The sequence below is a fragment of the Lissotriton helveticus genome, chromosome 6 (assembly GCF_964261635.1).
Source record: "Lissotriton helveticus chromosome 6, aLisHel1.1, whole genome shotgun sequence".
Lineage (NCBI taxonomy): Eukaryota > Metazoa > Chordata > Amphibia > Caudata > Salamandridae > Lissotriton > Lissotriton helveticus.
The window spans coordinates 1,736,197,055-1,736,269,143 of record NC_136067.1 but is presented as its reverse complement, the minus strand read 5'-3'; the positions used below and the strand labels follow the sequence as shown (position 1 = coordinate 1,736,269,143).

The following is a 72,089-nucleotide window of genomic DNA, read 5'->3' as shown; positions in this document are numbered from 1 at the left end:
TTAACAACATGAAAAACAGATTTTTGAACAGAGGCTATCCCCTCCGGACTCTGGACTCTGCGGAGACAAGGGTTCGCCGTGCCTCGAGACCAGATTGTTTAAAGAAACGTACCGATAAAGATTCCTCTCCCCAGAAAATTAGACTCATTACTGAGTTTAATGCCTTACATCCAACAATCTCTAGGAGTTTCAATAGACATTGGAAAATGTTATTGGAGGACACGACATTAAAAGAATGGCTACCTGACAGACCAGCCATTACGTATAAGAAAGGATGTACACTGAAGAACAAACTTAGCGCTACTGTTCCACACAATACCGTGGCCACAAACTGGCTTACCACACGTAGTCTGGGTTTTTACAAATGTGGTTTTTGCTCGTTATGTGTGTGGTGTAAACATGGCACCAAGACATTCAGAGGCCATGATGGTTGTACATATTCAATCAAACACAACATCACATGCATAACCAGGTACGTGGTATATATTATTGAGTGCCAGTGTGGCTTGATATACGTAGGCAGTACTATCAGACCCCTTAAGGAGAGGTTAGCGGAACACATACGGGCTATCCAAAAAAGGGATCCCAAATATCCGGTTGCGCTGCATGTGGCAGCTTGTCAACCTTTGGAGGATGAAATAAAGGTGCGTTTCTTTGGGATTGACGTCATCCCCCCAAATATTAGGGGAGGTAACAGAGAACTGACTCTGAGGCGTAGGGAGGCCACGTGGATCATGCGTTTGCAATTCGTGGAACACGGGCTCAACTATGACCCGGAGCTTCAATTCTTCCTAGGGAACTAACCGTCCCTCTGATTGTACAGAATGTTGCTGCTGATCATTAACCTTTGCTATATGAAAACTTTACAATAGTCAGTAAGATGTGATGTGTCTGACTCAATGGGTACTGCATGAACGTTCTCGTTGTTATTATGTCTACACGAACTCATTTTGGCTTCAACTGCTGTTTTTTTTTTTTTTTTCTTTTGATTGTGTTTCATAATTATGTTTTAGAAATATGTAAAAAAAAAATTGACATCTATGAAGGAATACCTAACTGAGGCCTCATCAAACTCTTATAATTACACGTAACTTGTTTGAGAGACACAATGACGTGTTTGTTTAGCAATGAATTTGAATGTCACGAGTCACAGCATGATTTATGTGTCTGTCATTTAAGGGTGCTCAAAACATAGGTCACCAATTTTTCACGACCACCTTTTGGGTTATAATGGTGGTTTCTCCCTTTTCTCGTATCGCATTACAGTTGTTTTATTACTCCCCATAAGGACTCATTTTCGTCATGTACTTATGGAATACAAAGGGCCAGCTCTCGTGTTTGAGATCCTTGAACGGACCGAAATACTTAGTTCGTTTTCTTTTCTGAAATGGACCGCTGACATACGGGATCACTGTCAGGATCTTCACGTTAGCTTTGTTGCGTAATTTAAGGTGAACCACTATTACTTTCTTGGTTCACGCTTCTCCACACTTTTATCCGAATATATATAAAATATTTTTTTATATACTTTTTATTAAATTTTGACCCTTTTGCTTGCCTGGAAACATAAACCCAGCATGCCCTTACGTCTACAAACCCTTCTTTATGAACCCTATATCAATCTGAGCGCCCTTTTGTACTGGTTTTGAGGCTTCAAACTACCGCCTTTTACACACCTAAGATGGCGGTCTCAGTAGGACATGTGATATGATCATTGCATACCAGGCAATGATTGACGAAGACTATTTAAAGCCCTCCGACTTCCGGTCACGTGTCCGTTCTTGGAACACGGCGACCGGGAATCAACGGAGGAGGGACTTCGACTAACAGGTAAGAGGCAACACTCTGGATATCTCCGTTTCTGTGGTTGATCTTCATGATCTTTGCACATGTAAACGACCCTAAATTAAAGTCCTCTTATGTGATTCTCTTAAAGATTGAACCTAACGCTACCCGTGAAGAGTTCTATACCTACACACAGAACGCGCTACTCCTGCAGTCGGGTCCCCTCCCGGTACAGCTATTCACGCACTCGTGTATAGGTATGCACCGTGCGTTCCGTTTTCTTCTTTTTACTTAAATGATGTATACGTTGTTCACTCTCCCTGGATTTGGCGAGAGAGTTGTGTCCTTTTGTAAAACAGCCTGTTGGTGTTTTCCTTCTTCTTTTCTCATGCAGTCATCGTCGAATACAGACGTGCAACATTTTGTGTGCTCAAATATAAATTAGTGGTGTTAGAGACACTCCTGAACCCGGAACCAGGGTTGATCGAATAAATATATTGGCAGACTCGCCAATATCTTACCAGGGTGAGCCTTTACAATCTTCACAGTGTGCACCCTGCTAGAAGCACGCATTTGCCCTCGCTCATCATTCTCCCGTATATTATGTATACATATTCATGTGTACATTTTTTTTTTTTTTATTCTTAACATAGACAAGCCATTTCTTCGCGCAGAGTATTCACGCATCTAACCGTGGATGCCCGAATGCTATCCACTAGGTATGCATTATCTGCCACTTTCCTTGGATACACATCACCTTTTCACAGCATGAGACTCCACTGGCATGCCTATTGCTTAGTTCGTTGATACACTCATACACCCTGACACCCCACAAACGCGGATTTCTAGTGAGCATGAGTTAACTATTCAATGCAACCTTATAGGAATTTTTGTACGATATTCACTAGCATATAGAAACGCCACCTTTGAAGTACAACTTTGACACTATTCACAATTCGCCACCGTTACCAGGAGGAGCTTGTGGTTGTGCATGGTTTAACTATCACGAAAACGACCACGAAGGCACTTAATATTCCGTCACTATCACCTCCATGCACATACATGTTATAAATCCATGTAACAATTGTAACCTACTGAAAGTTACTATACATTTGTTTTATTTACTTTCATCAGCCCTGAAGAGTCGTGTTGACTCCACTTTAACACGATGAAACACGTGTCGGCTGAGCTTGGATCCAATTAAAACATCATTGAAAAGGAACTTGAACTAACAGATCTGCTGCTTTCTTTCAATTGTATCAATACCAAGTGTTGTTTTGTCTAAACTGTACACTGTTTTTTGTGGCTGCGAGAGCGTTGCTGTGTTACAGTTTGGGTAATCTCTGATTGTCTTAGAACGGTTTTGGGTTAATCCGTTCGCTCTTCACGCGCCACACTCAAAAACTCATTTCCACACACTGTCCAGCGTACACTTCAGGTAGAGCGCCTTTTTCTGAAATTTCTAAAGAAACCCTTCTAGCTGTGGCTGGGTGTTGTCACCACGTGAGCACCACTGGAAAGGACTTTTTGTTTCTCGTTCATGAGATTGGACATTGGTACTATTGCCCAGCGCAATTGATGAATGTGCAAATAGTTTGTATTCTAAAATGAGCGTCCTCTGGGAATTCTAAAAAATCATACCACAGTATTCTATCACAGACACAACTACCATTCAACCAAATAATTTGTTCTTCCACATTCAATCAAAAGGAACCTATCGAATACCTTTGGTCTGAGTGTTGACACAGAAACTTACAATCGATGTACAGATATGTTGATTTTAATAAAACAGTGCTTCAAGGTTAAAAACATTTCATTCAAGCAAAGGGAATGTCTAACACTCTGGTGTAGGAAGGAGATCGAATCAAGCAATTTAAAATGGGCCAAGGAGATAAGAAAGAAAATGATTAAGGTTGCAGAGAACGTAAAGGTGAGATTTTCCCAACAGTCACTCCAGGCTGAATTCACCAAGAATCATCTCAGGACACAAGGCCTTGAGCTGTCTAGAACAATTGATCAAGGTTATTTGAGCTTGAAACCATCAGTTCAATACACCTACATGGACACCCTTCCGAATAAGTGGCTCAGATGTGAAATTTTAAGACTTAGGATAGGCATTAACCCCTGGCTGACAAATCAGAGGGAGAAGGTCAAAAAGCTCCAGCCGGATGGGAATTGTAAATGCCTGCTGGGCAATAAGGGTGATATGCTGCACATACTGTTAGACTGTATTGCGCTTATACCTCAGCGTAAATTGCATCTGAGACCTGTTTTTGTAAAATATGAATAAGGTCTCGTGCTCAGGCGGTTGACTTACTCACAGAAATGCCTAACCTCGAGACTGCCATTGCAATCGGAAAGTATATGAAGTCTGTAAAAAGCTCCTTGCGTAATATTGAATAATATTTTCAGAATTATACTGGGTTTTAGTGATTTTATGATGTTTATTTATTACATAAATGTTAACCTAATATGAACTAAAAAAAAATTCCGGTGCCATACGGGTAGAATTTTAATGAGTAATCACGTTTTTGCATTTAGTATTGTGGCCCCTAGACTGAATACGGCCATCAAAAAGCACATCTAGGAATATGAATTTATTGACGAATATGTTTTTATTGTTTGTTATTGAATATGTATTTATCCCTGTTTTAATGTTTTATATTGTTGGGTATTGCAGTTTAAAGACTAAGGTCTAAATAAACATGGTTTTTGACTGACTGACTGAATGTCTAACACAACAATTGCACAAAATATACTTTAAAGACAGTCCGAGAGATAAAAAGACATTAGATGTTTGTCATTGAATTCCACAACACTTACCAGAGACTGTACACAAGCACCCCAATCTGTCAAAATTCGTTATTATTTGGGGTGGATTGAGAGCGTTGAGTTTGTGGTAGACAGGCGTCGATGCAGGCGTCATCGCGTTTTGAAGGTACAGTATTATTTGGACCTTCTTTGTCAAGACTACACATGATTATGCTCTCGGTAATAAAACATCTAAAAAATAAATATATAAGAAAAAAAATAAATCAATGAAAACTACAAACACATTACTACAATAATAACTCTTCATTAGATAGAACAACAATCTCATTAATAAAAACATCACAATATATCTTGCACATTAATGCAAATAATACTATGAACACTTCATTACAAAGGACAGCATTGTTATTGATAAAAACATCATGATACATCTTGCTTATGCTTTTTAAAGGAAAAAACTCCTAGACAGCCGTTTCATTTTATGGTACCAACACATCAATCCATTAGATGACCCAGCAAAAACATTCTCACATCCACTCCTATATAAGCATACTTCTACTGTCAATCAGAACATTCAGCACTTACCTATCGATCTCAGTTCTTTATAATTTAGGCGCAGGATGACCACTATCAAGTTGGTTCAACTGTTTCTTAGGCACACTGGAAATTGTATCACCTATCATAAAGCACAAAAAGACCAACAACAATATCTATTTTTGAAAATGTGAGTCAGTGGCGCCGCTTCATTGACAACATAGTTTTTATTTGGGAAGGCAATGAGGAGGAACGAATGGACTTCATTATGTGACTCAATTTGGGAGATCCAAATTTGAGATTCACTGTAAAGAGAGAAGTTATTTTGTGGATATCTGCATCAAAGACAATAATGGAACTTTATTGGTGGAGCTTTATACCAAGCCAAACAATAAAAATACCCTCTTGCGTTACAAGAGTTTTCATCCGAAAGCCTAAAGGGATAATATTTCCTTTGGGCAATTTCTACGTCTACGTAGAAATAGTTCTTCGATGTCAGGTTTTAACAGACATTCAGATATGCTTAAACAAAATCTAAAAGACCGTGGCTACCACAGGAAACTTATTGACCAATCGTATTAGCGTGCCAAATTATTACGATCGTGACTACGGCCCAGATGTAGGTAATAGCAATTTGCCGAATGGTAAATACCGAATTTTACCGATTCGGTATTTACAATTCGGTAATTGCTATGTAGGTAAATAATTCGGTAAAAATACCGAATCTGTAAGATTCGGTAATTACTGATTCGGTAATTACCGAATCGGTACCTGCCATTGATTCCTATGGGCCTTGAAGCCCATAGGATTCAATAGCAAATACCGATTCGGTAATTACCGAATCGGTAAAATTACCGATTTTACAAGGGGGACAGGGTGTCACTTTGACACCCTGTTGCACCCCTGTTACGGGCTTGCATGCCATGTGACACACAGACATGCCCTTAGGGCATGTCTGTGTGCCACATGGCACAGGTGTACATGTACATGTACACTGAAATTCGTTATTTACCATGGAATAGTATTCCATGGTAAATAACAATTCGGTAAGGGCCTGTGGCACTGATTACAGTGCCACCTACATATTGATTTACAGAATTGGTATATTTACCGATTCGGTATTTTACCGAATCTGTAAATTTACCGATTCGGTAAATATACAGATTCTGTAAATAATATGCCCCCTACATGTCAATTCTCAAACACCGGTCGGTAACGGCCGAAATCGGCCGTTACCAACAGGTAATTGGCGAGCTACATCTGGCCCTACATGTTGGATCAAAGTAAAACAAATAACCTGGAAGCAAGAAATGAAAAAATAGTGTTTGTCAGTCAGTTCTCAGAGTGCAGTAATAAAACCAAGAACATTGTGAATAAAAACTGGAAGATCCTTAATGATGGTCAGGAAGTGGAATTAGAAAAATCCCTTTTTGCTTTTAGAAAGAATAAGAATGTTAGGAATGCCCTGGTAAACATGTACAGGGATTGCAAAAGGATTTTCAAACAACATTGTATTGCACGAAAGCTGTGGGGAACTACCAATGTGGAATATGTTCCATTTGTGAGCAATGCATGGTGGTCAAGAAGCTTAATTTTAACGGTTGGAAAATCATCTGTAGTAGTTTAAATAATTGTCGCAGCAAAAATCTGATCTATCTCTTGATATGGCCGTGCGGGCTAGGGTATGTCGGAGGAACAAGTCGTGAGCTTCGCATAAGAATATTAGAGCATAATCCTTCACTGAGAATGAATAAGCAGAATGCACCTTTGACCGAACATTTCACCAGGTTTAACCACAGTTGTGAGGTGTTGCGGTGGTTCATCTTGGAAAAAATCTCAGGTAATATGAGAGGAGGTGATATGGACAGAAAAAAGAAGTTGAGGGAGCAATGTTACATTTGCAAACTCAACATGGTGCAGAAGGGACTTAATTCCAGAGAGGACTGGATGTCCACTATTTCCCAATATTGGTCCCGCATGACATGGGGTAGGGAGCACCTCTTGGAGAAACGTGAATCCCTCTGGTTTCTAGTAATGAGGAAACTCAATATTATCTCCTGGGTTACTTATAATCAGAAATTGGAGGGGAGAGATATGATTGAGTTTTTCAATTTTTTCCTTGGAAGAACTGTTTGAGTCGCTGCCGGAAACTGTCGGTATTCAATCAAAGGTACTTTATTCGGTTAATAAGTATAACCATAAAAGCATATGACATACAATTTCATTTACATTTAAAATTTAGACGAAGTTTTGTATATAGAGCATATTTTCCTTGTGATCAGATAATTACAAATCATCCAAACTGATCAAATTTCGCAATATAAAAACATATTTTAAAAATAATGGAGCTATTACAACAGATGAAATTGTATCCAATCTCTATAGTTCTAGGAAACACTGGATTACATCGGTTATAACTCATTACCTGTTAGGGACGGAATAAAAGAATAAAAATAAAAATTTCCTACGGGGTAGTGTCCGCATCCAATCAATCTACCAGATGTAACCCAGAAAATAAGTCAAATCGATTGTAAGTGGGTATGTTATAGCTGCTCGATACGAGGGCTCTACTACCCACCGAGTAGTTATTTTCTGCATTCGTTCTTGCAGGTGGGAGATATGATGTTCTGGGGTAGAAGTCACCTAGTTCCCAAGTTACTATAGGGCCGTCTCCTATTTGTGGCTGCCAACTTTGAAGATAAGGGGCGACATGGTTATCCCTGAAGTTTATTATTACCAGGTCTCCAGCTATATCCTTTGGAAGGGATCCTAACCAGCCCACCCTTCTGACATTTAATATTCTTTCCATCGATGTTAGGTGGAAGGGGTCTATTTTTAGTTAACCAAAATTATACCTTGTTTTTTTAGTTCCTGTTGTTCTTCAGTTTTTCCCTTTGTAAGCACAGGCACTCCCGAGAGGACGCATACAAATGGTGCGGCCTCCGGTGGTAGGTGAATGTTGTTAATTTTTCTTGGAACCATACATTGGTTAACGACTATCTCATCGGGGCTTGTGGCTTCTTTATTCGGCCTTACTCTAGGAGCAGGACTCTGTACTATTGCAGGTTTTAGGGTTGCTTTCTGAATATTAGAGGCTGGCATTTTTGGGACTACTGGTTGATTTTGGGCAGTAATATTTTGAGCAGTTGTTTTGTGTGCATCGGTAGCAGCTAAAGTCTGTGAGTGCTTATATCCTGCCATTGTTTTTATAAGTAGTGCATTTGCCTTCGTGGATTCCTCAATACCCGTGACCGTTTCCCCGATACTCTTCATTCTTTCTATCAGCGGGGATATTAACAAATTAACCAAGTGTTCGATCTGCGCCAATAGGGTAGCCTGTGATGAAGATACTGGAATTTCCAGTATTGGACATACTTTAGATGCTTTAGGGGTGGTGGTATTATCCAGTGGGGAGCTTGAATGCAGTTTTTGTTGTTTCGCTAGTCTCCCCAACTGTTTAGCACCCTTTCGCTTTCTTTTAACAGAAGGGACCTGAGGGTGCACTATCGATTGCGTATTATCTTTAACTGGTGATGAAAGGGGAATAGCCAGGAGACTTTCGTTTAATTGAGATGGTATGCAAGGCTGGGGACTTATATTTCCCGTAGAGCAGGTAGGAACACCAGTTTGCACGTTTCCCAGTTCCACAGGAGCGTACCTGGTGTTACATATCTCATTTAATTCCCGCAATAAAGAAAAAATTTGTAGTACGTCAGCTGGCACCAAGGGAGATCGTTTGCTAGATGTAATTTCTATAGAGACGTCGTTCTGCTCTCTCTATTTCTTGATCAATTACCGCTGTTGCCCTGGTTAGGTAGTGGTCCAATGTTCCCTTAAGCGAAGTCCCCTGAGAGATAGTGTTTTTAGGAATCCCTTTACAAGACATAATGTGGCTAGCTTTTATATATTTAGCACAGCACATATAACCACAACAAACACCTGGAGCGTGTAGCTTAAGAACCACTGTAAAGTCCCTTAGGGAGAGCCAAAGTGTACATGTAGGTAGTCTCTAGGTGTACGTTAGTTCTCTTTACCTCCTTTTTACCGGAAGACCAAGGGGGGTGGCCCAGCCCGACCTCCACTGGCCCCCGGACGGCCGGAGAAGGCCCGCCCTTTGCCCGGGCTTCGCCCGGCTTGCCCCGTGTGCGTCCTGCGACGCGGGAGGTGTTGCCGTGATTTATGCGCCGCTTGGCGCTCTGATCCCAGATGCGGCGCTAGGGATGATGGGATTTGTAGTTTCGTCCGCTGGGCCCCCCCTCCACTCGGCGGCCACACGGAAAGCTGTCGATGTGCGGCGGCGGGAGGCGGAAGGCAGGCTGTCAGGCAGCGCAGGAGACCATCAGGTAAGGGCCAGAACGTTTTCACAAGTGTCCCAGCTGCAGGAGAGTTCCCCGCTGCCCCGGAGGTGTTGCCGTGATTTATGCGCCGCTTGGCGCGCTGATCCCAGATGCGGCACTAGGGATGATGGGATTTGTAGTTTCGTCCGCTGGGCCCCCCCTCTACTCGGCGGCCCCACGGAAAGCTGTTGATGTGCGGCAGTGGGAGGTGGAAGGCAGGCTGTCAGGCAGCGCAGGAGACCATCAGGTAAGGGCCAGAACGTTTTCACAAGTGTCCCAGCTGCAGGAGAGTTCCCCGCTCCCCCGGAGGTGTTGCAGTGATTTATGCGCCGCTTGGCGTGCTGATCTCAGGTGCAGCACTAGGGATGATGGGATTTGTAGTTTCGTCCGCTGGGCCCCCCCCCTCCACTCGGCGGCCACATGGAAAGCTGTTGATGTGCGGTGGCGGGAGGCGGAAGGCAGGCTGTCAGGCAGCGCAGGAGACCATCAGGTAAGGGCCAGAAAGTTTTCACAAGTGTCCCAGCTGCAGGAGAGTTCCCCGTGGGTATTGTTAATGACATTAATTTGTGGTGAGGTCATACAATTAAAAGTAAGTGTCTTTTTTATAGCTTTTAGGAACATTCACGAAAGAGAAAACTGCTGCATTATATATTAGCTCTGGCGGTTAGTATCAGAGAAGTAATAGCGCAACGAATAGGAGTAAGACAATTTGGCATTTAATAAAGTTTTCAGGATTGGGGAGAAGGAAAAAAGCAATGGAATGGACACTATTGCAAGATAACATGAATACGTGGGTCACGTGTTAGTTCACGCTCCACGCTCTTGTAGGGGGTAGTGTGGTCGAGCAGCCCCAGGCATATCAGAGAGGCGTGTTAGACATCTGCAGTACAGTCACAGTCAGTAAATGATGCACACGACTCAAGGAGGAGATCCACACCAATTTGTAAAAATAGCACGTATCTTCATATATATATTTAGGCATCTGGATCAATATGATCAGGTGAGTACATTTTGAGATAGAAATACTTTGTTTTCAAAAGTCGACAGTGAAATTTTCAGAGGCTGTAATGATATCCTGTGGGAAGAAAAACAAATATGGCAGACAGGTAGAGTACAGAAACTTACAAGACCAATCTCGTGGACTTATGGTGAGTATGGGGCAGGGTCCAAGGCAGCACAGAGAGGTCACACCAGGGGGCACTGGGGCAGCCAGGTGTAGCGGTGCAATACACCGTTGGGCACCAAGTGTTAGTCTATGAGGGGGTCAGTCTTCAAGAAAAGAGGCTGCAGGCTTGGACAGGGAGGCCAGTTCGGCTGAACCAACAGTGGGGACTCAGGCCTCACACTGCTCGGGCCTGGGAGACACCCTTGGTCCTCTTCTCCCCTGACCAGCGGTGACGTGTGCAGAGATGTCCTTAGGCGTCGGGTTTTCGTCACCGGAGTCAGTTGCGGTAGAGGGTGCCTGCACACAGAGACTGTGACGGCGTTAGGAAGTCAACAGCGGGGAAACCCAAGGTGGGCTTCTTCAGTTCTTGCTTTTTGCAACTATTCAGTCCTTCTTTTAGTCAGCAAGATCTGATTTCCTGGTTCCAGGGGCTCCCCTAAATACTGGATGTAGGGGCTTTAGGGGAGTGTTGGGTAGTAGCCAATGGGCTACTTACCCCAGGAGTCACTCTGCCCCCTATATGACCTCTTCCTATGGGAAGTGGGCATAACCTTGTCCCAGAGATGGCAGACTCTGAAGTTACATATTCACTTCAGGTAGCCCACCATAGGGGTGGAACTAGCGTGAAGATGATCATGCCTCTCTGACTATTAATTTTTCAGCCTTGCCCATGCCTCAAATGAGCCCTGGTCAATGGTGGTCTACATCCTTTCTTGTGAAGGAAGCCAGATTTGCATACCAAAGGCGGTGGGGATCTTTTATAGGTCACTGCCTTGGAATCCTAATTTGCCGGTCCCCTTGTGGGAGGGGGTATAAACACGCTCTGCCAGAACAGGCTATATCCCTGCCCTGAGGGCAAAGGTCCTCACTCCTGAGGGTTAGAAACCAGTCTGTGATGGCAGGCTGGCGTAGGCCTGTCTGCCAACACACTAGTAGTTGGTAGGTCTCAAGGGGGCATCCATGAGGTGTTATATGAAGAGGTTAGGAAGAGGTGTGGCGCCGCGGCTAGGGCGACTGCCTCCGGAATCTGGGGATCACGGTACGATCCCCGGCGCCGGCGGCAGATTAGCCCAGCACCATGTGACTCTGGGCAATAGCTTGCTTAATCTTCCCGACGGCCCTCAGCGCCTAGAGACCCTTACGGGTGATTGTGCGCTTTACAAATGTGGATTATTATTATTACAAAATGTGGATTATTCTTCTTCTTCTTCTTCTTATTATTATTATTATTATTATTATTATATTATTATTATTATTATTATTATTATTATTATTATATGAATGCAAACCTTTTTTACCCCTTTTATCCCTCCGCTATCCTTCTCACTCTAAATAACTGACTAATATCCACCACTGAAATTACTTTCATATTTCACCATATTAATTCACCACTAATTCTTTATGGGCTTCCTGAATAGCATGTTTCAACACCCCATCAGGGGTAACAAGCGCTATATAAATACAAACCTTTTTTCCTCCTCTATCCTTCTGCTATCATTCCAAATCCAACTAACTTACTAACCTATACACCACTTAAAATGTACTTGCATGTTTCACTATACTAATTCAACACTTATCCTCTATGGGTCCCAGAGTAGCGTGCTACCCGCCGAAAAAGCTCTCTGACGTCTCGTCAGGGGTAGTAAGCGCTATATAAATGCAATTACAATAATATACAATAAAGAAATTCAGAAGCGAGCAGCTTTTTAAACACCTGACTCGGGCAGAGCGGTGTTTTTTATCAATACGTATATAAACTGAAGAACTGAAGGCATGCCGACTCTCTGCACGCAATGAGTGCATTTAGGAACGGGGCTATGAGCAATGTAAGGACTGTTAGAATTTTAGCGACAGTCGTGGGATGTAGAATAGCAGGGTATTCGTGCGTAAAAACTAATGTCGAATCTAATGACCCGTACAAACAGGATGGGAGAGGTTATAAATATCGTAAAGGGGCAAGGTTGTAACCGCTTCATTCTCGAGGGGCTTAGGCAAATGTGTAGCTTTGTAAACGCCCGATGTGGCGTATGGTATAAAATAGTGACGGGGTGTTCATTACAGGGGCCCATAGGACTCAGCTGAGGACTGTGACTGGGCATGGTGGAAGGTGTATAAACACCGTACAGATGATTTTATTCATCTTTTTTCAGCTTCTGAAGGGGGCGGAGCAAATTTAGGACCCCAAGACAAAACAAATAAATATAAAAGTAAGTAAATACCAAGGTGTTACAATGATGGCATTGTGTATAAGTCAAGTCTATTATAAGGAGTGGCTATTTGTCTCTTTCCAAACTATGTAGATTTGATTTTATGACTTTGAAAAGGAGAACATTGTGCAAGAAGGGAGCTCGGAATAGGGGTCAGACTTAGCCAGCAAACCTTGGGTTAGTAAAACATGGTTTTTATTTCAAACTAGAGTAATAAGCTTGAAATAAATAGCGAAATCCTTAGATAGACAATAATAAACGTTTTATGTTGTAGACAACAAAAGATGGGTCTAGTAGAATTCAGAATAGGCAGGAAGAAATACCGCCAAAAGTTACAACTGAGCTTCCATTTATTGAAGCATTCTCTAGTAAGATGGGAATTGTATTCACATAACCACGCTTGATTAAATATAAGGTTATTGCCAAACTAAAATAGATATTGTTGTTGGACTTTTTGTGGTTTATGAGTGGTGATTCAATCTCTAGTCTGTCTAAGAAACAGTTAAACCAACTTGATAGTGGTCAACCTGCGCCTAAATTATAAAGAACTGAGATCAATAGGTAAGCGCTGAATGTTCTGATTGACAGTAGAAGTATGCTTATATAGGAGTGGATGTGAGAATGTTTTTGTTGGGTCATCTAATGATTGATGTGTTGGTATCATAAACTGAAAAGGCTGTCTAGGAGTTTTTTCCTTTAAAGAGCATAAGTAAGATGTATCATGATGTTTTTATCAAAAACAATGCTGTCCTTTGTAATGAAGTGTTCATAGTATTATTTGCATTAATATGCAAGAAATATTGTGAGGTTTTTATAATGAGATTGTTTTCCTATATATTTATTTTTTAGAAGTTTTATTACCGAGAGAGCAATGGTATTCGATAGTGATCCTTTTGATTGAATGTGGAAGAAAAAAATATTTGGGTGAATGGTAGTTGTGTCTGTGATAGAATACTGTGGTATGATTTTTTAGAATTCCCAGAGGACGCTCATTTTAGAATTCTTGTTTGAACTCTAGTCCTTTGGGTGTTAAAGGGTCCCTCTCTCTTTTTAAGATGTGCAAATATTTGAGCATAGCTACCTCGCCTTTGTTCTAAACCTGCAGTAGTACCCAGTGAGACCTAAGAAGGCTCTCACCTCTGCCTGAGTCTTGGGGGATGCCCAAGCCAGAGTACTGTCAATCTTTGGTTATAGGGTCATCACCTGGCTCTTCCTACCTTCCTGCCCCGTGTACACAATAGACTCCTACACTATTTGCCACTACTTGGCATTGATATTAAGACCTGCCTTCTATTGGGCTTTCAACACTTTCTGGAGGTGTTGCATGTGATCTTCCCAAATAGAACTGCACAGTGCATTGTCATCCAGGTAGGTGGCAGTGAAATCCTCCAGCCCAGCCAAGACCTGGTTGACCAACCTCTGGAAGGTGACAGGGTATTTCTTCAACCCAAAGGGCATCACCAGGAACCGTTAGTGCCCCTAGGAGGTTGAGAACGTTGACCTCTCCTTTACCCCCTCAGTCAAGGCAACCTGCCAATACCCAGATGTTAAATCAAATGTACTGAAGAACTTGGCTGCTCCCAGCCAATCAATGAGTATATATTCGCGGGGTGCTAGGTGTGTTAGTCTTAGTAACAGCATTAGGCCCACAGTAGTACATAAAGAACTGAAGTCCTGGAGTGGCACCGGGTGCAGCCGCTTTGGGAACCAAGACCACTGGGTTGGACCAGGGAGTGCAAGAGTGTTCAATCTCTCCTAGAGCTAACATCTTGGAAACCTCCTCCTTGATGCTAGCCGTCACTCTGTCAGTCAACATATGGATCTTGTACTTCATAGGTGAACTGTCTCCAATGTCAATGGGTGGCACCTGGGGTGAGTGAGAAAAAGGTAGAAAACTGTCCCAGCAACTGGTGACAGTCACCCAGCTGCTCCAGCTTCTGTGTAGAGGAGAGAACCACACCTTTCATTTACCCCCCATCTGCAGACAAGAGGTTGGGAGAGGTTCACTCTCCTCTTCCACCCCATCATCCATAGCCAAAAGCATGGTTAACTCAGACCTCTCAAAGTGGGGTTTGAGGAGGTTAACTTGCAGGAGAGTTTCTAGGGGGTTGCAAGTCCACCAGTTAGGTGATATCACTCTTGCGCTCATTCACTTCAAAGGGTCCAGACCACTTGTCTTGCAGGCTACGAGGCTCTACTGGGTCTATCATGTAAACCTTCTATCCAGGGTGAAACTCAGCCAGAGTAGAATTCTAGGCATACCAGAGTTTTCTGTCCTCCTGGCTTGCTTCCAGATTCACCTGAGTGACTTTCCTGAAGCTGGCTGTCTGCCTAAGACCCACAAGAGTAGAGCATATATTTTGCTCCACACGGAACCCTTCCCTGGTGGGACATCATTCTTGCTGCCAATGGGGCCGATCAGGAGTGCCTCCCAGTACAGCTACCTCTTCCTTTGTAGGAATGGGGTCATCCCCCGCAGGGTCAGCCTCCTCGCGGACTGTGGGAATTTCAGGAGCAGGTTTTCCATTCCTCCTGCCCTTCCTCTTCCTGGCAGATACCTGGGACACTGTTTCAAGCTCTAGGCCCTCTTGATTTCCCCAGGCTGCCTTGGACCATTTGGTCATGTACGCCCACTCAGGCAATCCCAACATCTCCAAGTACGACCTGAACCCCACCTCCTTCCAGGCAGTAAGTTTCAGGTCGTTCCCCAGCAAACAATCTACAGGCATGGATTAGCTCACAGCTACTCGCAAGGAACCTTAGACCCTCCCACTCACAGGGAATCTGAGTCACTTTACAGAAGAGATCACTGTTGTCCACTGCCACAACTTGGTGAAGTACAGTAGGGTCTACTTGCTCTTCAGCCACCAGGTGGCAACTGGCAGTAGTCATACTGGCTCCTGTGTCTCTCAGAACCTCCACCATCTGTCCATTGATGGTTATCCACTGCCTGTATCTCTTAGTTTTATAAGGCATTAGGTTTCTCCGGATCATCTCACTCTCCCCTAGTGAGGCAAGTCATATCCGCTGGGTCCCTACACCCACCTGGGACCAACTCCTCACCAAGCGCTACACTAGCCATCGCCTGTATCTGCCACCAGTAGGGGGCTGTGTCCACTTGTGGTACTTGAGGTCCCCTCTCATATGACCCTTGTGCTCACATGCAAAACATTTCCTGGAACCCCTCTCTCCAGGCTTCCCCGAAGAGTTCTATGGCTTCTTATCATCTGGGTAGCAGGAATCTTTACCCTGGGAGCTAGTTTGGGGCCCTTTATGTAACTCCTGCTGTTTACCCTTGTCTTCCCCACTCTTCTGATGGGGACCCTGTCCACCTTTGTTAGAATTTTTCATGTTCAACTCCATTTGGACCCTGTTGCTGAGCCAGTGGTCCGTCTCTTTAGAACGCTGCTAGGAGTCAGCCAGCTTGCTGTCAATCGAGCGCTAGGGCTCCTCTGTAAAACATTAGGCCAAGTGCTCCTATGCCCTCCAGATGTAGTGAACCTAATAATCTGTTACCCCACTGCTCTTCTCTCATTCATCCAGTGCTCTGCAGAGTACAAATCAACATACTCAATCCAAGTTTGGGAACCCAGTTTAGTACTCTACCTAAACGTTACCCTGTAACTCTCTGGAGTGAGACCATACCTCCTGACCAGGGCTTCATTCATTTCAGATCACCCTATCTAATCTTCTCGTGCTAAAGCCAATATGGGATTCCTCCCCTCTACAGTAAAGCGGTTCAACAGACCTGCCCCCAATCTCTCTCAGGAACCCTGTGTGACCTCAGTGCCATCTCACAGCCCTAACCCACTGGGCAATGTCATCCTTCACTACATCCGTGGGTATGTGTACTTTTCCCTCTGAGTGCACTAAAGAAACACTGCCACCATCTGTGCTGGATTTGGCCTTCAAGTCCAACTCCTTTAAGCTCACCTCCTGTGAGCTAATGTTATCTTTTGTTCCTCCATCCTGATACTAGCAAGTTCCAACTGAAAATGCCTCACCTCTGGGGACAGATTCTTAGAGGCAACACTGCTACTTGCCCTGGAAAATACCTTCCTCCCAGGCAGGATCTGATCAACAGCATCCACTAGCAAGCTCTGCTCCTCTTCTCCCCCATCATCATTCTACTCCTCCGGGTACCCACCAGCCTTCCTAGCTGCCATCCAGGTACTCAGCACCTTTTGCAGCTCTTTAATCCTTGTGCAACCTCTAATAGAACACTTCAAACCCTTGCAAATACTTTTAAACTGAGGCACTGTGTTGGACTCCAGTTTCTCCTCCTCAAACTAAAAGGAAAAACTGATGGCTCTCCAGAGTGAGACATGATTTATAGATTAACAAACTCAGGAGTAAGAAGAGAAAAATCAAAAACAGTTTGTGGATGCGTAATGGTCTGCACTCTGGTAGTAGTCCATACCAATCACTGTATGTTAAGTACAAACATATGTCCTATCTTCACCGCTGATAGTGAATGGTGGTCTCTAGTTGGCAGTGGCCGGCACCAAGTAGAGACCCTTCCTTCTTGTCATGGTAAGGGAGTTACACACTCAAGTTAACCCCTGCTCACCCCCTTGCTAGCTTGGCACAAGTAGTCAGGCTTATCTCAGAGGCAAAGTATAAAGAATTTGTACATAGACACACAGTAACACAGTGAAAACACTACAAACAAACACTGCACCAGTTTAGAAAAATAACCAATCTTTATCTAAACCAAAGAAGACCAAAATCACAAAAATCCAACATACATAAATCAAGATATCACTTTTATTGGTTTAAAGGGTTAAAACAGTTCAGTCCATGTAAAACTATAGATACATCACTTTTAGCAGAAAATACCTGGGATGCGTCAAAATCAAAGACCAAAACAGCAGGGATGTTAAGGCACTGGAAAAGCAAGCGATCCATGGATTGCACAACTCGCCGTGTAGGTGATGCATTAGTTTCTTACTACGACGCAGGGAAGGTGATGAGTCGGATCCTTACTGTGGTGCATCAGTTTCTTTCTGCAAGGGGAGGTGATGTGCCGGTTCTCAGTACATGCAGCCTCAATTCCATACCGAATCCCAGTGTTAATGTAGACTTGGCTCACAGGTGCGATGCATGGAAAATCCAGATGCACTGGGGTCCATGCGGCAGTGGCTAAAAAGGTGCTGCATCGATTCTCCCAGCCGGGAGCTGGTGATGCATCAATTCCTTCAGCCGCACGGCAGGGCATGTATCGGAGCAGGGTTCTGGGGGGGAACAGCGTTTACTATGCAACTTTTACAACGCTGTGCCTTTTCGACGCAACTTTTACAACGCAAGTCGTTACAACGACTTGCGCTGGGGGGCGCTCCAGGATAGGGAATAGATTAATTTACTATCCAACTCCTTCCCTACAATCCACGGGGACTGGAGTTGGAATAGTAAATTAAACTATTCACTATCCAGCGCCCCCCAACGCAAGTCGTTGTAAAAGTTGCGTCGTAAAGGCATGCGTTGTAAATGCATGCGTAGTAACGGCATACATCCGTTCTGGGATGTCCGAGACACAGTGCTCTGGACCCAGACTGCAGCAGTTATTTCAGCCATGGATAGGCACTGTGTCAGTCTTTTCTGCCGCACCGCAGCACTGCATTGGTTTTTCAACTGCACAGCAAGTTTGCAGCGGGAAAAATATCACTAAAGGATGATGTGTGGATTTTCAGCTCTTCTTGCAGCAAAAGCCACCTCCAAGTGCCTAGAACTGGAATTGGCACCACTTATCAAGTCAGAACTCCCAGTAGAGGAGTTCAAGGGTTGCAGGTGAAGTATTTGATGGCCCTGAAACCTCTTAACAGGAGGCAAACACACTTAAACCCTTGGAGAATCTTTTCAAGCAGAATGCCAAAGCAAAAATCCAGTCCTTAGTCTCTCCAATACAGAAGCAACAACTGCATGTCAACCCAGCAAAGCAAACACAGCAAAGGGGCAGTACCACTCCTGACAGCCCTCCAGTTCTTCCTCTTGGCAGAGTCTCCTCTTGATCCAGAACTGATCTGAAAATGTAGGGTTACAGGTCCAAAAGATACAGCCCATTTTGCCTTTGAAGTAGGCATACTTCATAGGATAGTCTTTGTAGTGCAAAGATCTTGACTTGTCCTGCCTTGCCTTCAGACACACTACTGGGGGTGGAGAGAGCATTGTGAGATGCCAGGAAAGGACTTTGCAGGTGTCAGATTATAACTCCTCCTACCACTCTACCTCAGGAAGACCCATCAACCTGTTGATTGGCCATTAGGATATGCGAGGCACACATCAGTACCCTTTTTGAGACTGTCTAGAGTGAATGCACAAAACAGCCCAACTATCAGTCTAACCCAGGCGTGGATTCCGCAGGCAAGAAGAGACATAGAATGGTAAAACAGGAAAATGCCCACTTTCTAAAAGTACATTCAACAAAAGAGATGACAAAGTGCACACCAGTTTCTTCCTTTTTACGACTTTACCAACAATTTTTTCACCGTTTAGTCTTGTTCACATGCAAGCCCGGATGCGTCGTCTGCCCTGAGCCACGTGTTTGTACAGCATTTCAAAATAGGAGTGAAATCACACCCCAATGCCGGACGCACAGCTTAATCCTTAATACATAACATAGATGCCACAAGTTTCTAAATTTTCTCAAATATTTATTCTATGTTATCCAAAACTTCTGCGCATTCATTTCTTGTTCTCTTGTCACATGAGAGGTGCTTACGTATTCACTGTACTCGAAATGCGGCAAACATGCCTATCCAGGCCTTATTCTGAAGCATGAACTGTACATAAGTTATCCACCATAGTTGATCTTTATAACCCAATGCATTTCGGGCATTTCTTGGCCCTTTGTCAGGGGTTTTCTACAAATTCAAAACATTGATATTAGATTGTTTATTTAAACTGCCCATTCATGTTGAATATTGTATTTGATATAAAAAAAAATATGCATGATGTTTACAGCTCACCTCATAATCCACGTTATTCCTGCTAAATACGTAGCCACACGCTACCACTGAATAAATACCCAGGCCAACCTCTCCCAAACTACCTAACGATCCCTTGTTTTACCCCCACTTCCACTTTAAGGAACCCCCCACTGGTCACTTCCAATGAGCTTAAGATGAATCCCTCTCCAAATCTGCTTGTTTTTTTTAAACATTTTATTTTTATTGTTGTTAAATTGCATAACCATCCAAACACAACATACAGTTTTGTGAGCAGTCCATGAGAAGATTGAAATTGACAGTGACCAATTCAGTAGCAGGAGATATATGAAATAATGAGGCAGTGACAGTTTAAAAGGCATTGGCAGAGGATAGGCAAATATATGGTACAATCCAGATATATACGTAGAGTAGACATAAACAGATATCAGAAAAACTCATCCCTTCGCCGGGTACAGTATCATGTAGTTCTAGTATCTCTCGTTCTCTACAATTTTAAACTCTAATGGAAGCGCTTTCTCACTCTCATCAGGCAGGCATCCCCCTACAGTTGTGTTCAGGGCGTTACTCGTTACCTCTGGCTTGGGACTGTCAGCCGCCGAACATATGTGGAAAATGACAATGTATATGTACATAAGCGGCGTTCATTTGTGTTCACCCTCGCCACTGTTGAAGGTAAAGCGAAAGTCACAAAACAGTGGCCCCGCCATCTTGTCCCCTTTTAGGCCCCATCACGAACATAGATAGTAGCCATTTTTGTGTCATGACCTCTCTGCCCACTGCCAATAGCCTGCGTCTCTCTCTCTCTCTCCCACTCCCCAGCCTTGCGAGTATTCCCCCGCGCCCTGACAGCCCCCGGTTTCTCCTGCGTGGGCCATAAACGCACCTCTAAACACGACCCTGCCTCCGTGCTGAACCCCTGCCCCCTCGCTCTTTCATCCCACCCATAGAACAGACCCTTTCGGTAACCTCTTCCTCCTTGCCCGATTGCCCGGCCTGATCCGAGGCCATCACCTAGCCCAACAGATGCAGTTTATTGCTTCCTACAGTAGGACCTCGCCTCACATCAGAGGAGCGGTGATTAATGAAGGCCTTCACACCCCTAGATCTGACCGACACCCATGCATTCCTCCCAGGAACACCCTTCCTCTCTTCTGATGACCCCCCCCCCCCCGGCTACACCTGGCCTCTCGACCCAGTCCCAAGTCATAAAACTAGGTCTCGTGGATATACCCCCCCGGCCCCGCATAGCAAAACGTGATCTTATCGCCTGCCCAACCTTAGATCAGACTACCCCCTCCTGCCCTCGTGTCCTGTTGGAATGTCCGGCTGCAGATTGCAATCACCTGTTACATTTGGGAGGGGAAAACAACATCAGAGCGGCCGGTATGGGAATAGGCCTGGAGCTGGGATCCCAAACATGCCCTTTTTGTACTTCAAAGTGTCTTTATTGCAATAAGGAATGTTTGTGCATCATAAACCTGTGTATAAAAGACGGAGCCGTAGAGAAACTTGTTAGAGCACCTCGAAACGATACCTCGTTGTCTGATCTGATGTGTTCTGCTCCGTCGGAAATAAACTCCTGTTTCCTGCCTTCCAGTCCCCAGCGCCTGCCTCTTTATTTGATAATCGTGAGTTGGGTGAGAAGCGGCTGACGCCGGGCAAACCTTGAAAGGGGTAATCGACCTGATCTGCCTGAACCCTTTGTTTAACAATTGGCGTCCCAAACGTGGGGCCCATCAGCGACACGTGGATCCAGTGGGAGAGGTCCCAACGACAGAGTGAACGACTGCAACGATCGGGAAGAGCTCCTGCCCGATAGACCCTTGTCTGGCAGCCGATCATCCGAACTTCACTGGTTCGAGCAGACCTCTCTCGAGTGATCTACGGTCCTGACTGGGAACCATCAGGAGTGCCACAGCAATTACGGAGAATAGAGGACGATCAGGCGCTGGAAACGGAAGACGAGAAACTGTCCATGCAGTCCGGGTAAGGTCGTGTAACACGACAAATTGCGAATTGATTGTTTGATTGTCATTGGAAAATACTAGTATTACGCATTTGATTGTTGTGTTCTGAGAGATTCCCTGTCTGCAAACGGGGAAGGATAGGAGTATTCTCCCTTTGCAGATAGTGAAGGGTGGGTAGCGCAGGCTTTTGCCCCCGTTGTAACCCGTCGCGCCTACTTCCCTCTCCATTCGATTGATTGTTACCCAAGCATTTATTGTTTTGGAATTGGTTCTCTTTGGATCATTCTCTATTTGCAAACAAGCACGGAGTCACCATACTCTGTTTAGTCTTTGTAGATAGTGAAGGGTAGGTAACGCAGGCTTTTGCCCCCGTTGTAATCCGTCGTGCCTATTTTTATCCCCCACTGATTGATTGTTTGACCGGACATTAATCGTTCGGAATTGGTTCTCTGAAAGGATCTTCTCTGCCTACAAACAGGGAGGAACAGGAAGACCTCTCTCTTTGCAGATAGTGAAGGGTAGGTAGCGCAGGCTTTTGCCCCCGTTGTAACCCGTCGCGCCTATTTTTATTCCTCATTTGATTGATGGATTGTTTGTCCGAACACTGATTGTTTGGAATTGGTTCTCTCTTTGGGTATTCCCTATTTGCGAATACTGTAGAATAGAAATATTCTATCTAGTCTCCGCAAAGTAGTGAAGGATAGGTAGTGCAGACTTTTGTCCCCGTTGTAACCCGTCATGCCTATCTTCTCCCCATTGTTCAGTAGTTGGTTCAGCCCGGACCATTTATTAGAGGTAGACCATCTGGCTCCACCGGAGGACACCCCTAATAAAAAGGACATATATAAAGAAAAATGCGGATTAGCCGCTGTATCGTGCTAGCAAATTAAAGAACATAAAAATCGTTAGGAAAAGCAAAAGGAATCGAGCAACATCAGTAGGCCACTGATGAGATCTCTTTTTGACCTCGCTGAAATGGAAACATTAGGAACAACCCCTCAGGAAATATGAAACTAGTGAGAAGAGCCGAACTCGACGCTATGACTGCAAGACAGCTCGGCTCCACCGCCCACCCCGCCCAAATAACGACAAACCCTAGGCAAATATTAGAAATATACAACACTCCAGCAAGGGAACATGTTAAAACGTTTTATTTTACAACTATATATTAAACAACTATTTACATGGCAAACGGCTGCAACACCAAACCCACAATGCAATTCGCCGCCTGCTTGACGCCGTTCCTGTCCCTCCTTCCTCAAAGTAGCAATGTTGGGCTACTTTGGGCTACTTTTTAGTAGGTTTTTGGGCGTTAGAAAGTCTACAAAGCCATCAGCTGGCGAGGTAGCGTCGGTGGCGGCCTGGGGTGGAGGACCATTGCGCAAATAGCCCGGAGGCGACACCATGCGCCGAGGCCTGCCCCAGGATGTATCAGCGTTCCGCTCGACGAACCCCGCGGTTGGCTGACCGGGGGACCCGCTCCTGTGGCCGTGGTAAAGAGCAGCTGGCCGCCATCGGCCGGAGAAGTCGTGGGGTGAATGGCCCGGCCCGGAATGTACTGGTCCTCCCATTCCCTTCTTCTCCTGGCGCCTTGCAGGCCACGGGGGGGGATGTCTTGCATATGCCTCCGACCCCCCCCCTTTCATCGCCTGGTCCAGCCATAACGAATGTCAGCGAGACGGCGTGGGGTGCACTGGGAGGGAGAGGCGGCGCAGACAAGCCTCTCCCACCTCCCCAGGCGGAGGCTCCTCAGCTGCACCCCCAATGCTCCACGCACCCGGCAAAGGGTTCGTCCACTCTTGCGGTGCAGCGACGCTCCACTCACCCAGCAGGGTCTCGTCCACTGCGGCGGTGCAATGACGCCTCGTCCGGCAGGCTGGAATCCATCTGCTCTTTCGACCCAGTGACTGCCGGTAGCTGCAGAACTCCTAAAAATGGCGGTCGACTCTGCAGGAATGAGCCTGACGTGCAAGGATGGCCTGGTCGCTGGCCAGCTAGAAAACGAGTCCCCCGTCCACAAGCGTTCTCCTCAGCTTTGAAGATTCTACGAGAACTGCAGGGGCCCCATGCCCCCGATGGGGAACGACTGCCATGATTGCCCGCAGAACGACCAAGACGTAGCCACGAGACGTTGGCGCCCTCATGCTGGCGCCAGCCTCAGTTTTGAATGACCAAAAATACTGCAGACTACCGATTTGATCAGTTCCGGTGGAACATCAGTATGACCCGGTAGGAAAGATTGTTGCCCCCTCCCTTTTCTTTGATTGATGGTTCATGTCACCGGTACCTTCTGTTGCCCCTTAACGAAACTTCTGGACTGCCGAAAGAGGTTCTGGTCCGACCACGAGTTGGTGGAGACATTTTGACTATACTTGGACCCACCTGACCCCACCCAAAATGGCGCCGGTACAAACGAAACCCGCAACTCCCTGTTGTGTTCCGGATGCTCAGATTTGATATCATGAGATATGTATGCAGTTTTTTTAAGCACATGGCGGGAGGGGATGAGTATTGATTGAACATTCGGACAATGATTTGATATTAAGTTCTGACGCGTCATTGATTACAGTATTATTGAAAGTTCGAATTTTCAACACTTATGGTACTTGCCCACAATAAATTTTCGCTATAATTTTATTGCACTTATCGTACCTTGATGAAATAAAACGACCACCGACTCAGTTACGTTTTCCTTAAATAAATATGCCCTCAGGTACAGTTCCAGTCTGCTCCGTGGCCGGCCCACGTGGTTGTAGGCCTGCATTTGTACGTCAGCATTTTTTTAAATAAAAGTTTTGTGAAAAGCAAAAATAGTCGTAGCTCTTGGATTGGTAAGTTCGAATACATGACCATTGTTTCCGATATACGTAAAATACCGGCAAAATAAGGCAATTCGATCACTTAAAGGTTAAAAAGCAAAGTACCCAGAAATATTGCAAATATGAATGGTCCAAGCTCGTTGCGTGTGTTGTTTTTTTAATTTTATTTTACTTTTGTGCAACATAAAGCAATCGACAAAGGTCCCGATGTTTGTTTTTTTTTTCTTTATATGCCACATATCTCAGGGAAATTGTTTCAGATGCCCATAAGCCAGACCCGGTATCACTGTAGACCACCCCGCCTCCTCGAAGGAAGAACACGAGTTCACCCCCACTTTACACTGACTGCCCTTTTGTTTCGACCCCCCCCACACAAGATCCGCAATACCACAAGTGGGCGATCTATGCAATATACAGTCCATCAATGATTATGCCTCCCGCACCACCAGTCCCTCTGGGCTTAAAACGCCGAGATGGAAGGGACTGCACCCCGCGGAGATAGGTCGAATACGTGGTAAGTAAAAGCCTTTTGGGTTTATGCGCGCGGATGTGTTTTAAACGCTGCCCCCACCCCTCCTTCTTCCCCTTCTTTCTGCAGGTCGCATCGGAACATCGACTAAAGTGTGGAGAAGACCTAAGCAACGCGAATTAGGGTGATATGAATGCACGCGTGTATGACCGGATGTGTGTAACACGACTGGATATACGTTGCACGCGTTGACCTGATAAGAGAGATGTTTTTGTACGACTTGAGTGATGAGTGAACGGCCGATGGAATGGGGAAAACGGGGTGGCCTGAAGCAGAAACTTGGCGGGTTATTGCAGTATGACAAAAATATGACTCCAACCGGCCCCCGAATAATGCAACCAAGAATGACGTGCACCTACGAGTATATTCTTACGACATGAAACTCGAAGCTGCCCATTGTTCCCCCAACTGACACCCTCCGTTGCCTCAGCCTGGATACCCATTCGCTAAAAACGATTCAAAGATCCCACCGTAAGTACTAGCCCGACCAGGTTAGTTCCCGAACAATTGACGAAAGTGTAAGTATTTGCAACAGAGACCAACAGCAAAAGACAGCCAGGCGAATTAAATAGGAAACTAAGGATGCGCAGCATGCAGGAGGAAATATCTTTGGCCAAGTACTGTTCTATGTTTTGTCTTGAGTTCTGTATGTAAATACATGTACCCCCCGCCTGAATTCATGTGTACGTAGTATATGGATTTACGTTGTCCCTCAGTCTGTGTTTCTATATAACATGACCCCTACTGTTTTGTGTTGGGTGCGCACTAAAATGGCCTATTATTGTACACGTTTCTCTCTCTCTTTCTTTCTCTCCATGTCGTACGTGTACCGAATAGTTCATTTAAAATGCGGACGACTCTCTCTCCGAGGGTCCCCCTGTTCCCTCTTCCTTTGTGTGGTAACGTTGTGCCCCCGCCGGCACGAGCCTAATTGGTTTTTCGAACACAAAGGTGTTCGACAAATTGCCAGAAACTAAAACAATTGTAATTTGCCATATTACTACCTCTCCTTTCTGTAAAAATGATAGAACTTGAATTGGCTATGAAGGAAAGGACAGGTAAGACGACTGATGTCCCCTAATCTGGCCCTTTTTATAGGAGGATTATACGTCAGTGGCCTTCTGTTCTCAGCTCGTTAGAAACACAATCTCCTATGCCCAGATTGCCCCACCCCTCCGCACCCAAGTACGGATGTCCAAAACGTCCCCGTTCCTCCCGCTTGACCCCAGCTCCGAAAACTCGAAGTATAACTGATGACCCTGATTAACTGTTGCTCCCCGAGAAAAGAGTGTTTAGCCTCTACCTCTCTCATGATGATAGAAGACTGCCAGGGCTTGGGGTAGAAAAACGAGTCTCTACCGAAGGATCCGATTTCGAGTTTGATGAAGTACACAGTCAATAAGAGTCGGATCTCTCCCTGTACGTCATGAATGAACGCCAAATAGGCTTAGCACATACTCAGTAGACATGCCTGTATACATGCTCCACAGTGATAACTTCTGACCGTGACCGATGAACGAACCCCCAACTACTTAGATTTGGGACGGAATTGAAATGTATAAATATCTTCTCTTGTCAGTTCTCTAAAACCTGTTTTGTACCCATTCAAGGACACACAGTCACCGGAAGAGAGGGGCCGGACGCGACGCACAGCCTGGCCACAGATCATGAGGCACGTATGACCTCGACCTAAGATGGAGCCGCAGAGCAACGGGACGCGGGACGATGCACCACTCTCAAACGCAGAAAATGAAGGAATGGAGGGCTGCCTTGAAGCCCTCTACTTGTTGACCAACGCTTGCCAGAAGTCCCCGCCCCTTTGAGCCCGGTTGATGGACCTGCCTGCGCATCACCCTTTGCTCCCTTGGTTTGTCTCAAAGATCTGGTCCCACTCCGCCCTCTCTTCCCTCGATTATCCGACAAAACCCCCCTCTTTCCCTTTCACATGGATTTTTGACTCAGAAAAAAAGAACAGCATTTAGGTAGAATAGGGTTTGCCACGGAAGGAGAAAGGAAATGCGGGTGCCCAGCATGAGGCGCCCTTAAAAAGATTAGTTAGGAAACAGGACTGTGGTCTAACAGCAGAAGACAGATCGCACCCTGCGACGTGTAAAGAAGGATCCGAGCTGGACCTATAGCTCCACCACCGGTGCTCAACAGCGCCAACGGAAGAAAACGAACTACCAGAGCCTACCAGTGATGGCTCGCTACTAAAAAGGACACTGTGGCGAAGACCCCTCCCCTTTTTTTCGGAACTTTCTACACCCCTTGACTAATTGCTTGTATTGGACTAAATTCCTCCCTCAACCACTTTTTGCCTGTAAAATGTTTCATCGGTCACTTTTTAAATACGACAAATGTAAATTTATATGTATTCCACCTCGTATGTCGCATCAATTGCACACGGTTATATGCAAGTCCACCAGTATTGACAAACACTATTTCATTGACAACACACGACTATATGTACACCCCGTCAGTTATGATATACACGGAAATGACCTAACTTATGTTAAAAAGCGGCGACTGAGGAAAATGACAATGTATATGTACATAAGCGGCGTTCATTTGTGTTCACCCTCGCCACTGTTGAAGGTAAAGCGAAAGTCACGAAACAGTGGCCCCGCCATCTTGTCCCCTTTTAGGCCCCATCACGAACATAGATAGTAGCCATTTTTGTGTCATGACCTCTCTGCCCACTGCCAATAGCCTGCGTCTCTCTCTCTCTCTCCCACTCCCCAGCCTCGCGAGTATTCCCCGCGCCCTGACAGCCCCCGGTTTCTCCTGCGCGGGCCATAAACGCACCTCTAAACACGACCCTGCCTCCGTGCTGAACCCCTGCCCCCTCGCTCTCTCATCCCACCCCTAGAACAGACCCTTTCGGTAACCTCTTCCTCCCTGCCCGATTGCCCGGCCTGATCCCAGGCCATCACCTAGCCCAACAGATGCAGTTTATTGCTTCCTACAGTAGGACCTCGCCTCACATCAGAGGAGCGGTGATTAATGAAGGCCTTCACACCCCTAGATCTGACCCACACCCCTGCATTCCTCCCAGGAACACCCTTCCTCTCTTCTGATGACCCCCCCCGGCTACACCTGGCCTCTCGACCCAGTCCCAAGTCATAAAACTAGGTCTCGTGGATATACCCCCCCCGGCCCCGCATAGCAAAACGTGATCTTATCGCCTGCCCAACCTTAGATCAGACTACCCCCTCCTGCCCTCGTGTCCTGTTGGAATGTCCGGCTGCAGATTGCAATCACATGTTACATTTGGGAGGGGAAAACAACATCAGAGCGGCCGGTATGGGAATAGGCCTGGAGCTGGGATCCCAAACATGCCCTTTTTGTACTTCAAAGTGTCTTTATTGCAATAAGGAATGTTTGTGCATCATAAACCTGTATATAAAAGACGGAGCCGTAGAGAAACTTGTTAGAGCACCTCGAAACGATACCTCGTTGTCTGATCTGATGTTTTCTGCTCCGTCGGAAATAAACTCCTGTTTCCTGCCTTCCAGTCTCCAGCGCCTGCCTTTTTATTTGATAATCGTGAGTTGGGTGAGAAGCGGCTGACGCCGGGCAAACCTTGAAAGGGGTAATCGACCTGATCTGCCTGAACCCTTTGTTTAACACATAGGAGATAGGGCTGCAGGGGCCCCAGATGTCCTTGGGCCTAGACGCCAACGGCTGAGTTTCTGCATAAATGGCAGCCTGTTCCTGACAGTATGTAATGTCCTGCAGCCGAGCCTTAAATTTGGGGGCTCTCCCCCTCCCCCAACGACATGCCAGCCTCCGTTTTGGCAATAACAATGCAATGTTATGGAATTTTCTACAGCCCTTAGGAATAAACGCAATATGACCCAGTAACATGATCAAGGGGGCTCTGTCAAACGTAATGCCTATAGCCTCCAGGAGCGCAAGAATTTGCGACCAGTAGTGCCCCACAGCAGAGCATTCCCAGGCCAAATGGCCTCTCGCACCGATCAGTATCAGAAAGCTGGAACCTGAACTTCCTTTCAGGAGTATAATAGATCCTCTGTAAAAATGTATAGTGAATAACTTTAAATCTGCAACTGACTGAAATAGTGTGTGTTAATTCACATCAGTACTGCCATTGCTCGTCCGTGATTTCCATCCCCAAGTCTGTTCTCTTTTGCAGCCTGGCCAAACTGTCTATCCCCTGACGCTGAGTCCTTATACTGTTGTAAAAATCAGACACTAGTGGTGTCGATTCCGATCCGGTAAAAAGCGCTCCGAATTGCAGTTCGGAGCGTTTTTCCCCGTACGAATAGCACCCGTAGGCGTCCCCGTACGATTCAGCAAGTACGATCACAAATAAATGCGTGGCTCCGTACGACTCGTACAAAACACCGTACAAATCGAAAATCCGTACGATTTGCAGTCGGCTGACGCACCACGCTGCGTCCGTACGTAAATAGACCGCGCCTTCCGACCCAGGAAGTACGATCCGTGTCGAACACACACCGTACGGCTCTTTTGCTACGAGAGCTCTAAACTACCGTAAACCCACACTCCGTCAAACCCGGCACCCGGTACACGACAAGCAAGACATGAACGCCATCGTCCGTGTCATCCCTATCCTGTACGCCCACCACCTCGTATATAGAAACCGACGACGGCGCAGAAGGTGAGTACAACGAACACCAACATACCTGTACGTGTTGCCATACGAGCACATCTCCATTGCACGACTGTCATGTCTGGGTACGTTGCACCACACAATCCCGCACAACACCAGTGTCATACGGAGACGTACCGCACCTACGTCATCGACTTCGGGGTACGGTACGTCACCGCACTCCACCAGTGTTATACGTGCCGCATGTACGTCATCCAGCTCGGGGTACGGTACGTCACCGCACAACACCAGTGTCATACGGAGACGTACCGCACCTACGTCATCGACTTCGGGGTACGGTACGTCACCGCACTCCACCAGTGTTATACGTGCCGCATGTACGTCATCCAGCTCGGGGTACGGTACGTCACCGCACAACACCAGTGTCATACGGAGACGTACCGCACCTACGTCATCGACTTCGGGGTACGGTACGTCACCGCACTCCACCAGTGTTATACGTGCCGCATGTACGTCATCCAGCTCGGGGTACGGTACGTCACCGCACAACACCAGTGTCATACGGAGACGTACCGCACCTACGTCATCGACTTCGGGGTACGGTACGTCACCGCACTCCACCAGTGTTATACGTGCCGCATGTACGTCATCCAGCTCGGGGTACGGTACGTCACCGCACAACACCAGTGTCATACGGAGACGTACCGCACCTACGTCATCGACTTCGGGGTACGGTACGTCACCGCACTCCACCAGTGTTATACGTGCCGCATGTACGTCATCCAGCTCGGGGTACGGTACGTCACCGCACAACACCAGTGTCATACGGAGACGTACCGCACCTACGTCATCGACTTCGGGGTACGGTACGTCACCGCACTCCACCAGTGTTATACGTGCCGCATGTACGTCATCCAGCTCGGGGTACGGTACGTCACCGCACAACACCAGTGTCATACGGAGACGTACCGCACCTACGTCATCGACTTCGGGGTACGGTACGTCACCGCACTCCACCAGTGTTATACGTGCTGCATGTACGTCATCCAGCTCGATGTACGTCATCCAGCTCACCGCACAACACCAGTGCAATAGACGTGTGGGACATACGTCTGCTAAGTAATTGTATGTGTAAGTATGAGAGTGTGTGTCTGAGACACCCCCCCCTGGCCACCTGTGCCCAGCATCAGAGTGCCCAGCATCAGAGTGCCCACCACTGCCCAGCATCAGAGTGCCCAGCATCAGAGTGCCCACCACTGCCCAGCATCAGAGTGCCCACCACTGCCCAGCATCAGAGTGCCCAGCATCAGAGTGCCCACCACTGCCCAGCATCAGAGTGCCCAGCATCAGAGTGCCCACCACTGCCCAGCATCAGAGTGCCCACCACTGCCCAGCATCAGAGTGCCCAGCATCAGAGTGCCCACCACTGCCCAGCATCAGAGTGCCCAGCATCAGAGTGCCCACCACTGCCCAGCATCAGAGTGCCCAGCATCAGAGTGCCCACCACTGCCCAGCATCAGAGTGCCCACCACTGCCCAGCATCAGAGTGCCCAGCATCAGAGTGCCCACCACTGCCCAGCATCAGAGTGCCCAGCATCAGAGTGCCCACCACTGCCCAGCATCAGAGTGCCCAGCATCAGAGTGCCCACCACTGCCCAGCATCAGAGTGCCCAGCATCAGAGTGCCCACCACTGCCCAGCATCAGAGTGCCCACCACTGCCCAGCATCAGAGTGCCCACCACTGCCCAGCATCAGAGTGCCCAGCATCACAGTGCCCACCACTGCCCAGCATCAGAGTGCCCACCACTGCCCAGCATCAGAGTGCCCACCACTGCCCAGCATCAGAGTGCCCAGCATCAGAGTGCCCACCACTGCCCAGCATCAGAGTGCCCAGCATCAGAGTGCCCACCACTGCCCAGCATCAGAGTGCCCAGCATCACAGTGCCCACCACTGCCCAGCATCAGAGTGCCCAGCATCAGAGTGCCCACCACTGCCCAGCATCAGAGTGCCCACCACTGTCCAGCATCAGAGTGCCCAGCATCAGAGTGCCCACCACTGCCCAGCATCAGAGTGCCCACCACTGCCCAGCATCATAGTGCCCACCACTGCCCAGCATCAGAGTGCCCAGCATCAGAGTGCCCACCACTGCCCAGCATCAGAGTGCCCAGCATCAGAGTGCCCACCACTGCCCAGCATCAGAGTGCCCACCACTGCCCAGCATCAGAGTGCCCACCACTGCCCAGCATCAGAGTGCCCAGCATCACAGTGCCCACCACTGCCCAGCATCAGAGTGCCCACCACTGCCCAGCATCAGAGTGCCCACCACTGCCCAGCATCAGAGTGCCCAGCATCAGAGTGCCCACCACTGCCCAGCATCAGAGTGCCCAGCATCAGAGTGCCCACCACTGCCCAGCATCAGAGTGCCCAGCATCAGAGTGCCCACCACTGCCCAGCATCAGAGTGCCCAGCATCAGAGTGCCCACCACTGCCCAGCATCAGAGTGCCCACCACTGTCCAGCATCAGAGTGCCCAGCATCAGAGTGCCCACCACTGCCCAGCATCAGAGTGCCCACCACTGCCCAGCATCATAGTGCCCACCACTGCCCAGCATCAGAGTGCCCAGCATCAGAGTGCCCACCACTGCCCAGCATCAGAGTGCCCACCACTGCCCAGCATCAGAGTCCCCACCACTGCCCAGCATCAGAGTCCCCACCACTGCCCAGCATCAGAGTGCCCACCACTGCCCAGCATCAGAGTGCCCACCACTGCCCAGCATCAGAGTGCCCAGCATCAGAGTGCCCACCACTGCCCAGCATCAGAGTGCCCAGCATCAGAGTGCCCACCACTGCCCAGCATCAGAGTGCCCACCACTGTCCAGCATCAGAGTGCCCAGCATCAGAGTGCCCACCACTGCCCAGCATCAGAGTGCCCACCACTGCCCAGCATCATAGTGCCCACCACTGCCCAGCATCAGAGTGCCCAGCATCAGAGTGCCCACCACTGCCCAGCATCAGAGTGCCCACCACTGCCCAGCATCAGAGTCCCCACCACTGCCCAGCATCAGAGTCCCCACCACTGCCCAGCATCAGAGTGCCCACCACTGCCCAGCATCAGAGTGCCCACCACTGCCCAGCATCAGAGTGCCCAGCATCAGAGTGCCCACCACTGCCCAGCATCAGAGTGCCCACCACTGCCCAGCATCAGAGTGCCCACCACTGCCCAGCATCAGAGTGCCCAGCATCACAGTGCCCACCACTGCCCAGCATCAGAGTGCCCACCACTGCCCAGCATCAGAGTGCCCACCACTGCCCAGCATCAGAGTGCCCAGCATCAGAGTGCCCACCACTGCCCAGCATCAGAGTGCCCAGCATCAAAGTGCCCACCACTGCCCAGCATCAGAGTGCCCACCACTGCCCAGCATCAGAGTGCCCACCACTGCCCAGCATCAGAGTGCCCAGCATCAGAGTGCCCACCACTGCCCAGCTCGTACATCATAAACATACCATTGTCAACCTCATTACCCTCAGGAGATAGACACATTTTAGTAGACCTAAATGTGAACATCACACCAGCTCCCAGGCACCCAGCAGTCACAGACATCATCACACAAACTACAAATCTGAAAATAAAAAATCAGCTTTATTCAGCGGAATCACAAAAGAAAAGCAAATGAGAGTCCTCGCTCATTAAAGGGCAATGGCCAGTCCAATAGAGTCTCAGCAATAGCTTGTGCCTCCATGGGTGTCATCTCACCCAAACATGCCTGCACATGGCGTTTAATCAGCTGTGCTGACTATGGGGGCACCATCTGTGGAATCCTCCGGCACCGCATGGACAGGAGAGGGAAGGACAGGTGGAGTGGGTGCAGGTGTAGTGGATTCATCCACACTGGTTGGGGCATCGCCGAAAGTAGATTCAAAAACCTGGCTGCACACCTCAGCCAGGGCGGAAAAACTACCACCAGAACCCGGGGACACATTGGGGGTGGAGGTACAGGGCTGTGAGTCAGTCCTACTGGGTGTGTGGATGTGTGTGTGAGGTGTCTCCCCTCTCCCTGTGGGTGTGCCTACTTGCCCTTGAGACTGTGTGCGTGGAGCTTTGAGCTTCTTATGCTGTGTGTGTGCGCTGGGTGTGTCTGACCTGTGGCGTGTGCGTGTATGCTGTGTAGGTATGTGAGAGGCAGAGGTGGATGGCTCGGAAGGATGGGGGGGGGACAGATGCTGCTGGGTGTACATAGCTGCCGTCAGCGTTGATTCAATGGCAGCCACACTCCGACGCAGATCAGACATGGCTGATGACATGCCCTCCATGAACGACACCACCTGTGTAATCAGTTGTGTATGTCCATGGAGGACAGACAGCATGGATGCCTGACCTACTGCAATCTGCCGGAGTAGGTCCACTGTCTCAGCACTGAGGGCAGCAGGGGACACAGGGGCAGGGGCTGCGGTGCCGGGAACAAAGGAGACACGGGGGCTAGCACGGACCCTAGGCACACCAAGGAGTGGGAGGTTGGAGATGGGACTGGAGGAGGGGAGGGCAGCCAAAGATGTATGAGTGACCATTGCTGCATATTCCCCCCCCTCCTGAGAGTCTGTCTCGGATTCGTCGGCATGGTACGATGTGTCAGTCACATGTCGTGCGGCCTGTAGACTCTCCTCCCACTCTGTGCCACTGCCTCCCTCTGACACCTCCCAGCAGGTGGCACTGTCGGTGTGTCCCTCCGCCTGGTCCGCGCCTCTGTCTCCTCCAGATTCAGATGATGATGCTGTGAGCAAGGAGAAGAATTAAAACATATCAGTTACCTGTACACATCAGACATATCAGCTGCAAATCATATGGCCTCTTTCGTCAACATGGCATGCATCATGAGTCACATGACACATAACTCTTCATAATGACAATTCTACTTGTGGAGAAATGTCAGAGACACACAGCTCAATGTAAGGTAGGAGACAAGGTATAGGCAAGTAAAATACTTGTATGAGAGACACAATCATGATCCACTGCCTGACAACAGGATAGCTGATGATGCATAACAGTTCATTACCCAACCCTGCCACCCAAATCAAGACCTGGTCATGTTTGATTAGCTTTGACTCTGTGCCACATTAGAAAAGTCCTGGGCAAACTGCCATGTGATGCCGTCCTGGGACCTGAAACAAGTCTTCCATCACCTCACACTGCCATCACCGCTTTGTACATCCAAAGTCACATTGTGTGGCAAACCATCAATACCATGTACAAAGAACATGCCACAGATGGAGAGAATATGCACACACGCACTGCCCAGTGTGAGTATGCAGAAGTCCAAAATATAGCACATGTACATTGTGCACCTGCAGCTAACACAAGATAATTAGAAAGTGTACCATGGACAAAGGCCACTGAGGCTGACTTGTGCATAAAACACTTGTTGAGACTCAAGAACAGTGCCACAATATGAAGAAGGGCAGACATAGTGCACATGTGGTGCTACATTTAAGGTACGAACAGGTGTGACATACCCCCCTACAACATGAAGATGTGCAAAGGAAGATGCAACTTGAGACACTGCACCATAGGAGTACATGTCAAAAACAAGCATTCGCCAAAGCAAACCTCTACTGTGGAGTAGGGCAAGGCATGTAAAGAAGCAGCTGCTGACAGAGGGACAATCGAATTCCAATGCATGAACTGCCTGTCTGACTACACCACTCAAACTATGGGAGTGTGACCATGCCGTAGAGCTCTTCAGGTACCATTTCTCACACACATGACTACAAACAGACATGTACCTACCCCCTTCGTGCTGCTGTCCCTCCTGCAACTGCCTATGGAGGTCTGGGAACACCACTTCCAGGACCCGGAGCATGTTGGGGGTGAGTTGCCGGCTGCCGCCATGCCGGCGTGGAGCTTCCAGCTTCAGCTGGACTCGGGCGATGCGGCGGCTCCAGCACCGGATGTCCTGCCACCTCTTCTTTATGTTTCGAAGCCTCCTGCGAGGCCCCCCCTCGCTCCGGACAGCCCTGGCGATGTCCACCCAGATTTCACCCTTCTCATAGGCAGATACCTGTCACAAATGTAAAGTTACAGAACATCAGTATACCTGGTGCATGTTCCCAAGACACCCATATGTCCACAAAATACATGATGACAATAGGGCAACGTATGGCACACACATTAGCATCATTGTCCAGGAGTATGTGGCCTGTGTGCTAACAAAACTGCTTAGCATTACATTGTAAATCTACAGATTACATGAGGGCTGTAAAACACTCTTTGAGCATGACACTCACTGAACAAGACATGCTATATCTGGGTGCAATGCAGCACGTGACATGCTGTCACACACCACACTACAACAAATAACTCTCTTCTAACAACACTGTGCACCCTGGCACTCACTCACAACAACATTGCATCTATCCAGTATTACTACACAGTGGCTATGATGTCACACACACAACAGGTGCACACTCCAAGGTATTGCACACATCACTCACCTGATCCCCTGGTCTCCCATACAGCTTGCTGAAGTTGGGCAGGAGGGCATCCAGAAGGGCCTTGTTCTCACCATCAGTGAATGCAGGTGCCCTCTCCATGTTCAGCTAATCAGGGCCAGAGGATTCAGAGACAGCAGCTGTGGTTAGCACACCAATGTTGTGCAGGCAAGTGCCCTCCCACAGCCACATGCTGCCTTATATCTGTGCTGCAGAGGGTCTGTGAGTCCAAGGAGTAGTGTGTGATAGGCCACCATAATTTGCATCCTATGTTCCATCCAATCACATCACACCTAAGCCCATTACACACATATGCATGGTTTGAAAATAGAGCCAGAGCTGAACAACAACTTTCGCAACATTGTATACTTTTTCCTAACTGAATCTTCCAGGACACCTGTAGGAGTGTAAAAAACTCCGTATCCATGACAACCTGGTTGCATTTGGAACAGTACACTGTTTCCTTAGTTGTTCCCTATGAAATTTAAAAAATCCACACACAAGTACGGTGACATTGCCATTGCTACACATTGAATGGTGTAACGATGCGTACACAGGCCCCTACCATTGGGGTACGCTCAGTAGAGCCTAAAGGCGATAGGGAAACGATGCGTACACAGGCCCCTACCATTGGGGTACGCTCAGCTCGCGTAGAGCCTAAAGGCGATAGGGAAACGATGCGTACACAGGCCCGTACCATTGGGGTACGCTCAGTAGAGCCTAAAGGCGATAGGGAAACGATGCGTACACAGGCCCCTACCATTGGGGTACGCTCAGCTCGCGTAGAGCCTAAAGGCGATAGGGAAACGATGCGTACACAGGCCCGTACCATTGGGGTACGCTCAGCTCGCGTAGAGCCTAAAGGCGATAGGGAAACGATGCGTACACAGGCCCGTACCATTGGGGTACGCTCAGTAGAGCCTAAAGGCGATAGGGAAACGATGCGTACACAGGCCCCTACCATTGGGGTACGCTCAGTAGAGCCTAAAGGCGATAGGGAAACGATGCGTACACAGGCCCCTACCATTGGGGTACGCTCAGCTCGCGTAGAGCCTAAAGGCGATAGGGAAACGATGCGTACACAGACCCGTACCATTGGGGTACGCTCAGCTCGCGTAGAGCCTAAAGGCGATAGGGAAACGATGCGTACACAGGCCCGTACCATTGGGGTACGCTCAGTAGAGCCTAAAGGCGATAGGGAAACGATGCGTACACAGGCCCCTACCATTGGGGTACGCTCAGTAGAGCCTAAAGGCGATAGGGAAACGATGCGTACACAGGCCCGTACCATTGGGGTACGCTCAGCTCGCGTAGAGCCTAAAGGCGATAGGGAAACGATGCGTACACAGGCCCGTACCATTGGGGTACGCTCAGCTCGCGTAGAGCCTAAAGGCGATAGGGAAACGATGCGTACACAGGCCCGTACCATTGGGGTACGCTCAGCTCGCGTAGAGCCTAAAGGCGATAGGGAAACGATGCGTACACAGGCCCGTACCATTGGGGTACGCTCAGTAGAGCCTAAAGGCGATAGGGAAACGATGCGTACACAGGCCCCTACCATTGGGGTACGCTCAGTAGAGCCTAAAGGCGATAGGGAAACGATGCGTACACAGGCCCCTACCATTGGGGTACGCTCAGCTCGCGTAGAGCCTAAAGGCGATAGGGAAACGATGCGTACACAGGCCCGTACCATTGGGGTACGCTCAGCTCGCGTAGAGCCTAAAGGCGATAGGGAAACGATGCGTACACAGGCCCGTACCATTGGGGTACGCTCAGTAGAGCCTAAAGGCGATAGGGAAACGATGCGTACACAGGCCCCTACCATTGGGGTACGCTCAGTAGAGCCTAAAGGCGATAGGGAAACGATGCGTACACAGGCCCCTACCATTGGGGTACGCTCAGCTCGCGTAGAGCCTAAAGGCGATAGGGAAACGATGCGTACACAGGCCCGTACCATTGGGGTACGCTCAGCTCGCGTAGAGCCTAAAGGCGATAGGGAAACGATGCGTACACAGGCCCGTACCATTGGGGTACGCTCAGTAGAGCCTAAAGGCGATAGGGAAACGATGCGTACACAGGCCCCTACCATTGGGGTACGCTCAGTAGAGCCTAAAGGCGATAGGGAAACGATGCGTACACAGGCCCGTACCATTGGGGTACGCTCAGCTCGCGTAGAGCCTAAAGGCGATAGGGAAACGATGCGTACACAGGCCCCTACCATTGGGGTACATTGAGTCAGACATGGTCAAGTGAACGATTGTGTAGGCTGCGTCCCTGTCCACCTTCATGTCACCATTGGCAGAGTCACACTAGGAAATCACACAGCAGGGATGTAGTCTACACTCATGTCAACCATGTGGATGCATACATCAGCATGGCACACATACATCAGTATGTGCCAGGTTTGGCAGACATTGAAGAAGCACAGGGATTGTGACCGTGTGCCTCAGTTGATGTGTAAATAGCTTGCACAACATGTCATCATTCATGATGCACATGTGCATCACATGCATTCAACAATTTCAACACGATTGACGTCTGCAACATGTAGCGTGGCACATGAACACTCGAATGGGCCACAATTCAGTACAGGGAACTGCCACATGATGACAGGAACATGCCCACTGTCACAGAGGGGTCATAGCCGCACAGCATGACCCTGTGTGACCACGTCATGTGTGTGCCTTGTGCTACATTGTGCATGCTGTTAGCATATGCCATGAAGAGGTCAGTAAAGTATTACTCACCTCAGAATATCCACACATGTCATCCTGGACATGGCAATTTCCGTAATACCGTACACTTGTGTGTTGGTGTGTAATTCCTCTGGCTCTGCAAGTATCCTTGGCGTTGTGTCTGCCCTGATGACGTTATCTGAGTAGTCATATGTCACCTCTGCGTCCACACGTCAGGTCCTCTGTTTGTTTCTCAACACCAACGCAGCTCCGGTCTAAGTTAAAGCTTACACATTTTGTACCCTAAATCATTGTACTAACACTTCAGAACATTTACCTTTTATTGTCATACTCAAGACCGTGCCAATAGGGATGTCACTTACAAAGCCTGTGAGGAATGAAAAGGCCTCATGTTGGTGAGTGACCCTCACCGTCTGTGTCTCCACGGTTTTCACGTCAGGCACAACAACAAGAGCTGCTCCAATTGCGGGGAGCTGACATATGAATCCAGGTGTGATATGTCCCACAAGCCACTTAGACTCCAGCAGTTGGCACAGCAGCACAATAGCTCATGGTTGGGATGTAGGACCAGTGCATGTGTGTGGGTGTGGAGACATGTGAGCCCCTCATTAGTACATCATTCCCCAGGCGACACTTGTCAGGTAAACAACAAAAGTCAGAGATGTGTAATTGCATTGACAAATAACCATGATGCAAGTGCAATGCTGCATGGGATTAGGGTGACGGCGACCACACGGCTCCATCAGAACAGCAGCCATCGTAGCCAGCACCACGACCTACGGTCCCAGCCCTGCATGTGACACAGGAGGAGTAACTGCACTTCCTCATGTCCATGATGTCCTTCACCCCGGCCAGTGACTCTGCATCAGCTTCTGGCCCACCGTACCCGTCAGGGGGCAGTTGCGCCTCAGTTGATATGCCCCTGACACCATCATTCGCTGAGTGACGGACGCAGGCGGTGCATACGTCCCAGAACCGCTGTGACAGACATGATCGGAATGTTCATCCAGGTCCCCGCTGGTGCAACTCACAACCTCACTGCCAGATCTCCCCCAGGTGTCAGCCGTGGCGCCATTCTGGGGTGGTGCTGGCCCCGATAACACACACTGTACGGCTCCGCCGTGGTAACTGTGTGGCAGAACACCGCTCTTAATGCTGCATGGGAATGTAAACATCAATGAGCTGGCCACACCTCATTACAATTGGCGCTAATGAGTATTGGGAGGGTCAAGAAGACCCACTGGCACGTGAGTGTCAGTCCCAACACCACAGGACAGGTGGACTGGGGGATGCGAGTGTTGTGGACACCTAGCCAGACACAGGTGATGTCTCAACTCAAAAGATGTATTTGGATGATTTGGCAACGTTCAGTGTAGTGTTTATGTGGGCGGTTGTAACCATGGCCCTTCATCTCCCTGTTGTTGCGGTGAGGACCAACTTGTCACTCAGGTCCTTCAACTACACTAACGCTACGCTGAGCCTCTGCAGGCTCATCTTGATGAGAGTACTGTATGTATTTTTGCAAGCTTGTACAGCCACGCAGCATGTTTGTCTGTACATAGGCACGTTGTCAGACCCCCACTGCCCTACCCGGACTGACCATGTTCCCTGTCCTACCACCCCATCCCAGGAAGCATCTGCATGCAGCCCTCAAAACCACAGAACACAGTCACGTTACCTACGCTGTAGAGGGTATCCAAGAGGTACAGGCACTACGCAAAGATGTCATCATCCTCCCTGACTCTGGGAGTGATGTTTAGCTACTTGACATGCATCTTTGCCTGCTACCCACACTCTCTGTGGGATATGTTTGTGTAACAGCTGACAGTGTATGCGTTGTAGGTACAGCCAAAACGTGGCCACGCCCTTGTCGGATGCCAATCAACAACACTACTTTTGTTCCGGTGTGGCCTGGATAGCCACCACTCACTGGTCAGATCAATGACACCCAGGGAGGCTAATTAGTCCTAAGCTATGTATGTATAGAAATGTGACACTTTGCTACTGCCTACTGTTCCTTACAGATATTGGTTCACAAAAGGTAAGTAACTAGTCCTTGAAAGTACTGTGCATCTGCTGTAGGAGCATATATGTTGTGTCCTTGCTGTGATGGCAGGGTGACTAATGTACACACACCATGCCACGTGTGTAAATGACCCGTTCACATGTGTGATGGCATTACAGACCGTCAGTGACAAATGTAATTATCATGATGTATGATGATGGTCATGTAATTCTCACTGAAAGTACACACCGCGACATGACTAAGGCTGAACAGTGCAAATGATTGCACATGTGGTGTGTGTGTGTATTGCAGTCTGCCCTCTGGGTGTGCAACCTCCTACTGACATTGACATGACGTGTCTCACTGACATGATACATTGTCATGGTCACTTAGACCTGTACATCTGAAGGCTTGTATGCATGTCACATCCATTCCACACACTACAGGTATTTACCTTCGCCACGGAGGAGTGTGTGGGAGCTGGCATCTGTGTGTATCCCACACCACACTCCAAATTGTCTACATCATTTGAAGAGGTGTTGCTTGTGCCATGTACATTGTTATAGTCTTAGTCAGACAGTTGTAGACATTTCCTTAAAATTGTGTCTTGCAGGGCACCCCCTCTGGAAAGGCCGTTGCCTGACTTGGAAGCCATGAGGGAGCGCAACTGCATCCGTCGATATCGCTTCGGCCGACAGTTGATCAAGGACCTGACGGGCAGGCTTGAGGCTCACCTACAACCACGCCACAGGTATCCAAGTGCACTGACACCCAAGGTGAAGGTGATGGCAGCCCTCCATTTCTTTGCCACAGGTACCTTCCAATTTACCATAGCTGATGTGGGAGGGATGTCTCAGACCATGTTTAGCCGGGTATTGAGTGATGTTTTGGGAGCAATGTTGCTCCACCTTGATGATTTCATTACATTCCCTACTCCAGAAGAGTTGACAGATGTCAAGGGGCAATTCTATGGCCTGGGCCGTATGCCACATGTAATTGGTGCAATTGATGGTACACATGTTACTCTTGTCCCACCACAGGCTCAGGAGCAAGCGTATCGCAACAGGAAACACTACCACTCGATAAATGCCCTGGTGGTGTGTCTTGCCAACATGATTATCTCACATGTTTGTGCACGTTATCCAGGATCGTGCCACAATGCTTTCATCATGAGGCGTAGCAGGGTACCACAGATGATGCTGCAGCTGCACAACCACCGGGCATGTCTAGTTGGTGAGTATACACTGTGAGCTCTGTATGTCAGTATGTCACAACTTCATGATCTGCATCATATGATTGACTCTTGTACATGTTGTCAAATTGCAGGAGACGCTGGATATCCAAACATGCCATGGCTAATGACTCCGCTACGCAACCCCAGGACAGCTGCAGACCAGCGTTACAACAATGCACATGTGAAGACCAGGCAGGTGATCGAACGGACCTTTGGACTCCTGAAGAGCCGCTTCAGGTGCCTGGACAAGACAGGCGGAGCCCTCCAATACAGCCCACGCAAGGTGTGTGACATCTTCACCGTGTGCTGCATGCTACACAACATGGCAGTGGAGAAGGCTGTGCCACTCTACCTGGATCCTGATGAGCTGGAACATCCGCCCGTTGAGGATGAAGGCCTTGGCCAGGATGCCAGTGATGAGGAGGGTGAAGATGATATCCGCGGTCACCTCATCCGCAACTTCTTTTCATGATGGTGAGTCCTTTCATCTTTTCAGTAAAAGATGGACTATAGAGTAGCATGGGTAGCATGCTATGTATGCAACAGACTGTAAGCAAGATCAATTGGATGTGTGTTGTGCTGTGTCACATGTTCAGTTGGAATGCTACACACATACGTGCTATGAGTGCACTCGGAATGTACAGGTGTCATACTACATCAGGCTATTCAACAGACATTGTCAAAATGACATTATACCGACCGTGACCCCTTGTGTGCCACTCTCATCCACAGCTCGCCCTGCCTGTTGTCCGTTGGGGTACATCGTGGTCATCCTGCTACTGCTCATTATGATTGCACCGTCAGCCACATCAACGGAGCATGCTTGAACATGTGGAGGAGTCAATTTGGGTAAGGACTCATATGAGGCTGTTTAGCATTGGTATGTGTAGAAATGTGTGGTACATGTTCATGTGCATGTGGTGTCATCTTGCATACATGCTACTCCATTATGTACCTCATGACATGTATGGCCACTCCCATGACAGGATAGTCACCCCTTCTGTCATCTGTTGTACTTTGATACTCTGGTGAATGCATCAATGTGTGTAGACATTGCCACAGCAACATTGCACATACCATGGCATGACATTGTGTCAGAGGTCACAACCACGGACTCTGTGGGGGATTGCAGCCTCACTGTGTGCATTAGAATGTGACTGGATCCTCACCTCCAGCTTGTGGGCCAGTCCAGTGTGAGTACCATGAAAGCATGTGGTGTTGGTGTTGCCCAGTGTATGTTCCACATCTTAAGACAACTGTCCCGTGAATCAGTTAACATGGATGCATTGCCCCTTGCAGCAGTATATCATGTCACTGTCATGTCGTTACCTCAGTGCAGGTTGAGAATACTGCAACGCCAGCCTTCACAGTGAGTAGCCGTGATGTTTAGATGCACATGATGCCATGTATGTTTAGCATGACAAAGTAAAAAGTGTGAAAGATGCATATGTGAATTTCTGTGTAGCACCAGTGGAGTGCGGTCATTCACATGAATCTCTGGTCGCCGGCACCATGACTGTGCTATGGTAGGGTCTGATTATGTAGCTTGGATGGACATCACTTACACTTAATATTTGTTGTACATGCATATCATGTTTAGCATTGTGATGCATACTTGCCACACCAAAAGACTGGCTACAGAGTGCCTTCATTGCATGTCGATCATTAACTTCCTCGTCATATGTGATACTAACAGCTGGAGTGGATTTGCTCAAGTTAGCTTACAGGGCCCTTATGGCTTACCAATATCACATACAGACTTTAGAGTTAGCGGTAGTTTGATTTCCATATGTTTCCATTTGTTACTGATGTCTACCTCATCTGTGCCTGGGAATGTGTTTATACTACATAGATCTTTTTGCATGGGTGCTCACTTGTGAGCGTTACACATGACTCTAATGGATGACAGACTGTCCCAGTTTTTATGTGTCTGTGTCACAGCATCGAATCTGATGTGATGGCATGATTAATCATCATTATTTGTCACCAGACAGTACACTTCACAGGTGTGACTGGTAGAGTGTAGCTAATGAGGTTTTTGAAGTGTCTGTGACATGAGAATGTTGTCCTAATGCTTAATTGCCTCTGTTTCAGGTCTCCCTCCCAGCAGTTCCCATCCTCTCCTTCCCTCGCCTGATCACCCTTTTGTGTCTGTTGTTTGTACTCAGACCAATGGGCTATTTGGAGGTGGAACCCTTAGAGCATCACACCAGTCTGATGAAGAAAGGTACGGCCAGTCGTTGACAGCCTTGTAGGTATTCGTAAAGCGGCATTACAGGTGACATCATGATTAGTGTGAATTGGACTTATTGACAATGCACATGTATGATTGTGATAGCTCCATGGGCTCACAATGTAGATTATCATGTTGTGCATGACGTCTGACTCCTACAGAATCTAGTGCCTGCTTGTGTCTCTACACACATGTCCGTCTAATGTGCACATATACTATTTTCAAATTAGTTACCTCATGCTTGTTAGGTGTGTAACTGTGTATTGTCCACACACATGGGGTGGGTGAAGGCTATAATACTATGTTGTGTGTGAGGTAGATGTCTTTGTTGGTGCAGTTTGGATTTGAACACACTAGCTCTTGTATACACCTGCAGACGCTGTGTGTCTTGTGCCCCACTTGACCGTAAGGGCCCTGATCCACTGACTGTGATGTGTGGTGTTTACTGTGCCATTTAGTAGTCAGTGATCCTGAGTGAGGCAGACACTCCTGCCTTCACATCCACATGTCACTTTGCGCATTGCGGCTGCCCTTGTGTTATGTGTTTGTTTAGCAATTAGTCACACCCCTCCTGCCGTCATTTATTCACTCATTGCTGCAGCTGCATACACAGCCAACATGCAGCGCACACTATCCAGGAACACAGACACCTACAGGATGACCCTCCTTCCATCCATTAATAGAGCATGCTCCGGCCACCCTACACACAGACAACACCAGACATTCACCCTCGTGCTATGAAAATGCTGTGTACTCAGTCATAGCTGCTGCTATGCGTGTGTGTGCAACACATACTGGCACAACTATGCAGATTCACATGACATTGGGTCTACGTACCACCAGGTCATGTGGCGTGTCCAACACACACACACCTTACATTGGCACACTATTGTAGAGTGTTAGCTTGTCAACACCACTAGATCCAAAAACTGTTAGCTTACAGTCACGTGCCAGAACACAACATGCTCACACCACTTCAACATTGCTGTCACAGTCAGTCAAGTTGGCACATGGGACACACACCATGACCCTGTCTCTTGGGTGTGGTGTGATTTGGCGGTTCCGGGGTTGGTATTTGTCTGGTGTGTGTTGTTTTTCTGTATGCGTTGTTCCCATTACAGTAGTATAGTACTTGTAGCTCCATAGGGGTAGGTCACCTAATCAGGTGTGCCTGTGTAGAGTGCTCCAGCCCATTGCCCACAGTCTGTCCTGCCACCGTCATCCTGTGCGGCATTAATCACATACACAGTAATGCATCATGCTGATGGTAGCTCACATACCTGAGGACACAGTTGTAGGTACTCCCTACATGGACTACTACTTTTGTGACACTGACATGTACTCCTCAAAGTGACTCTCCTGGGCCTGCCTGTGCTAGCTGTTTGGGATTCATTCCCCCCTCCAGCATTGACTGTCCCACACAGGTGTGTCTTACCATCCATGTATGTAGTTTGTGGAAATTTCTGACCAATGTGTGTCCTCACTCAGATTCTGATCCAAGTGTGTGGATGACTGCTGTTTGTTGTATACCTTGCATTTATGACATTTGCTGACACATATACATGTATGCTGTTTCAAAGATTACTCACCAAATGCGTATGATGTTTAAATTATTTATTGGGTGCTCTAGTGCATGAAACGTGAATAGGTGCTGTACAGAAAGGGGGGGGAATCCAAAATTCACTGCTGGAGATGAGATGGCTTACTGTTTCAGTCAACAGAGTCCAGCCCACAGTGCCTGACATCATTGGGCAGACTGTGACCAGCAAGTCCTTGTGGGAGAGTCTCGTAGGGGATGCTGTTGCACCCAGGGGCTATATGCCAGGTCCAGTGTCCTGGGAGAAGTCCATGGGCCACAGGCCCTCAACGCCTTCGGCGTGGACGACCCGCCTTCCTTGGGGGACCCTCATGTGCAGGCATGGACGGTGCATGGGACGCTACGTCAGAGGGTTCAACCTCCTCCCTCTCCTCCCTCCCTGTGGCTGGTGTTGCACTTTGCCGTGATGTTGCTGGCCTTGTGACACAGGGAGGGGGCTGCATGTTGGCAGCCATCTGACGTAGCACATGGACAATGTCCCTATGCACCATCAAGAGCTGAGCCTGGTGTGCCTCCACCCGTCCATAATGCAGGTCTTGCCTGGCTATTTGCTCTGCCTGCTGTTCTTTGAGCTGGTTGAGGGTCTCCGCAAGCTGGTTTACCTCACTGGTGTCCCGCCGGTATGCCTCAAGGATGTTATCGAGTTCAGCCATACCGGTCCCTGCAGCTGACTGGCCAGATTCTCGCCTCCGCCTTGCGCCACTCCCACCACCCTGACCCACATGAGCACGGCCTGCGCTTGTGGGCACATCCGATCGACGGGCCCCCCGAGTGCTGGGAGGGTGGAGGTTGTCACCAACCTCAGGGGCGCCCGACAAAGGGTGTCCCTCATTTTCAGACTGGCTCTCTTGTGAATCATGGGCAGGGCTCTGACCTGTCTGCTGGGATGTGGTGGGAATAGGTCCGGTGGTTGGCAGAGATGTAGCTGGTATAGTTGCTGCAGGGGTTTGGGATCCAGAGGAGCCAGGTTGGTTGGGGTCATCCACAGTGCGTTGAGGGACGGCGCTGGCGGTGGGGTCTGGGTCCTGCTGAGCCTGGGACTGGGATCCTTGGCCCCCCTGGCTGGGGGGGCGATCCGCACGTTGCCCTGTGTGTGGGAGAGAGAGAGACACTGTTAGGGCTATATCAAGTGACATGTGGTTTTGTTATCCATTATCAGCATCACTGTTCCACAAGCTATACATAGTTGACATTGTACAGTTGTGTATTTAGTGGTAGAAAAACACAATAGTACGATGGGGTATATACATTCTTCCAATCTCTTGACAATGACTGACACAGCCATTGCTGTGTCTTGTGTTGCCGGCACCACACGTGTAAAGAATTTGTAAGTTTCACGCAACATCCTGGATGTGGTGAAAAATCTTATGTGTGCGGCAAGCATGCACAGAGTTTAGATGCAGCATGTTGATGTAAGAGACAGAGCATCATTATTTAGCATGTCAGCTACTACTTTGGATGTCTTTTGCTGTTCCATACTGGCCAAACAATGGCAACACCGCTGGACCTGTACACCCACTTGGAGATCATGGCTTTAGAACTTGGCACTTCTCTGAGACGCATCACCTTGTCAATACCCATGTCCATGTTGGTGCTTATGTACATCCACAAAGGTAATGAGATGGGGCACTAGCTTTTTTAGAGGGCCACAATGGACTGGAGCTTCTGTTATGTGCATGTAAGAGTTGTATGCATATTCTTATGAGTACGTGTTTTGTTGTGGTACATGGCAATTGGAACAGTGTTGCAATACAACGCCTGTCTCCCGGGGATGAGTTTATGTAAGGGGTGTGTACAACACGCCATGCTATTACTTTGTTTGCAAATTGCAAGCGTCCATTGTTCATGTTTTGGCTGTCCCCTCATGTGGCATGCTGCCATTATGTTGGATTTGTGTTTATGCACAGCATGTGTGACCTTGTCCTGATGTTTGTGTTGGCAATGAGCACAGGAGGGACTTGTGCTGCCTACACCTGTGCCCATTGTGTACTATTGAGCTTTCTGAGATGTGTGTCCTGACACAGTACAGTGTTGACAGGAAATGGTGGCTGTCTTACAGGCACATGGCAGATGCTTGCTGGTACTTGTGAGACATCCCTTAACATTCAGCTCTATGGAGTTTGTGAGGCCTGTGCAGTGCTTGTGTGCAACTGTGTGTGTGCCTCAGGGATGTGCATTGAGGTGACCGAGGGACAAACACTGACTGATGGAGACAGAGGGAGAGGGCAACAGAGGGAGAGGGCCACAGAGGGAGACAGAGGGAGAGGGCGACAGAGGGAGAGGGCCACAGAGGGAGAGGGCCACAGAGGGAGACAGAGGGAGAGGGAGACAGAGGGAGAGGGCGACAGAGGGAGAGGGCGACAGAGGGAGAGGGCGACAGAGGGAGAGGGAGGGAGAGGGCCACAGAGGGAGACAGAGGGAGACAGAGGGAGAGGGCGACAGAGGGAGAGGGAGGGAGAGGGCCACAGAGGGAGAGGGCCACAGAGGGAGAGGGCCACAGAGGGAGACAGAGGGAGAGGGAGACAGAGGGAGAGGGCGACAGAGGGAGAGGGCGACAGAGGGAGAGGGAGGGAGAGGGCCACAGAGGGAGACAGAGGGAGACAGAGGGAGAGGGCGACAGAGGGAGAGGGAGGGAGAGGGCCACAGAGGGAGAGGGCCACAGAGGGAGACAGAGGGAGAGGGCGACAGAGGGAGAGGGCCACAGAGGGAGAGGGCCACAGAGGGAGACAGAGGGAGAGGGAGACAGAGGGAGAGGGCGACAGAGGGAGACAGAGGGAGAGGGCGACAGAGGGAGACAGAGGGAGACAGAGGGAGACAGAGGGAGAGGGAGACAGAGGGAGACAGAGGGAGACAGAGGGAGAGGGAGGGAGAGGGCCACAGAGGGAGACAGAGGGCGACAGAGGGAGAGGGAGGGAGAGGGCCACAGAGGGAGACAGAGGGAGACAGAGGGCGACAGAGGGCGACAGAGGGAGAGGGAGGGAGAGGGCCACAGAGGGAGACAGAGGGAGACAGAGGGAGAGGGAGACAGAGGGAGAGGGCGACAGAGGGAGAGGCCCACAGAGGGAGACAGAGGGAGAGGGCGACAGAGGGAGACAGAGGGAGACAGAGGGAGAGGGAGGGAGAGGGCCACAGAGGGAGACAGAGGGAGACAGAGGGAGAGGGAGGGAGAGGGCCACAGAGGGAGACAGAGGGCGACAGAGGGAGAGGGAGGGAGAGGGCCACAGAGGGAGACAGAGGGAGACAGAGGGAGACAGAGGGCGACAGAGGGCGACAGAGGGAGAGGGAGGGAGAGGGCCACAGAGGGAGACAGAGGGAGACAGAGGGAGAGGGAGACAGAGGGAGAGGGCGACAGAGGAGAGGCCCACAGAGGGAGACAGAGGGAGAGGGCGACAGAGGGAGAGGGCCACAGAGGGAGAGGGCCACAGAGGGACACAGAGGGAGAGGGAGACAGAGGGAGAGGGCGACAGAGGGAGACAGAGGGAGAGGGCGACAGAGGGAGAGGGCGACAGAGGGAGACAGAGGGAGACAGAGGGAGAGGGAGGGAGAGGGCCACAGAGGGAGACAGAGGGAGACAGAGGGAGAGGGAGGGAGAGGGCCACAGAGGGAGACAGAGGGCGACAGAGGGAGAGGGAGGGAGAGGGCCACAGAGGGAGACAGAGGGAGACAGAGGGCGACAGAGGGCGACAGAGGGAGAGGGAGGGAGAGGGCCACAGAGGGAGACAGAGGGAGACAGAGGGAGACAGAGGGAGAGGGAGACAGAGGGAGAGGGCGACAGAGGGAGACAGAGGGAGAGGGAGACAGAGGGAGAGGGCCACAGAGGGAGAGGGCCACAGAGGGAGACAGAGGGAGACAGAGGGAGAGGGAGGGAGAGGGCCACAGAGGGAGACAGAGGGCGACAGAGGGAGAGGGAGGGAGAGGGCGACAGAGGGCGACAGAGGGAGAGGGAGGGAGAGGGCCACAGAGGGAGACAGAGGGAGACAGAGGGAGAGGGAGACAGAGGGAGAGGGCGACAGAGGGAGACAGAGGGAGAGGGAGACAGAGGGGAGGGCCACAGAGGGAGAGGGCCACAGAGGGAGACAGAGGGAGACAGAGGGAGAGGGAGGGAGAGGGCCACAGAGGGAGACAGAGGGCGACAGAGGGAGAGGGAGGGAGAGGGCCACAGAGGGAGACAGAGGGAGACAGAGGGCGACAGAGGGCGACAGAGGGAGAGGGGAGGGAGAGGGCCACAGAGGGAGACAGAGGGAGACAGAGGGAGAGGGCGACAGAGGGAGAGGGCGACAGAGGGAGACAGAGGGAGAGGGAGACAGAGGGAGAGGGCGACAGAGACAGAGGGCGAGACAGGGATGGAGACAGGTAGATTGTGCTTGCTCTCTTGCTACACTGCCTTACTTTGTCACAAAATGATGCATCTCTGAAAGGTGTGTCAGCAAAATGTTAATATTTAGCAGCTGTGGTCTAGTATCTTGTGTGATCTTTACCTATCCCTGTGCATTGGGCATTATGCTTGTGTGTGTCCCTGGGACATATGGCATGAGAGCAGCCTCTTACCCTACACATTGCACCCTATGTGCCTCCCCCTTGCAACTCCCACCATTTGGTTGTGTACTGCTTGGAGTCATGGCCACCCACCCCATGCTGCTGGGCACTGTTGTTAGTCTACCCATGTAAGTTGTGTTTTTTGTACACTCACCAGACTCAATGGCTCCTTCTATTCCATGTACTCCCACCGCTGGCAGTAGGACCATGACCTTCTCCTCCCAGGGCTGGTATACAGGAGGTCTGCGGGGACCACCGCCTCCAGTGTGGTGTGCATTGGCGTAATCCTGTGCCATCTTCTTCTTCACCATCCTCCGCAGATCGTACCACCTGGCCTGGCATTCTTCCCTGGTGCGCCTGATGGGTGCAACAGCATTGACCCGGTCTACAATCCTCTCCCACAGGCGTGTTCTTTCTGCCATGCTGGTCTGTCTGACCAATGCGCCAAACAGCTGTGGGTCGACTCTGATGACTTCATCAGTAAGTATCTCCATCTCCGGGTTGGTGAATTTTGGATTCTTGGGTGTGCTCATGGTGTGAGGTGTATGTGATTGAGGGTGTGATGGTGTGTATGGATTAGGGTGTGTGTTTGTGATAGTGAAGGAGGTGGTGTTGGTGTAGATGTGATAGGGTGTATGTGTGAAGGTATGTGGCTGGAATTGTTGGTGTGCTCTCTGTTTCCTCGCAAGCATGGGTATGTTGCAAAGGATGATGGGTTGTATGTGTGGTCCCTTTTATTGGTCAAATCGTGGGTGTGGCTTAATTTGAATTTTTTGTGTGGGTGTTATATGGGGTGGGTGTTGGCTTTGTCCTCTGTTTGGCTGCTTGGCTGTGACCAGGACATTGATTGTCAAAGGTGTGTACACAGGAGACATGTTCAGTGTGGTAGTGCGACTTGTTAGCAAGGTCCTTGTGGTCGTTTTGGTGTTGGCGTTATGTGTGCTTGCAGTACTTGTGCGTGCGAGTGAGTAGTACGGGCCGTTGGCGGGTGGGGGTGTTCGCGTAGGCTTGTTGGGGGGGTGTGCGTGTCGTACTTGTGCGTGCGAGTGAGTAGTACGGGCCGTTGGCGGGTGGGGGTGTTTGCGTAGGCTTGTTGGGGGGGGTGCGTGTCGTACTTGTGCGTGCGAGTGAGTAGTACGGGCCGTTGGCGGGTGGGGGTGTTCGCGTAGGCTTGTTGGGGGGGTGTGCGTGTCGTACTTGTGCGTGCGAGTGAGTAGTACGGGCCGTTGGCGGGTGGGGGTGTTCGCGTAGGCTTGTTGGGGGGGTGTGCGTGTCGTACTTGTGCGTGCGAGTGAGTAGTACGGGCCGTTGGCGGGTGGGGGTGTTCGCGTAGGCTTGGCCGAGGGGTGTGCGTGTCGTACTTGTGCGTGCGAGTGAGTAGTACGGGCCGTTGGCGGGTGGGGGTGTTCGCGTAGGCTTGGCCGAGGGGTGTGCGTGTCGTACTTGTGCGTGCGAGTGAGTAGTACGGGCCGTTGGCGGGTGGGGGTGTTCGCGTAGGCTTGGCCGAGGGGTGTGCGTGTCATACTTGTGCGTGCGAGTGAGTAGTACGGGCCGTTGGCGGGTGGGGGTGTTCGCGTAGGCTTGGCCGAGGGGTGTGCGTGTCGTACTTGTGCGTGCGAGTGAGTAGTACGGGCCGTTGGCGGGTGGGGGTGTTCGCGTAGGCTTGGCCGAGGGGTGTGCGTGTCGTACTTGTGCGTGCGAGTGAGTAGTACGGGCCGTTGGCGGGTGGGGGTGTTCGCGTAGGCTTGTTGGGGGGGGGTGCGTGTCGTACTTGTGCGTGCGAGTGAGTAGTACGGGCCGTTGGCGGGTGGGGGTGTTCGCGTAGGCTTGGCCGAGGGGTGTGCGTGTCGTACTTGTGCGTGCGAGTGAGTAGTACGGGCCGTTGGCGGGTGGGGGTGTTCGCGTAGGCTTGTTGGGGGGGTGTGCGTGTCGTACTTGTGCGTGCGAGTGAGTAGTACGGGCCGTTGGCGGGTGGGGGTGTTCGCGTAGGCTTGGCCGAGGGGTGTGCGTGTCGTACTTGTGCGTGCGAGTGAGTAGTACGGGCCGTTGGCGGGTGGGGGTGTTCGCGTAGGCTTGGCCGAGGGGTGTGCGTGTCATACTTGTGCGTGCGAGGGAGTAGTACGGGCCGTTGGCGGGTGGGGGTGTTCGCGTAGGCTTGGCCGAGGGGTGTGCGTGTCGTACTTGTGCGTGCGAGTGAGTAGTACGGGCCGTTGGCGGGTGGGGGTGTTCGCGTAGGCTTGTTGGGGGGGGGTGCGTGTCGTACTTGTGCGTGCGAGTGAGTAGTACGGGCCGTTGGCGGGTGGGGGTGTTCGCGTAGGCTTGTTGGGGGGGGGTGCGTGTCGTACTTGTGCGTGCGAGTGAGTAGTACGGGCCGTTGGCGGGTGGGGGTGTTCGCGTAGGCTTGTTGGGGGGGGTGCGTGTCGTACTTGTGCGTGCGAGTGAGTAGTACGGGCCGTTGGCGGGTGGGGGTGTTCGCGTAGGCTTGTTGGGGGGGGGTGCGTGTCGTACTTGTGCGTGCGAGTGAGTAGTACGGGCCGTTGGCGGGTGGGGGTGTTCGCGTAGGCTTGGCCGAGGGGTGTGCGTGTCGTACTTGTGCGTGCGAGTGAGTAGTACGGGCCGTTGGCGGGTGGGGGTGTTCGCGTAGGCTTGGCCGAGGGGTGTGCGTGTCGTACTTGTGCGTGCGAGTGAGTAGTACGGGCCGTTGGCGGGTGGGGGTGTTCGCGTAGGCTTGGCCGAGGGGTGTGCGTGTAGTATGTATTGGTGGAGCTTGCAGTGAGGCGAATGTCCCATACGACTGAATGTTGAAGCGTGAATACTTAGGCCCGTACGTATCTCGCTCAGGCATGTCGTTCCGAATCGGAATAGTGAGTTTGTACGGACTGATTACGATTCGTACGGTGGTCTGCCCGAGGCTTATTCGTACGGGTATACGAATGTCAATCGTACGGATCTTAGAAAATCGTACGGAAATCAACGGTAACGGATCGGAATTCGCTGGTCGGACGGTAGTTTCCCAATCGTACGGAATCGGCTACGAATACGAATCGTAAGCCGGTTTTTTTTACCGGATCGGAATCGAGCCCTAAGGGCCAGATGTAGGTAATTCTATTTTACCGATTCATAAATACCGAATTTTACCGATTCGGTATTTATGAATCGGTAAATTAGAAGGTGGGAGATGTACGTAAATTTTCATTTTGAATTACCGAATCGGTAACATTCGGTATTTACCAATTCGGTAAATACTGAATTGATATTGCCCATTGATTCCTATGGGCCTTGAAGCCCATAGGAATCAATGGGCAATACCGATTCGGTATTTACCGAATCGGTAAATACCGAATCCTGCAAGGGTGCAGGGGGTGTCACTTTGACACCCTCTAGCAACCCAAGTACAGGTTTGTGTGACATGTGGCACACATGCATGCCCTAAGGGCATGTCTGTGTGTCACATGGCACAGGTGTGCATGCACACCTGAATTCGGTATTTTGCCACACAATAGGATTGTGTGGTAAAATACCGACTCTTAAGGGCCTGTGGCACTCTTTGAAGTGCTTGCTACATCTAGAATTACAGAATCGGTATATTTACCGATTCTGTAATTTACCGAATCGGTAATTTTACCGAATCGGTAAATATACCGATTCTGTAATTTCAAGCCCCCTACATTGCAAAACCCAAATACCGGTCGGTAACGGCCAAATTCGGCCGTTACCGACCGGTATTAGGGCTCCTACATCTGGCCGTAAGTGCGTGCCCTCCATGGAGTGCAGTAGAGCAATTAGCGGAGCCAGACCCTCAGGTTCCTGGGGGAACTCCGGCAGAATGGCTCGCATACCTTGACACAGTCTCACATAATAAAAAACCTCCAGTGGCATGGGGGTGGTGGCCTTAAAGAGCAGTTCCTTGGATCGAAACACTCCGTCTAAAAACAAATCCCCCCATGTACTAATCTGCACCAGTTTGCACATATTTTGAAACCCAGTTTCCTGTAGGAGCTCTAGGTTCGGATGATAAGCAAGTGGCATGCGTGGGGCTTACAACATCGGAGCTCGTAAGGTGCAAGCAATATGCCGCCAGGCATCAATCGTACACGATACCGTTGTAGGTGGTGTCTCAATTATTTCAGCAGGACCGTGTAGGATACCGCTCGGGGGTAGGGTCAAGCAATCCAGTCCTCTACATCTAGTTGGGGCATGAACGGCGTAGGCGCCATCCAGTGATATGCGTAATGCGCCTGTGTGCTCATATAATAAACCTCAAAGTCGGGAAAGTCAAATCCCCCTTTGTCACAAGGCTGTGCCATGACCTCCCATTTCAACCTTGATTGCCTCCCGCCCCAGAATAAGTGGATCAGCTCTGATCAAAACGTTTTGAAAAAAAAAACACCTGGGTAATATGGGATATTAATAAAAAGATACAAAAAACGGGGCAATATCACCATTTTGATGAGGGAGGCCCTGCCAGCCATTGAAAGGGGCAAGGATATCCAACGGGACACAGTGGGCGTCAGCTTTGTAATAGCAGTACCATAATTCAATCGTAGTGTTTCATCTCGGTCTTTGGACACCTGAATACCCAAATAACGCAATTCCGACTGGCACCACTCTAAGGGGAAGTCCAGGGGAAATTCTGTGACAGCAGGAGTAAGTGGGAAGAATTGGGACTTACCCCAATTAATAGTAATCCCAGACAATCTACCAAAAACTAAGAATTTGCGTAACAAGGCATTTAAATTGCGCTGAGGATCTTTAACATCCAAAGTCACGTCATCAGCAAATAGCGAGATAGAAATTTGGTGCTGGGAGCACTGAAAGGCACTCTCTCGATTAATCTGGCGTAGCCCACAGGCCAACGGCTCTATCACAATCGCAAAAAGGAGGGGGATAGAGGACACCCCTGATGAGTGCCCCTCGTTATAGACACCGAGGAGGAAAGACATCCATTTATCAATACTCTAGCAGTGGGCTGAGTGTACAGCAGTTTCATCCAAGCAGGATAAATGCCCGGAAACCCAATTTTTTGCAGTACAGTAAATAGGAAGCTCCATTCCACAGAAGCGAATGCCTTAGAGGCATCGAGAAATACAGCAGCCACCGGAAACTCCGGAGCTACCGTTTGGATAAGGGAAAAGAGAGTACGCAAATTGTGAGTGGTGGCCCTACCTGGGACAAAGCCCGATTGATGTGGGAGAATTATTTTGGTCATTAGTAACGACAGCCTGTTCGCCAGTACTTTAGCCAGAATATTTACATCACAATTCATCAGGGACAAGGGACGGTATGAGTCACAGACCTCGGGATTTTTGTTCGGTTTTAAAAAGGAGGTGATCACTACTTCGCGCATGGAAGGTGGAAGTATCCCTGCCTCTAGCGATTCCTCAAATACCTCGCGCAACACCGGGGCCATAATGTCTATGTAACATTTATAAAATTCTGCTGGCAACCCATCGAGCCCCGGCACCTTACCATTCTTGAGGGACAGTATTGCTTCGCGTATCTCGTCCATCTCAAGTGGAGCTCTCAGAAAGGACCTGTGAATATCACTCAACCAGCACAGAGCAATCTCTCCCATAAAGTCATCTAAGTCTATGACGCCTGGACTGCGCGTGGTGTAGAGGTGTGTGTAATGTGAGATAAAAACATCTAGGATCTTGGCATTATCTGGCATACCTCTCCCCCAGGCCGGTTATTTCCAATATGTTTGTACTTCCCCGCTGGTTATGTGTAACCCCAGAAAGAGCCTTCCCAGGCCTCTCGCCTTCGCCATATTTGTGAGCTACCCAATAGCGGCCCCGCAATTTGGTTTCCTGTGCAGCTTCCTCCTCATACTCCGATAGCTTGGCCCAGAATTCACTCTGTGCCTGGCCCATAGCGCCACTTTGCATACTCAGTTCCAGTTTCCGTAAGTCGTTCTCCAAGTTATGTAGTGTCCTCTGTATATCTCGCAACACCCCACCACTCTTAGCTATACAGCAGCCTCGAACTGTGACATTAAAGGCCTCCCAGATAACCTCTATACTTTCCATTGAACCTTTATTGCGCGGGAAGAAATCCTTGATTTCTTGGCCAAGCTCTTCCCGAAAGACAGCATCCAAGAGAGCAGTGGGCTGAAGACGCCACGACTGCCGAGGCTTATTATACCCAGGTATCTGCAAAGTGACCAGCACCGGACAATGATCAGAGTAGGTTCTAGCCAGGTGTGTCACACCAACCAGCCCAGCAACCAACCCCTTAGACAATAGACAGTAATCCAGCCGCGCCCAGGTACCCGAGTAAGATGTATAATGAGCACCCTCCCGCCGCGCTGGGAATAGGTATCTCCAGCCATCCACCAGCCCTCCCTCCTTCATAATGTCCTGCAACGCCTCCTGTGCTTTCCTAATATATTGGGCACCTCCGTCTGCCCTATCCAGGACAGGATTAAACGTCACATTGAAGTCCCCTCCCCAAATAATGTGCGAGGATCCAACATCCACAATCTCACCCCACTACACAGTATAGAACTCAGGCATATCCACATTCGGGCCATAACAATTGACAATGGTTACAGTCTCATGACCCAATCTACCCCACAGAATGACATATCGCCCAGAAGGGTCTATCATCTGTCCAAGAGGCGTAAACGGTACATCTTTTTTTAATCAGTATCGCTGTTCCCCTGGCGTAGGATGAAAAAGAGGAAAACAAGCGGACAGTGGCCCACCTGCTAGCGAAGGTGCTGCGAGAGTGCGGCGCATATATGCGTCTCTTGAAATAGTAAAATCTGAATATGATGTCTATCTACATATGCTAGTATCTGTCTGCATTTCCTAGTGTCTCTAAGCCCTCTGATATTCCAAGACAGTATTCGAAGCACCTGTTCAGATCCTTGTTTTTCCATAATCACGTAGGAAGTCTATGTAATACTGCAACATCGCAATAACCATTGATCACCGCAACCGCCAAAGCTACACTTACATTCAACTCACAACAAACATCCGTATATGTCTTGCATACGGCAGACCCTATCACCCCCCCGCCCTCTCCCACTGAAGCATCCCAAACATGCCAGCATTATACCATCCCACCCCCCTCCCTGCCAACAAACAAACAATGCAAAATGCAATAGGGGTATTCCCATTGGGACACAGCTTCCCAGGTGGCACACTGAAGCCCTATCACCAAGCTGGAAACTAACTATGTAGCCAGCCTCCAGCAAGAGACAGGGGTGTTCGGAATAGGTCAGTTATGTGTCACTCAAGGTCCCATAACAATTATGAAATAAGAAAACAATAAACCTGTGGTTCAGTCCGGGAAAGTCTGAGCAGGGGCATCCATACAGTTAAGCAATATAAGAGCAGGATACAATCTGGCCTCCACCAGTCAAGCAGGACCCCCTGCTCAAACTTCTCATGATACGTTTTGCCATAGCAGATCATTCCACATCGGAAAGTGGCGCCTCACCAACACCTTCCTGCTCCTTATCCAGCGTATTTCGTCGCCGCAGTGTCTTTAGAAACTTTTCAAAGGATTGTGGGGAGGTGTGTATGATCTGTTTCCCCTGATGCGTCACTCGGAGCTTAGATAGAGGAGTGCATAGTCCACCTGCGCCTGCCGGAGTTTTTGCTTGACGCCATTGAACTTACTCCTCTCCTCTTGCACCCGTACGGTGAAGTCAGGGAAGATGGTGAAGGTGATGCCCTCAAAGGCGAGGTGCTTCTTCTCCCTGGCCACCTTCAAAACCACATCCCTATCATGATAGTTGAGGAGACGGGCAATAATAGGCCTGGGTGTGGCCTTGGACCTAGCGACCGATGTGCCCTTTCCACTATAAATTGGGAGGAAAGCATTCCCTCATCCGTGCTCGCCATCAACATCCTCTCAACATACTGTTCCATCCTACCAGTGTTGGTACTCTCCGGTATTCCCAGTATATGCACGTTGTTGCGTCTGCTGCGGGCTTCAATGTCCTCATTTTTGGCATCAATAACACGCATAAGCTTATCCATTTGTGCAACAGCATTTCTCAGTTGTGCCGTAACATCTTCTGTGTCAGAAATTCTTTGCTCTGCCTCTTCAATTCAGGTGTCATGCGTATCGAGCCTACAGGCCATAGTGTCTATGCGACTAGTGAGGGTGTCCACTTTGTCAACTATCGTGGCGAAGCCCTGCCGCATTTCAGTGAGGATAGTTTGCATATCAGCGGCTGAATTATGGCTACTGCTTCTCCTCACCTCCTGCTCTTCACCCTCCGGTGTCGCAGGCCCTTGTTTAGTGCCCCTCTTGGACTCAAACGTGAGTCGCGGCTGTCGGGCATCCAACTTGCCCATGTCGTGCCACACTGCACCACACGGTGCGGATAGGGCCAGGTATGAGGGCGGTAGCAGCAACCCACCAACGGCAACAGTACCTCCACAGAGGTCACTGTAGGCTTCCTGCGTGGCTGAGTTAACACGCCAGGGCTCACTGGCACCGACACCGACCAGGCAGTCAGGATGATGGCTCTAAAAGTAGCAGGTCGCCCCCAGGCGTACTCCAGGGCTCCCGCCTCAACCGGCCGGTAATGTGGCACACACGAAACACCAGACACCGACAACGGGAAACACAAATCACACACAGGCTGTGCAGGTGTACTCCACTCCACTCCGCAGCAACAGCGGTCTGAAGGAAGGGAAGCAGGGGGCGCAAGTGTCTGCACCCCGGGAGCAGACAACACCAGCGTCCTATGTCTTTACTAGGGAATAGCACTCCAAGTCACAATCCCCATGAGGGCACTGAAGGACTACGCATGCACTTGCAACGCCAGGCGGGTCACAGGCAGCATTGGGCTCCTCTGACGACCGAGAAAGTCAATGCCGCAACATGGCTGCCGCCATTTTGCAGGAAAGGTCAGGGCAATCGAAGAAATCCGCTCCGCACCAGCAGATCCCGAGCAAGTGGTACACCCTCCTAACATCCGCCCACACTGCAGACACTGCAGTAGGAGACTCCACGGCGGCTCCGACGCACGCACCGCAGCCTGGTCTCCAGTAGCGCAGATAAGGGCAGCAGCATGGCCCTGTCCCCACGTGGAAGCCCCGGGGGTCGCGTTTGTTTCATATCCGCCCCCAGGCTCCAAGCCGCAGGACAGCTCTCACCGCGGGTGTTTGGCAGCACCCAGTCAGGGTTCGGCAGACGCGGGAGTGGGGATATCGTCGCACTGTCCATACCAGTATCCTCTCAGCAACCAGCGGCATTGGGTGAAACTTAATTTTGAGGACGAGAACACAGGATAAATTAAGGATAATGTTCCGGACTGTGGGAGCCTCACAGAGCCGCGGCCATACCGCAAGCGCGCCACCTAGCACATCTGCTTGTTACCCCTCATCCAAACCACCTTGTACCTTCAAACTCTGTGAGTATCATCACCTTTTCAACATAATCTTCACCAGCCAAATGCATCGTTCTCCACTCATTTTTCCTTTTGAACTCCTGTGACGTGACTACACCCCTCAATGTCACCAATAAACAATTAGCTTCCACGGACTCTTTATCCTACAAGTCCAATCATACACTGTGTTTGCAGCCACATTAACCCCAGTGTGATGGTTTTCCAAATCATATACCTTACACTACCAGACTTCCCATAAACCCACCCTTAGTTTACATCCGATACCTCATTTGAAATCATCACTAAACATTGCCCTTATGCGTGTGATATTATCACCTTCCCAACATATGCTCATCCTTTGAGATGATTCCCTCTCTACTCACTGTTCCTTTCAAACATTCTACCCCTCCGAATCATCCGTTAACTGTGAATGCCACCGCCTTTTATCCTATGGGTCCCATAATGCACTGCGTTTGTCTCTACGTTATCATCAATGTAATTTTTACCAAACCATTTTAATTGCATTGTCTCAAATCCTTCCTAGGTATATAACTCGAAGGCCCCACCCACCCACAGATGTCATCTACAACGCCGATTATTCAGTGTTTCATTTTCAAACATGAGCTGATAATAAACAGAAAGGTATGTCCATATACTGGGACTCGATGAGAATAACCATAGTCAGTGTGTGGGTTGATAGTGTAGACTGTTATTTATAGCGCTGCGATTAGGAACAGCATAACTCACCCAATTGATCCAGTAGCTAAACTTGACGGCGTTTAAATACGTTTGTAGAGGGAATATGCTGTTTACGAGATGGACAATGTGATTTATAAGGGGGCATCATTATAATGACTCAGCGATGCTTGTTGAAATGTGGGGATAAATACATGGCATTAATTGCAATACATTTGATTTTAATTTTACAGATACGAACCCCTGACGAAGAGCCGTAAAGGCTTGAAATGCATTGGGTTAATCACTCGTATTTTCGAAACAAGGGATTTTAACATGCTGTATTAAAGGCGTTTGGGCATTATACATGCACTTGAAAATTAGAATCAAATTGTTTTGAATCAACCAACCAACATATCAATAAATATGGAAAACATGACCTAAATAAGTGGATTAATGGATTAAATTTGGTTAACATTGAGGATTACATTTATCCTATAAAACGTGATGCATCCTGGGACTGGTAGTACTGTGTACATCAGCGTTTCTTTTCTAATTGACTTGACTGATGCAGCAAGGATGAAGCGTCAACCAGGATTGCTCCGTAAGAGAATGAATTCAAAGAAACTAGCAAAAGAGCGGTGTGCGAGTCAACTAATTCTTTTCACTGATAATAAACACATACATACAAATTGCACACTTAACATGAAGGCATGAATAAAGCAGGAATAAAAACCACAATCGTCCATCATGTGCTTAAAATCAGTAATTAATCAGATCCCACTGCTAGGATAAGATGTCATTCGAATTGTCTGTCTTGTGACAATGTCATTTTTTGTCGAGTTTATTTTCAGTAGTCCATGGGTGCAACTCGTCTGGAGGGCAGTCAATAATTTCTTTCTTTTTACGACTTTACCAACACTTTTTTCACCGTTTAGTCTTGTATGCGTGCAAGCCCAGATGTGTGGTCTGCCCTGAACCACGCATTTGTACAGCTCTACAAAATAGGAGCGAAATCACACCCCAATGCCGGACGCACAGCTTTATCCTTAATACAGAACAAAGATGGCTACATATTTAGTGGAAATAACGTGGATTATGAGGTGAGCTGTAAACATCAGGCATATTTTTTGATATCAAGTACAATATTCAACATGAATGGGCAGTTTAAATACACAATCTAATATCGATGTTTTGAATTTGTAGAGAACCCCTGATGAAGGGCCAGGAAAGGCCGGAAATGCTTTGGGTTATAAAGATCAACTATTGTGAATAACTTATGTACACTTTGTGCTTTAGAATAAGGCCTGTATAGGCATGACTATGCTGAGGCTATAATGTTGAACGATGGAGGTGAGGGGAGCCATGTAAATGTTGAGGAGGGTTGGGCTGAGTGATAATCCCTGTGGGACTCCGCAGTTGACATTCGTGGGTTCGGAGAGGAAGGGTGGCTGTCTGATCCTTTGGCTCCTGCCAGTAATGAGCGATCTGATCCAGTCAATGGCGGTGCCTTGTATGCTGGCGTCATGTAGTCTGGCTGTGAGTGTGTGGTGGGAGACGGTGTTGAAGACTGCCAACAGGTTGATTAGAATCAGGACTGCGGTGTGGCCTTGGTCAAGGAGGGTGCAGATGTCGTCAGTAGCGGTGAGTAGGGCAGTCTCAGTGCTGTGGTTGCTTCGGAATGCGGATTGAGAGGGGTCAAGGATGGCGTTGTCTTCGATGAACCTTGTCAGTTCTGCGTTGACGGTCTTGTTTTTGCTGCAAAAGGGAGGAGCGAGATGGGCCGGCAGTTCTTGAGGTCTGTCGGGTCTGCTGAGGGCTTCTTCAGCAAGGCCCTGACTTCTACGTGTTTATAGTCATCGGGCAAGAAGCCAGTCTTGAAGGTGGTGTTGATGGTGCTTTCTAAAAAATGGGTGCGATGGTGGTAGCAGCTCTGTAGAATATTTGGGATGGGCAGGGGTCTGTGGTGACACCTTAATGACCTATTCGAGACAATGGTAAAACAAGATCTCAGCAAGATTAAATGTGAGACCAAGGGGAAAAAAACATCACCAATAAAAATTTGAGCTTATTGAAGAATCTTGCAAACAATGAAAATATCACCTGTCTGAAGGCAGACAAAGGCGGAGGCCTAGTCGTTATGAATACGACCATGTATCAGAGTAAGATAACGGAACATTTATCAGGCGTCAATACCTATACTCCTTTGGATCACAATCCCACACAAGAATATTTAAAAGAACTACAGTCATCATCTCAAAAGCTAAGGATGATGGAGTGATTACCGAAAGAACAAAGAATTTTCAGATTAAATCTAACCCTAGGAGTCCTACTTTCTATATGATGCCCAAGGTGCATAAGAATCTGTTTGATCCACCTTTACATCCTATTGTCTCAACCAAAAATAGCATACATGAACTAACAGGTCAATTCATTGACAAATATATGCAACCTACAGTGCAACGCATGTCGACTTACATCAGAGACACTACTGACTTCCTAACGAGGTTGAACATGTTACAAATGTAAACCAATGAACAATTGATACTCTGTACAGTGGATGTTAAATCCTCATATACCTCAATTCCACATGGAGCGGGAATTGAGGCAATGGAGGAAGCAATACTGGCAACAGAATATGATTTGTCTTTTCAAACCTTCCTGATGGAATTAATTGTATTTACATTATATCACAGTTATTTTAAAGTTGATAACACCTGGTATCAACAACTGGTTGGAACGTCGATGGGCAATTGCGCAGCCCCAGTGTATGCCAACATCTATATGAAATCGTACGAAGAACACAACGTGTTGCATGACCCTCTTTGGACAACAAACTTAAAAATGTTTGTTCGTTATATCGACGACATCTTTATTCTATGGAAAAACACTAAAGAATCATTGGAAAGAGCTTTATTGGAACTTAATACGAAGGATGAGAGAATACAGCTCACATGGGAAATTTTGGATACTGCCATCACTTTTCTTGATGTACGAATTAATCTACGCCCAGGAGGGATAGAAACGGAAATGTACCGTAAAGAGACAGATAGAAACAACACCCTGCATTTCCAGAGTTTTCACCAAGAGCCATTAAAACAACATCTGCCCGTATCGCAAATGATGCTTGCAAAAAGAATCACATCCGACTCGGAGAATGCAAAATTAAAGACAGGTTTCGAAATAGAGGTTACCCAGACGCACTGATCAATCAGTCTGAGCAGAAAGTCAATAACATGCAGAGAGCAGATCTATTGAAGACACACACCAAAGAAAAATAAAATAGAATGACCATCGTGTCAAAATACTCCACTGTGAGTTACCACTTTAAGAAAGTCATTTGTAGCCATTGGAATATCTTGAAAGCTGAACCTGATTTCAAAAATTCATTTGATGACCACCCGATTTTTGCTTTTACAAGGGGCAGAAACCTTGGTGAACTACTCAAAAATAAAGCAGACCCCATGGAGATTTTTCGTGGAACCAGACCTTGTTTACAATGTGGTAATTGTAATAATATCATTAGAGGAAACTGTCTGACACATCCAATGAAAGGACATAAAATCAAACTTTGGGTAAACGCTACCTGTGACACAGCTAATGCCATTTATATGCTGAGGTGCCCTTGTGGAAAGGTATATGTTGGTAAAACCACACGAAAGAATAAAGTGAGATTGAACGAACATAAATCCAACATCAGAACTGGAAATGTCAAATCATCGGTAGCGATGCATTTTTCTGAAGCACACCATAACATTTCCCAGTTGCAATTTCTCATTCTGGAAGTTATCAAAAAGAAAGAAGGTCGTGACAATAATCGTTTTTTGCTGCAAAGAGAAAATAATTGGATGTATTTGCTAAACTCTCAAAAAACGTTCGGGCTCAATGACCGTACGGAATTTATGTGTTACCTTTAATGAATGGCATGTACAGAGCCTTGGACCTGTGACATGGGATGTCAGGTCCTTTGACTTTATGATCCACCCAAGTATTTTGGGTATATTATTGTTGAATGTCACTGTTTTTACGCTTTATTTGATATCACATAGGTTATTGTTGTAACTTTATTGACACCATCAACTACTCTGTTGCGATCTTTCTCGCTATAGCTTCAGGTTGAAGAATCTCCAGCACCTGATTGGCCGACCTCCGAACACGCGATCGGACGTCGGACCAATCAGAGAGGTAGTTACATAGTGGGGATGAAACTGAGATGATACAAGTTCAGAGAGTGGCGGCCGTGCGCGGCTGCTTTGAAACACTGTGAACACTCCGTATAGCTGGCGAGCTTTTGGGGGAGACGCTCTGCGTCTCCCCCAAGGTAAGTTTTGTTCAGAAAACGTGCAAGTTAGGGCAACTTTTTAACGACGGGAGTATGCAACCCTTAGTACGTGTAACGCAAGCTTTTGTGTATTTTCACAGCCTGGTTGCTTTGAAAGCGAATTGGTTAACGATCTGATTCAATTGGCAACTCATTCATGTGAGTGCCTGAGGGCAGCTTATACTTTTGTGTTATTTCACGTAGTCACCTGGGGTCTTCACATATGCACACACAGTTGTTTGTTTATTTATTTTGTATGTCATATTGATTACACCATTATTGTACCTTGTTTCAGCTTATGGTCCCCGATGAAGGCCCGCATTGCCCGAAATGCATTGGACTGATGAATTAAGAGAATGTTAATTGAGAGGTAATGAAAAATTATAAGTTAAAAGGACAGATGAAGAATATCCTACAGATTTATGAATAAAATAAGATCGTTGGATAACATGAACTATTGACTCCACAGTATCATTTGAATAAGGAATCCTGGTGACCCCAGGAGATTAGAGAGAAGTGCACCAGGGGATGCTTTTAATGTTCTATTGTGTGCACTACTTTTGATTTATTATTCAGGATGCCATTGACAAGAAACGCCACCCTGGGCGGCACTCTCGGACTCTAAGAAACTGTTTGATTGAATTTCTACACAACTGTGAACAATAAAAGCGGTGCGCGTTTAGCTCTAACTTTTACTTGACACCTGAATGAACACATACCATTAGAGCAATGGCACCATCCCAGAAAAAGGAGATGCAAAAATTCCTCGGGCTCTGCAACTACGTCTGGAAATGGATCTTTGACTACCGCACCCTCATAGTCCCTTTGCTGTCCATGATGAAGAGTGCAAAGTCCAGTAGTGCCCAACTGACATGGACCCCTGAGATGCAGAATGCCTTCATCCAATTAAAAGAAGAAATCGCAAATGCACCCGTACTTGGGAGCCCAGACTATAACAAGGAATTTTTCCTGTTCTGCAATAGCTATGGGTGATGACAGCAGTGCTTACCCAGAAGTACCCCTCAGGGCACAAACCCATAGCGTATTACGGTGGTCTACTTGACTACTCTGTAATGCAGGGATTTTTCCCTTGTGAGCAGGCCTTAGCCACAGCAACCTGTGCGGTAGACAAAAGCATCTCTAGTGTCATGGGGGCACCCCTCACAGTGTACACTGAACATACAATGAACATACAAAGTTCACAATCATAAAGGGAAAGGCACCCTGACCACCAATCAAGACTCAGGATATGAGCTTATGCTATCCAGACCATCACTCAACAAAGTGCGGTGCCATATTTTCAACCCAGCCACCATCATTGCCCATGAAGTAAAAAAAAGCCAGGAAGCCAACAACTGCCAGGTGCAGGCACCAGATAAATCCAGCAGTGCAGAAAAAGACCTGATCCCCAACAGTGAGGTCATGTTCTCGGATGTTTCCACTGTCACAGATCGAGAAATTGGTGTTAGGTACACAGGGACAGCAGTGGCCACAGGAGATATTCAGACATCCTCATATTCCCTGCAAATTACAGCACAATCGACCTTGCTCCAGTGCCTCTCTGAAGAAGCTGACAAATTGGTGCCATTCATTGAGGCCCTAACCCAAGGCACAGGGGATTTCATCATGGTATCTTTCAACTACCGTACATTCCAGTATTAGCACATGGAAGAGATGGTCTTCCTCATATCTGATGGCACACCAGCAATGCACAGGTATCTGTTAGAGCTCCTTATCAACGCATTGATGCTGCCAAAATGAAAAGCAGTGGTCAAGTGCACCGCATATATAGGAGGCCAGGACTTTATATCCAGGGAAACAAACTCCAGGCTGAAAAGGAGGCAGCCTACAGAATCACATGAGTAATCCACGAGTTCCCAGAACAAAAAGCTGAAATGTAACCTCCAGAGGACTCTTCACCACCTTCCGAGCTACCATACACTAAAACATCTAGATTATACCTCATGGAAATACAGGAAGTTGCTCTCCCACATGAAAGAGAACTCTGGGAATCAAGGGGATGCACACAGACCCCCCACAATCTCAGCTACAGGGTAAAATTTTCCAGGGATACCCATCATGTCCCAAAGCCTACTCTACACCAACCTGAATCAGCTCCACCTTTCAGCACACATTTCCAAAGAGAGTATGCTCACCCACCTACAACTAGACTGGTTTATTCCCTATGCACCAGACATTATCTCTATGTACAGTCAGGAAGCTACCAGCGTATTCCTTGTGTTTTAGAGGGAAGGGGGGGCGATACCTGTTGTGGTGAGCATCAAGTGCAAGAGTATAACCTGTAATAATGATATGCAGTGGGGCACCTCCATCTTGATGGACTATTGCTGGCAACATGGTGAGCATGCCTACACCCAGCTCTTCCTGACTGGAAAGTGTTCAGCCCACTGGATACCATCTAAATGCTCACATTGGCCATGCACAGAGAACATCTTTCTGCACTGCATCCCCATCCCATGAGCAAAGGCACCACACTTCTACATGCAAAAGAAAGTCAGCAGAATATTTTGGTTATGACAGATTCAAGGACATTTCTGAAGAGTTATGGCTCTTCACTGATGCACAAATAGTTGTAGGAGGTTCAGTCCCCTTCTTCACCATGCAAACCAAGCCCGACTTTTGGTGGCTGCTGGTTCACCAGGTGGGAACAGTTAAAAATAACATAACATATGTATTTGTAAAGTGCACGTTCACCCATAACGTGGTATCTTGGCGCTGAATAACAGATGTTTATTGTTTCCCAACTCAATGGTACTCATTTTATCGACCACAGATGGATGAAGGGCTGAGTGGACCCGCTAGGATTTGAACCTCTGACCATGAGGTCAAACACAGGCCCTTGCAGTGGATGTATTAGTCCACTGAGCCACCAGACCCGGCTCAAAATGATGAACACCACTGAAGATGGTCCCAATGCAATCAGAGAAGAAATATGTGCCATCTGCCTCATGATGATGCAGCACCGTCATGTGCTGAATTTAATGACCGCAATGAAAGGGGGCGCATATTCCAAGATAGGGTAAGCGTGCTGTACTTTCATTCCCACGAGCAACCTGGACAATAGCACACTGCAATCGCCATCAAAGCAAGTCATGACTACAGAAGAAGGTGCCCCAAACATTGAATGGTTCACAGGTGTGTTTGCCTGGGTACCAAGGTGGATCACAGGCCTATGTAAGGCCTTGTTACCAGTGGCTGTAATGCCTGCTGTGCTGCACCCTAGAACTAATATGTGCCTGTGTGAAGAAGGCTACCCTGAAAATTGGGGAAATACACTTGGCTATAGACACCCAATACCAAGTGAAACACATACACCACAAACCAGAAAGCAGAAACCCCCTGTGCCTTATGATAAGTGAAATAGCAGATCACCGGATTTAGGGAAATGCCCAAAACCCAACAAAAGTAGCCCAAAGTTACCCAAAAAGAGCAGCCTCAAAAGAAAGAGTGGAACCTTGATTTTTTGCGCCACAAGGGAGGGGCACGTTGCATGCCACATGCGGCGAAACACTTGATCATGGGGCACACTGCATTCACCAAAAACACCTAAGAGGGACATGCCCTTTCCTCTTACAGTTCCTCTACTTGTAGTTTGAGAGTTACCAAAACTGATGGTGTCCCCAGGCACACCTCAGGAGAGACAGGGTCTTGGAAATCTGACAATGCCCATAAAACCCTAAATAAAAACTGATCCGAGCAGCCAGTTAACACGGCAACTCATAAGATAGATTAATCTGCCTGATTACCATAAGCTACCTTTAGCTTTCAACCATCAACAAGATATCTTGAATGAGGCCACCTTGAAGTGCCCCACAAAAACATAATGAAGTTAATGGAGTGTGGAGAACACACCCCTGAGGGAAATACAGGAACCATGCAATGTTTTTCTACACTAACAAATGAATCAAGGTCTTATCCAACAGGTCTGCAATTGAACCACCAAGTGCACTATCTTTCAGCTGCCATATCATCACCACCAAGGCGGATCTAAAGTGTGTGAATCAGACTTATAAACTGCACTATGAACTTTTTTGATCAAACAGTTGAACAAAAACATCAGTTAACCAGAGGACCACAGACATCTCCCCAGGATCCATATCAGAGACCTGCAATGTTCAATCACATGTTATGCATTCTTTTACACTTCTATGTACCCTCTGTCTAATTTGGGCACTGCCACACCTATTTGCTGCCAGAGAGCCACCTGGCCAAATGGTGTCTGTTCAGTAACTATCACAGCGCTTGCGTTGGAATCTCTCCTATGTCACTTATAATTACACCAACCCAAACACTAGCATTCCATATTCACTACCCAGAGTCTTTTTACACAACACATGGTATCAGCACATGACCATTGTGGCTCCAAGACATCTGCAAGGTTGCGTTACATCTGTTCTCTGATACCGCATGCAGTAGGCACAGATAGACTTTACTTGTCCCAAGAGGTAGCCCCAAGAAAAGCAAAATACCTTCTCTACTTACAACTATGCCGAATCAGAGCCCACATCCAGCCCAACAAGGCAGAACTTCACAGAGTAGCAATGAATCTGACCCGATACGAAGTCAACCCAATGTCACTACTTTTTCAGTGAGCTATTCAAACTGAGTTAGACAAGATGCGCAGGAAGGGCACCATAGTGGAGGATACTGTTTGGTCCGAGACTTCCCAGAGAAGAGATTATGGAAGGTAGCAAAGCCCCCAACTCAATGCACAAATGCATCTGCTCATACTTTCATTAGTGGTCCAACGGTGGCGTATCTGGGGCAGTCTTCTTTAAGAACAAGTGAAACCCCGACATGGAGTTCCTGTATAGGGCCATCCAGCTCGATGATATAAAGGGTAACAGGCATCATAGGGGAGGGTTTAATGAAAGCATACACACCACATGTCACGAAATCTGGGATAACAAGGTGGATGGATACACTTGGCTAGAAGGGAAGGGACAACTAATAAGTGTATGCAAACTTAAGCTGTAGTCCTTATGTTTCATAGATAAAGGAGCGCTTCCACTAGGTACAAATTAAAACTGTGGCACAATCCTGCACATTCCTGATATGCAATTGGGCACCTCCACACTGATGGACCTGCACTGGCGGTGTTGCGAGTTTGCCTTCACTCACGTCATCCCCGGGTGGCATAGACTTTACTCTCTCGTCACCATGCAAACCCCTACCCTGGTCATTCCCAAAGAAGAGCTATTAGACTTCGACCAGCACCTGCTAAGGAAGAAGACAACTTTGATGCATCACGGTCCTGAGAAAATAACTGGATGTTTTTCTCTGGGCTCAGTACAAGGACATTCCAGAAGAATTTAGACTGTTCTCAGACTTAGCAGTATTGGCGGGAGGGTCAATACCCTTCTTCACCATGCAGACAAAAGCCAATGCCCGCTGACTTCAGATCACCATATGGGAAAACCTTAAAATGATTAACAGCATAGAGCTCGGCCTTAATTCGATCAGGGAGAACTAAGAGCAATCTGCCTCATGGTGATACAGCACCGATATGTGTTAGACTCAATGACAGCAATGGAGGGTGGATGTGTGTCAAGATTGGTGCATCCTACTTCACATTTATCCCAGGAAATGGCCTGGATAATGGGAAATTAACTCTTGCAATCTACGCACCGCACCTATTACATAGAGACATTCGTGGGGTGCCCCTGAGTAGGAGTGGTTCTCAAATTGGTTCTCCTGGCTGTCCCGGTAGGTTTCTGGATTGTGCATGTCATTACTACATGTTTTCATGATGTTTTTGTATGTGCGTGGCTCTGTTTGTGGCTCTGTGCAATTGGGCATTTCTTGCTGTAAAAACACAGTTCTCAAATTCGATAGAATGCTAGAAACTAGGAAAGTAACAGTTATCAAAACCGAACAACAAAAGTCCCGCAATAAAGTACCTGTCATGTAGTATGGGTTAGATAGTGTAGTTGAAAATTCAACTAGAGGGGGGAATGTTAATATTGAAAAAGTTGATGTCTATTTGAATAATGATAGATTAATGTATACAAATGTAATTGCATCTTTATTGACAAATTTGCCCATTGTGAACTCCACGCCTTCCCCAAATCAGAAATATATAGTTAGGCAGGCCCTGATACCCAGGCCCGAGGTCACTGATTGACAGATTACAGGTGGTGTGGCACACAGCCAGCAGAAAAATGAACAAACAGGAAGTCCAAAATCGATACCCCAGATAGGTGCAGCGGCACCACAATGGTCCAGGGAGATTAGCCCAAATAAAGCACACATGGCTTGAGGAACACATAGCCAATCAGGAAACAGCACACAGTGCATGCAGTAAACACCCCCCCCCATTTGATATCTGGGCACGTTACCCCCTGGCTGCATTTTGTCCACTCAAGGTTGAGGCCCACCTGGATTCCTCATCCAATACCTTATCTTATTGCTCCAAAAACAGAGGTACACATTCCTTACCAAAAAAGGATAACATTTTATTACATTCAATGAACTGTATAAAGGTCTATGTTAAACCACCTGTGACTGTACTCCCGGCCCTTCTTGTTTTTCCAATTTATTTCATGTTCAAGCAACACCTTTGAGTGAGTGGGTGTGGCAGGCTCCTTGAGAGTAGTTGTGAGTCCATCCATGCCTGTGGATTGTATGCTTGGTAATGACCTGGAGAACATCTCCTGGAATGAGGTTGAACTCAGGTCCCACTTAGGGGTTGCCTGAGTGGGTGTGCCTGACCTCATAGTCCATGGCAGCCCGTGAGAGTGGTCAAAAGAGGACATGGAGTATGACCCAGATGCCTGCCAAGATGAGGAATGGCAAGGGTGACGGGAAACCCGGTCCTGAAACTCCCACAGTCCGGGAGGAGGGTGACCCTGAGGGAGATTCCTCAGTGCCTATAGGAGAGGATGTGGCTGAACTGGGGAACCTGTGAGTACTGTCCAACTGGAAGCAGGAAGGAGGTCTCACCAGGGAGGAGTTCGGCAAGGTGCAGAAAGAATGCCTAACTACTGTGGGCCTTTGGCAGCAGGCTGAGATCCAGGCAGCTGGTGACACTCAGGGACACATCTGATTTATTGGGAGAATGGTCTCCTGTATAGTAAGCCTAAGGCTCCTGAGCCTGGTGCAACATGTGTGTTGGTGGTACCCCAGTGCTTCAGGGCATTCCTATTGGGTCTGGCTCACGATGTGTCACTTGCAGGCCATGTGGGGCAAGACAAGACATTTGTAAGGCTTGTAACCCACTTTTATTGGCCTCAGATAAGGATGGCCTCAGATGCATTATGTAGGTCCGGTCCTACCTG

The 72,089-nt window shown here is 48.4% G+C and overlaps 1 protein-coding gene across 1 annotated transcript; it reads right to left on the bottom strand.

Moving 5' to 3' along the window:
* Positions 1-33,436: 33,436 nt before the first annotated feature.
* On the bottom strand, positions 33,437-58,755 carry LOC144762854 (uncharacterized). The gene is made up of 4 exons (XM_078648133.1): positions 58,660-58,755; positions 56,227-56,595; positions 35,442-35,712; positions 33,437-34,428 (listed from the first exon to the last, which is right to left on the bottom strand). Exons 1-4 carry the CDS (start codon positions 58,753-58,755, stop codon positions 33,437-33,439), a joined length of 1,728 nt encoding a protein of 575 aa, XP_078504259.1.
* Between the last annotated feature and the right edge of the window lie 13,334 nt (positions 58,756-72,089).

Coding starts and splice junctions, on each gene's coding strand:
- LOC144762854 (XM_078648133.1), bottom strand. CDS start 58,755: ATGGGCAAGTTGGATGCCCGACAGCCGCGACTCACGTTTGAGTCCAAG. Junction 35,713..56,226: donor AATTGCGGGGCCGCTATTGG/GTAGCTCACAAA, acceptor CATTTGTGACAG/GTATCTGCCTATGAGAAGGG. Junction 34,429..35,441: donor GGGACAGCAGCACGAAGGGG/GTAGGTACATGT, acceptor CCTTGCTCACAG/CATCATCATCTGAATCTGGA.